Here is a 72,089-nt window from a genome sequence, read left to right on the forward strand (position 1 = left end):
GTTTTACTTTGTAGCCGGGATTTGTTTTTTCCTTAATCGATTTATGAGTTTCAATAAGTGGTATACTACTGTTGCCTTTATTTGAGACCATCTTTAACTAAGGGAATTGGCAACTTTGGTTTTAGTACATTTTTTTCATGCCTTCACTTCACGGCAGAAACATTTTATTTAGCAGTTTCTTATATATTTAAGTTCATCTATTTACAGCGTTCCGTTACGTCTGGTTGAAGTAGATAATTTGACAGAAGAGACATGGATTTGACATATATATGTGATGTGAATACCCATTGCAATATAATATTATAAACAGTAAAGTGGACGGAAAAACGTAGATATCTAGTAAACAAATCGTGAAAGTCTTCAGACGCGACTTCAAAAAATCAGTTAATGCCAAAGCATAATTTCCGCAAACATGATAGGCAGATAAGAAACATTTCATCAAAATTGATTAGATCCCAGCTAATGCATAAGCATATACAAAGTGAATCTAAAATACAACTTAAGCATGTTTAACACAATAAAGCTTGAAATCTCCATAAAGCTTTATAGTCAGAAAACCTCGAAAATGGAAAAAAGAAACCCTACATCTAACTTTAAACTGTAAAGAATAGAACAACTCCAACGCAAAAGGCAAACCAATCAAGATACATAACAATTTTGTTAAAGAATCTCATCAGAAAATTACTATTAAGGAAAAAATCACCTCATATAAAATTGGATACATCTGGCATTTTTTTGCCCTACATGTAATGCTCTATATGTAGCCGACAATCACGCTGTTAAGATACAGCACAAAAATGAATGACAAACTATGATGTACAAACATTTATGCATCTCAATAGGAAATATCGTTTCTATTGTCAATAGCTCCTATTAATCTAACTTGAGCAGAAAACTAAACATTAAAAGTTGCTAACTATTCAATGCCATTGAACCATTTCCTAGGGGGCATGTCAACAATATAGTTGTCAAAACTGACGAATTGACAGTACTGCAAATTTCACTTCTGTGTTGGTATGAATTATCATTGATATGGTCATATTTATAAATCAAATGTTTAAAAAAGATTACCTAGTCCATGGGGAAGCCGGTAATTAATTTGAAAATAAAGGCAACAGTGGTACTAGTATACAGCTGTTCAAAAAACATAAATCGATTGAGAGAAAAAAAATCCGGATTACAAACTAAATCGAGGGAAACACATCAAATATAAGAGTAAAACAACGAATAAAAACAGAACACTAATTGACTAAAGTGTAACAAAAACAGACGCCAATGCAACATACATAGAAACAGACTATTTGATAACAACTGTCATATTCCAAATTTGGTACAGGACATTTTAAGACAAATTAGTTTTATGGCTAGCCAAACCTCCACCTTATATGACAATGTTAAAAACCTTAAAAGCCTGGTCATAGGCCATATTGAATGAGGTATATGGAGAGTGACCTGCATATTAAATAACCCTTTTGTTTACTAATATAAGGGTAATTAGCTACAAAAGGCTAAATAAAGGCAACAGTAGTATACCGCTGTTAAAACTCATAAATCCATGGACAAAAAACAAAATCGGGGTAACAAACTAAAACTGACGGAAACGCATAAATATAAGAGGAGAACAACGACACAACACTACAATGTAACTAACACACACAGAAACGGACCAAGCATCAGACAAAATCCCACGAGAATAACAAATATAACATCAAAACCAAATACATGAATTTGGGATAGACAAGTACCGTGACACGTCTTATCGCAATGTCAACTTACACTCAAAAATAAGAGAAAACAAACGATGCAACGTTAAATTGTAACACACACAGAAACGAACTATAATATAACAATGGCCATATTCCTGACTTGGTACAGGACATTTTTAAAGGAAAAAATGGTGGGTTGAACCTGGTTTTGTGGCATGCCAAACCTCGCACTTTAATGACAATGTTAAATATAACATAGAAATGACAACATAATATTACAGGACTACAATACAAATAAATAGGAAAACGTATTAGACAAAGAAACACATGATTAATGAATAACAAAAAGCATCAGGTTTAAAATTTAATACGCCAAAAACGCGCCTCGTCCACACAAGACTCACCAGTGACGCCCAGATATAAAAGATCGAAAGCGAAAAAAAAGTACAAAGTTGTACAGCACTGAAGATCAAAAGTTGAAAAAGGTTGTGTCAAATACGGCTAAGTTTGTATGCTTGGGATAAGAACATCCTAATTATTTAGAACAATTAATGCTATTGCAAACAGTAAATTTTATCAAATGAATATAACAGATATACATAATGAAACTGAAGTATTAACTCATTACATAAAACAAACACGAATACATAATGAATGACCAACACAGAATAGACACACCCGACTCAGTTCAGGCCTCAACGCAGTAAATTATGAAAATGACGTCACATACGACGGTGAAAAGGCATTAAAAATTACTTCACATACGATGGTGAAAAGGCATTAAAAATTTGAACAATGAAATTTCTGAAACAGCAGAAAAATTACATTACATATGAAAAACTATATCTCAAAAGTAAGATAGAATTAGGATTGATTAAAGTTTAAATATAACTAAATACTGATAGTGCATTTAAACACAATGCATATTGCAATACTTATTAATAGCAATTAACTATAATATATATATGTGCAGTTTGTTATGAATCCAACATCAAACTTAAATTATCGTACAGATTATGTTGACCAAAATTAAATCTAATAAATGACGGCGGTGATTAATTTTTGTTTCCATAACACATAAATATAATAGAAAAGACGTCAACACATTTGACAAAATCCGATGAGAATTACAAATATAACATTAAACATTTAAACTAAATACATGAGTTTGGGATAGACAAGTACCGTAACACGTCTTATAGTAATGCAAATTCACACTTAGCAAAACAGTCACAATCGGGAATAAGTCACGTTTGGTAATTAAAAGATTAGACGACATAATGACAAACCACAATCTACCATGTGGTAAAAATGTCCTTAGCTAGTTTGGTTAAACACACATCGTATGGATCCACCAATTCGTGATGGTGTCCATAAAATTTACGGAGTGTCAATTTTAATCTGTCCTCCTCATAACTTTGTTGGAGAAGTTTCTGCGTAAGTAGCACACTCCTGTATATGAAGTCCGTATAGTGTGAACAAGCACGTGAATAACGTATCAATTGTGAGATGTAAACACCATACGAAGGGGCAGATGATATGTTACTGCTAAGAAATGGGAAATTGATAATTGGGAAGTTGAAATCGTCCTGTTTGTCATAGATTTTCGTGTAAAGTCGTCCATCTACGTCAATATTGAGGAAAAGATCAAGGTATGAAGCAGTCCTTCTAGTATCAGTAGTATCCTTAATTTCAAGTTCACTGGGATATATGAGATGTAAGTATTGGCTGAAGTATGGGTTATTCAATGATAGAACATCATCAATATATTGGAAAGTAAAATTAAAGAATTTCGCAAGGTGCTTTTTCTTTTTATCTTTTAGAAGGTTTTGAATGAACTCTGCTTCATACGAGTACAAAAACAAATCAGCCAGCAGGGGTGCACAATTAGTACCCATTGGAATACCGATTGTCTGTTGAAATATAAATCCTCCAAACTCAACAAATATAAAATTCTCTTGTTGATGGACATTTTTATGTGGCACAAGCAATTAATCATCCAATTTTAATACCATTAAAAAAAAGGATTATATTGTTGACTTTTTTTCATTATTGATATTCCTTTGAGTTCAAGAAACTCAATTTATAAGCTTAACATTTATAAGAAATAAAAACACAAATACATTAACAAATAAATATTTAATAATTTTACGTATCAGGTACATAAACAAATGCATTTATAGTACTTATCACAGGTATATAAAATCAATCAATGTCACATTATATATATAGTTGTCTGGGTGAAAATTCATATCAATTCCTTGATCCCTATTCCACAGCATTTTTTTTGGAAAACAAATTGGTATTGTGATGTGAAGACATCAAATCTTTAATCATAAGATTTTATAAATTTTCATTGGTTTTGATAATTAATTCAACCACAATCATAAATTCTTTAAAAAAAAAAGGGAAAAAACAAAATTTGGAAGAGAATTTAACATTATTGCCTCACATAATATATTATGAATTATTGAATTTCTTTTATGTTCATACTGGAATGTAAAAACATAATACTATAAAGTATACAAATATCTTAACAAATGAATAAATGTTTATAATGGCAATGATCCAGAGGCCTGGAAATTAAATCCTCCTCCTGAAAAACTAGGTCCTTCCATTCTGGAGGGGTTCAGCATTGACTGACCTACTTGGGCTAATACCTGTTCTCTTTCCCTATAACATAAATAATAGTTTTATAATGATTATTAACTGATTAACAATACAAAAATTATAAAAAAATCAAAATCAACTTCTTTACAACATTAAAATCTCATAATAATTATTATAAAAGTTCTAAAACCTACAATTTTGGTTTTGACAAAATTCATAAATAAAAAACTCAACAAATATAATATTGAGAAGTAAACGCAAATAACAATCAGAAAAGATAAATAACTGAGTTAATAATTTCTTTAAATTCCAGTTCAATGGACTCTTAATATGTTAAAATATATTTGTGAAGTGACCAATTCAGTTTTCTGTTTAATTTCAGTTAAGTGGATTATATCAAAACATGTGTATAAAGTGGGTTCATATCATAAAAGTGAAAAACTAGTTATCAAGAGAAAATAAATAAATGATGGTAGGAGATATGAATATATCCCCACATTTAATGGATGTAACATCAAAATATGATCATAACCCCCAAGAAGACTTGTCAAACAAAGTCATAGTTGTCAGTAGTCCACATTATCCTCTTGTATATATGATAAATCTAAATATTGGTTTTGACATCTGTTTAGTGAATGTTTAACATTTAAACCTCTTCATCCAATATCCTCTAACCATTATTTATGAAAAATGGATTTAAAAGTTAGGGAAAAAATTCACTCAGTTGTTTTGATAATGTTACAGCAAATAGTGTCCTCATATATGGGTTGAGTGAGGTTGGCTCACACTAATTGCTTGAAAGAAGGCCTTTTTAATGAAAATGACAGATTTTCAAATTTCAATGTTGACAATAAGCCAAGTGAATGATGACACATTATGTTACAATAATTTAATCAAATTATTGTCAAAAAATTTAATTAAATTATTGTCAAAAAATTTAATCAAATTATTGTCATTTGTCATTTTTATCCATATTTCCTCTGAACTTAAATTAATATTATCATATATCAGAAGTCAATAAATAGACATATTTCAGTTACTAAAACTGCCCTCAACTGCTAATCAATTAAAGAAAAAAGGAAGAAAGGAGAAATTCATAAACATGATATATGGGTTTGAATCAGTTTACTTTTTGACTCATTGATTAGAAATAATTATCATCTTTTCATTTTATTCTGAAACAATTAAAAAAATTAAATTGTGACAATAAGAAGAATTAATATTACAATGTGAATTAATCATCATCACTGGGTTTAAAGAAAGGTATGAAAGATATAGGATTAATACAAATGCTTTACAAGTGAGTTATTGTAGAGAACTATTTCATTTATAAGTGTGAAGCACTCTTTTGAAATGTCTGTGACAAAACAAAAAACTACACAAAAACAAACCTGTCTAAGTGTACTAATGGTCTACATTCTTAATAAATTAAATGCACCAATATTATTATTTTACATAAAGCTAGTTCTTCCCATATAGAGCCTTCATTTGTGTAAGTATGGTTATCATAAATACTTTTTAATTTAATGTGTAATTTTAAATTTGATCTTCTTTTTTTTTCATTTTTGTTTTTTTATCCATTTATTTTCAGTACGTGTGTTTTTGTGTTAAATTTTGTTTTATTGTAAGTCTTTTATTTTATTTCTGTTTAGATTTCGCTTGATATGGGTTTAACCTTTATCTAATCATCTTTTCTGTTGAATAAGTATAATTCCTCAATGCTCTTCAACTTCAAAAAAAGAATGCATGGTTGGCATACAAAATTATAAGCCTGATATCTTTGATGATTTTTTTTAACTTTGAGACCTAACTGACATAAATATAAACCAATATTTACATAAAATGAACTGAATGTTAGGAAATATATTTCACTGAATTGTGTAATCATAAAACTTACTGTGCTTTTTGCTCTTTCTTTTTCTGTAAAATGTACTTTTTCTTGACCTCTAACAATTCTTTGTCAATACGTTCAATCTCATACTTATACTCGCTGACTTGTGACTCGTACATATACAGCTCCTGATTCATGGCCTTTATAAAACAGTAAAACAATACATAAAACATTTTGTTTTTATAATAACTGATGTAATATGCTGTCAAGTATGTAGAGGCAGTATTAGGGTACTTCCAAAGACTTCAGTTCTTGAGAAGTCAATATAACAATTTTGCTTTCTTCATTTTCTTCATTTCAAATTTTTAAATAAGGATGAACTAGAAAATGCCATGCAAAAAGGAGTAAATTCACTCTTGTTATTATACAAATGTTTACCTTTATTTGTTTATTTTTCTCCTTGAGTGTTGAATTGTAAACTTGTAACTGTTCTGCCACTTCAGGACCAGGTTGTCTAGCTAACACATGATTTAATTCAATATAAAGTTTTTCTTTTTCCTGAACTAAAAGTTCTTTTTCTTCAACTTCCTCATTTTTGGTAATTAGACGTTTTTGCAATGCATGGATTTTCTGTATATGTTCATATGTGCTTGGATCACTTCCCTGAAAAATAAAATGTTTAGTAATATAACAGTTCAAAATACATATAAATGAATGTGGAGAAAATGAAGAAGAATGTATCTGATGACACTAATGCCCCTGCTCAAGTTTGTTTTTCAAACAAAAATAAGATAGATGGTAGATAGAGACAGTTTGAAGGATGGCCAAGAGTCACACTTAATTTCTCTCTCGCCTTGCAGAGGGGGCATAAAACACTACTTGAATTACCATATTAATATTGATTAAAAAATATCACTATTTCATAATCGTTTATATATAACCATCTTAAATGTACTTTCATCTTCATAATGTTTAGTTGAAAGTATTGTTAACTGAAATAATTAAAAAAAATCTATGTGAGCTGCTACATATCCTCTTCATTGAAAGGACCTTTCTTTTGTATCATATGCTTTCAATTTTTTTTTAACCTAATATTTGAAAATAAACCTGACAATTTCTAGTTGAATACTTTATTGTGAATGAATATTGAAGTCATACCTCTAATTTCCTCCATCTATGAATATTCATAGGATTAAGAAGCTCCTCCTCCAAGGCAGTACATCTGGTTCGTTCCCTCAGTAATTCTCTCTGGATGTTGTAGGTTTCCATTCTAAAAAATGTAATGAAATTTTGCTCAATCAGTGTTGGTTTTTTTTTCTTCAAATATTTAAATTGAAATAAAAAAATTAAGGATTTAATTTTGAAGGAATGAGAAATAATAAAACCTTTTAATATCTTTTGTTGCTCAGCCTATTTCATGTGAAATTTTTGATTAATATGAGGTAAGAGATTCAAATTTTTTATTTTGTAGAAAGAAATTAGAATGTTTGATCATGTTGATTATATTTGTATAAGATAAAAAGTTAAATTTCATTTATCATGTTAAGAATTTACACCATAAACAAATGTATACACAGTAAATCAAATTTGTTTATCATTAAATGCTTTTGTATCTAAGTATTGTCTTCAATATTAAACTTGGGTTACATATCTTTGTTGGAACAAGTAACTTTTCCCAAAAGAACAATTGCTATATATTAATTAAAAATATAAATCAAATTGATGTTTGTGGACTTAATATATCATAATTTGTCAACTTGGAAAGATATTGCAATCAGGATTTAAAAATGTGTTTTACTTTTTTGCTAGGATGTCATTTTTTTACATATATATATAGTTTTGATATGTTATTAAAAAAATTCCTAGAATATAGAATTATCTGTTGGCCATTCTCTTATGTTTTAATATATCAAGATGCAAAAAAGATAATGCAAATTCAAAAAAAATGTTTTTCATACCTCAATTCATCAGTGTCAGCCACTTTCTTTTGCAGTACAGCTTTTTGTCCTCGTAATTTCCTGATTTCAGATTTTAGTAAGGCTGTATCACCAAGTCTCTGGTTATACTGGGTCTCCCCTTTATTTAACATTGATCTCTGGATTTTAATCTTCTCATAAAGTTGTCTGAGTTCATCTTTACTTCGAACAAATTGTGTTCCAATGATATCTCTCTCACTAATTACCTAAAATAAGACAGTGTTGATTTTTTAATTTATTTATACAGTTGTGGTATTTGGCAAAGGTTGAGAAATTAGAAATAAGATTTAATGTTGTTTGTATAATTTTTGTGTAACTGATTAATAAATCTTTTCAAATATTTTTAAATGAAACCTTTTTAACTTTCAATTTTACAAAATGTTGTGAGTTATCACCCCTGAAAAAAATTTCTCATATTATGTTTTACACTGTACAAGGTGATCAAAAGGTTACATATTTTCATGATTTGTAGGATACCAGAAACATGTATTCCTGTCAAATTGGCTCATTTTTAACATGCTTGTGATTTGCTCTTTATTAATAATCCCTTAAATGTTTAAAATGCAAAATTATATCAGATGCCTCAAATAGTAAGTATTATAAAAAAAAAATGGCATAAAACCTGCCTGCTTTAGGCAAGAAAAAAAGATTTGCATGATTATTTTTTAGATAAAAATAATTATTACATTGGTTGCAATGAATTACATTGATTTCCCAGTTAAATAAAAACCGATAATTTCACATGTGAAATAAACGTGGTTATTTCACTCTCTGACGTCATACAACAATAGGCGTTGTCAAGACGTCGATAACGTCGGATCAAAACAAATTGTCAATGCGTAGGAAAAAGATATAGTTCCTTACATTTTCTACATTAATTTCATAAAAAAAAGGCATTTGCCAATGTAATAAAAAGAATAACTAATCGCTGTATTTGAATATCAAAAATAAGACAACTTGTGACTGAACGCCGCTATGGATTAAACTCGTGCTGTGCACTCGTTTAATCCATGCGTCGTTCTGTCACGCGTTGTCTTATTTTTGATATTCAAATACGGCGATTAGTTATACTATAAGGCCAACTAAAATTAATTAGTAGATTTTCATCCAAATTTTTGAAAAAAATGGGGCAGGTGGGAGGATTTAATTTTTTTAATTTTATTTCATATAAAACCCTTTTGCATGTTTTGTGACGAGTTCTTCATATATGCAAGTGTAATAATAAGCTTATATCATGTATTGTTAAGGCCGTACAGTGACCTATAGTTGTTAATGTCTGTGTCATTTTGGTCTTTTGTGGATAGTTGTCTCATTGGCAATCATACCACATCTTCTTTTTTTATATACACAAGTATGAGGAATCTTACCTAATTTTTCAAATCCTTAAATAAATATATCTAATTGCGGCTTTAAAAACTTAACAACAAAAACGTGTGAGAAATACTCTCTTCAGTTAGACTACCTACACCAAATGTATTTGGGTTTCTAAACAATGGTTTGTATTCCCATTAAATGAAGCAAATGCATTGGTATGCAACACAATTATTATGAGTACAGAATAAAATGAAAACTCAGAGAGTGTTGAAAATAATAGGGTTGGTACTTTATATGCAAGATGAAAATATAATTATCATGTAAAACATGAACTTAATAATAAAAAAAAAGTTGTTGTTTAATGACTCTTTTTGGGTGTATTGGGACATTTGCTGTTTGTCAACATAAAAAGACAGCCATGGGTAAAATCAAAGGGCTTGCATAAATAAAATGCATATGTTAGTCGACTTTTTAATTTCAATAAACGGTCATAAATCTGACAAGTTCGTGCTTGTATTTCAATATCTATAGTCCAGTCATGTTTTCTGTATCAATGGTTTCCACGAATCTTGCGCTTTGGGTATCATTTACAGTTTAAATTTCCTGAGACAAAGTCATTGCATAAATAAAAAAGTCCCCAGTTTTCTAATCACAGAAATTTGTGACATACCGCGATTTGCAGTCTTGGAAACCATGGAAACAGCGTGTTTCTCTTAACACCAATATTTCACGTCATTCTTGTTATCAATCTTTACTCTCGGAAGATGATGTTGTCATCATAGAGCAGCGGAAAGGTCGACTTAATCATTTTTGTTAAATTTACTTGAGGTACAAAACCGAAATTTGAAACAGGAAGCTTTGAGGATGAAACGAAATTTTAACGGTTACCGGTAACGGGAATGAAGGAAATCCGGAAATCGTAAATTTTATAAAATAAAAAAATTCGGGGCGGGCGGGGATGAAAATCTATCAATTAATTTTAATTGGCCTAATGAATTGACGAAATATGTTCAAAATTTATGTTTTATCTTAAAAAAAAATACATTCTTCCTAATGCAAACTAACTTGATCCAGTTCCTTCTTCTGTCTAATCCTTTCAGCATCAGCTTCTGCAATGATTTTCAGAAGTTTTCTTTCCTCTGATTCCTGTGCACCAATAAATGCTTTACATTCCCTAGACTGTTCTTTACTTTTCTTTAAGCTGTTTCTTAAAACTTCTTTGTCCTTCTCTACTTTCTTATTGTCAAAGTACGATTTAATCAATGCATTCTCTTTAGATTGTATGTCTTCCTTTAGTTGGCTTATAAGATGGTACATGTTCTTAAGCTTCTTTGCCATTTCTTGAATCTCTGCCTATATCATTAATAAACATATAAATATATTCAAATAATATTCCAAGAAATATAATCTAAACTGAATTTATATCTTTTAAATGATTAATATATCTACTAACAAGTCATCACTGGTTAAATAACCAACTTCAATAAATGAAATAATAATAGATACACTTGAAATAAAAATCTCTGTGATAAACAAATTACCAAAACACTATTGTAAAAAAAATTGTTATACTTTTAAGGCGTTTTAACCCTGTGCTATTAATTGTCAATAATTTAAAGATTCATTGATTTTTCATAGATTTGTAATATGTGAAGTATAAAACCACACACTTAAGGTTTCAAAAAGTAAATTATATTTCTATTGGTTAATGTTCCTTTGTTTTCATTTTATAGAGATATTTAACTATCAAAATGAACAGTTTCCTAAGTTTTATTGAATTTATGCCACTTGATTGAACAACAATTATCCAATAGCCAAGAAGAAGTAGTATACTGCTTTTAAAGTTCCATTTAATGTTAATAAGATGCTTTAATTTCACAGTGCTATTACACAGTTTGTTGACTCCTATTAGTGTTAGATACTGTCTTAAACAGCCACAATCCATGAAATTGCAATCACAAATAAAAGTATTATCACAGTCAACATTTCAAAATAGGACTGCCAATGTTCATACTAAGTTTATTAATACAAACCTGCGACTCGATTAGATTTTTACTGTAAACATTCCTATCACTTCGTACTGCTTCGTATAAATTTTGCTGTTGTTTCAGTTTTGTTTCTGCTTCAGCTATTTTTTTCTTTAATTCAAATATCTTCATTTCTTTCTTCTTTACTTCTTCCATATCATTGAGTACCTTTATAATAGTTAATGATGAATAAAAATAAAATAAACTAAGTTACACTGTATCCATGTTTTATTTAGTTTTGCTTCCTGTATTCAGTATCATTAACATTTGAAAATATGAAATATTTCAAAATGTAATGAACAATGTGACATTTTAAAGTCTTCAATTAAAAGTGTAATGGGTACAGCTATTTTTGTTAACCATAAATAAAATAAAATAAACTAGTTTACACCATATCAGTGAGTAAATACTCCATGTTCTATTTAGTTTACAACCTGTATTCAATATCATATTTGAAAATTGGATCATTTCAAAAATGTAATGAGCAATGTAACATTTCAAAGTCTGCAATCAAATATTTTTGGGTACAGCTATCATTTTTTCAATTATCTTAGACACCAGTATGCATTTTGTAACAACCTGAATGGTTTAAAATGTATAAACTTAAACTTCTAAAATATGAATAAATCTTAGAATGTCATACCTGATGAGTAAAATCACTAGCTTTCTGAATATATTGGTCTCTTTCTTTCTCTAGTTGGTAAATTATTTTTCTTTGCTTCTTTGCCTCTTCCCTGAAATTTTCGATCTCTTGCTGAAGATGTTTCTTGGAATTTTCATGAAATTTCACTAATTCTTCTTGTTTCCTTGTGGCAGTTTCTGCTTTCATGGCATTCTAGAATGATGAGAATTATTTGGTTATTTTAATAAACATTGTTTGTATATGCTGAAAGCAAATACTCTTTTATTATGATCTCCCTTGTTTATAAAAAAGAAATTCATTTTAATTGATCAATATTATGATGTTATAACAGATAGAAAAATCAAAATAAAACTGTGTGTTTGGCATAAATGACATGAATGATGTTAATTTAAATAAATCTTAATATAATGACTAATGTTTGGTAGATACTATTACATGTATAAGAATGAATTAAGACAACAACAAATATACCTTTTTAAATATGTCTCTGTTTCTTGTCAGCTGTTCAATGTCTTTCTTGTCCTGTTCAGCTTTTTTATAAGCTTCATTTAAATCTGTAAGAATTTATTTACTTTTAGCTGATGTAAATTTTAAATCACTTAAAATTTAATTTGGGTCAAAAACTCTTATTTGGCAAATATATCAGAAAGTTCACCTCATCATATGAAGATATGTACTATTTTCAAGTTGATATGATTATAAATTACATGAAATCTAAGTTTTCATCTACATTGTACCTTAACTCAAATAGTCAAACTGATATGGGATGGATAGACAGACAAGCAGACCAGAAAACATAATTCCCCTCTTTTATTGTAGGCAGGGCATTAAAATTCATTCAATACAAAGATAGAAAGACCTGATCATGTGCAGCAAATTTTCAAAGTTTGGCAATTAACAGAATCAAGAATTTAACCCATACCAACTGGACCATGAGCTAAACTGACCTATACTTGTAGACAAGACAAAAGATCTGTAAATCCAACAAAATTCACACGAACAACATCACCCCTCCTTACAAAAGAGAAATACTTACGACTCTGAAGTTGGTTATTTTCATCCTTCAATTTATCTCTTTCTCCCTCTATTTCTGCCTTTTTACTTTCAATCTCTCGGATCTTCTTCTGTATACCTTCTCTAACTTTGTTAACATGTTGTGTCTCTTTCTTTAAATGGTCAACTTCATTTTCCTTTTGCTAATAAAAACAAATAATGACACTCATTTATGTTTTTTAAAAAGGGCTTCTAATTAACAATTGCAAATCTTAATTTTAAGAATTCTGGAGATTCTTTTTTTCCCAAAAAAATTACAGGACCTACCAAATATAGAACTTTGATGATTCACATAAACACATGACAAACTAAATATTATTGATCTACATAAAATGTATTAACCCCTTTGAATTCTCTTACAAAATCCTAGAATATGGATCTTTAGTTTTGGCTATATGTTGTATAACAATCACTATAAAACTTAAATTGTTACCATCAATAATTTAAAGATATGATTTTTGAATCATATATAAATCAATAAGTTAAGGTTTCAAAAACAGACAAAAGTTGATTGATTGATTGATTGTTGGTTGCTTTACGCTGTTTGTATCACTGGAGGAGTGTTGAATTTGACATTAATAGCCCTAACTTTACATCATAATTGTAAGTTTGTTAATGAAATAAATAAAAATTATTTAAATATCTTGCCTTTAGTTCATTTACTCTGGATGTGTTTTCTGCAGCAAGCTGTTCAGTTACAAAAGAGAGTTGTTCAAATTCGTGTTGCAGTTTATGTGATCTGCTTGTCAAAACCTCGTAGTCCTTCTTAGAGCGCTCATTAAGAACCTGAAAAAAAAGAAATGTTATCATAAAAAAGATTAAACAGAATCATCAACTTATGATCTATGGCTTTTTCAGTTGTAAGGGGAAAACTTTTGGTGTTTAGATATTTAAAGATGTTTGTACTTGTTTTGTTAGATTAAGAAAAGTTCATTATATCAAAATTGGTTTCTAGGAATTTCTAATGCCATAGTTGCTTACTATTTTATCAAAAAAACTTGCTTAACTTATGACTAACAGAAAGTTGTCTTGATGATGAAACTTTACAGAAACATAGTGCTTATCATGCTTATGTAAAGTTTCATTCAACCTCTGAAGAAAAAATGTTAAATGAACTTAGGTCTAATACAATAAATGAATACCCTTAGATCCTTAAGCTTCTGTTCTAGTTTAGTAATGTCTTCTTTATAAGCTGCTATCATGTCCTCAATAGTTTTACATGCGTTTGTTCGTGTTTCTAGATTCAGTTTGGCCTCCCTTAGCGTTCTGTCAACCTTATCTTTCTTCTTTCTTTCTTCATCTGCATCTTTATTCTTTTCTGTAATATCTTTTTTAAGCTGCAAAAAATACAAATTTGTGGCATATATATTACAATACTATTTCAAATAATTGCTTCCTTTATTAACTAGGAATTCAAAAAATAATAGAAAAAATAATAGAAATCTGAATAAATCTATATGGTTAACTTGAAAAAAACCTAACATATGGACATGGTGTATTTTTCACTGTGCCTCAAACTAAAACCCAATTCATTTGTATAGTATATGAGTAGTATGGAAGGCTAAAAAAATGCCAATGAAGCAAATAATTCCCTAAAAATTATTCCATCAAAGCTGGTAAAATATGCAAAATAAATCAAATTGTAAATTTGAGGAAAGTTAACAATAAACTTAAGTTTGTGTTTTCACTATTAAATATCATCTATCTATATTTTCTCCAACTATTTTTGTTTTGCTTATTATGTGCATTTATACCTCTGCTATTTTTTCGTCTGTTTTTGCTCTTTCCTGGTCTAACTTTTGTTGTTCAGCATAAGTTTGGGCTAGGTGTTCTCTTAATTTAACAATCTCCTGAAGTTGTACATCTCTTTCTTTTGTTAATTCTTCTTTTGTCTTTAGCAGTTCATTAACACTGAAATGAAACATTAAACTAAAAGGCTCTTGGCATAAAACTTTTAAGCATACATTTTGTACAATGATTTAGAAGAAATTTAAGTTGAAGATGATGATGTTACCAAGAGGCAATCAAGGATGTTTCATCATGCATACTTTGATATTTTTTTAATGCATGGTTTTGTTACGTTTTCCTAAATTCATATATCAGTTATTATCCTTTACATGTCTCTCATATCAATTGGCACTGTTTTCAGAAAAAAAATTATGTAAATATCATCTGCAGATAGGTTGATCTAAAAAAAGAACATGTGGTATGATTGAAAATGAGACAGCTCTCCACATGAGACCAATTGACACAGAAATTAAAAACTATGATTACTGTACGGCCTTCAACAATGAGCAAATCTCATACTTCATCGTCAGCTATAAAAGGTCCAAAAATAAGAATGGCAACTAAAATATTTAACTATTTTAATAAAAAAACAACAGCTTGTTTATTTCAATAACTAAATACTTTCAGATTTCATATCTTTTTCTAGTTATACAAACTTTGACGATTAAAATAGTCTTAAAGGATAATTTCGCTTGTGTAAAAGTTTCACTAATTTCATGTGATCATTGTTTTAATACCTATTCTCCTGTCCTATAAACAGACCAGACCCATGTTCAATTGCCTTTGTCTGATTATAATGTCACAATTTACATTTATAGTACCTTTTCTCCTGTCCTATAGACAAACCAGACCCATGCTCAATTTTCTTTGTCAAATCATTAATGCCACGTTTCAGTGCTGTAATTTTTTCTCTTGTTTGATGCTCTTTTTCTCGAGCCATCACTTCGTTTTCAGTTGCTTGGGCTTTTTCCTAGAAAAATAAAAATGTTTTTGGTAATGATAAAACCTTAAATGCTTAAACAAAAGCAAAAAGTCTTTACCAAAAAAAAAATTGTTGTAAGTCATAACTTTCATTATAACTTTAATACATATTATACAATCAAATTTAGTTTTAAGATGTTCCAAGAAAAGAGCCCCTAGATTGAAAACTTTGTGACTACAAATATTTACCTGATAAAATTTTAAAATCTGACTAATGACAGATAGTTACATGTCCCTAGTAATTGCAATACATTGTATTATACAAAAGAGTATTTATAAACCATTTATAAAAAATTTGCTGTCTATTATCTTCTTTTGTTTAGCAATTGTGTAAAAAAATCTCTTTAAAAGTACTACAACTTATTTGTCAATTATAAAGTAAAAGTTTTTCACCTCTTTTAGTTCTGCTATGGTTTGTGTATCATCATTTGATAATTTCTGTGATGTCGTTACTTTAGCTCTATTTGCAACAGTTTCAGCATTCAATTCACGACACTTTCCCATCAGCCTTTTTTCCCCTTCATGAGACTTCTTCAAGGCTTTGTATAGCTTCTCATACTCTGTTCTGAACTTTTCAAGACTTCTATCACCAGCAAGCTGTGCTAGTACCTATTACATCATAAATAAATTGTAGTAAGTATTTGTATGAGTAACTACCCTATTGTCAAATTACATTTTGTAATAATATTCCAAATTTTTTTAAGTTTACAGAAGGGGATATTTCTACTTTCATGAATATCATTTAGTTGGGGTTTAAACAAAAATTTACTGCTATAATTCAACTTAAAATGGAAATAATTCTTATATGATTTGCATATCTATAAATACTTGAATTGGATTGGTCAATTAGAATTTTTCTCAAAGTTTACACTTCGATAAACCATGTTTCCGAAACTACTTTTGTAATCTATACATGCGGGATACATAAGCTTGCAGTGATCCCGGGATTTTCAGCAAATTGAGATTTAAAAACAATTACATAACAGTTGTGACTATTCTAGTGCATATATAACAAAAAAGGAAATAAATTGAAAGCACTAAAGCTTCGAAAATGTATAAAAATAAAATTTAATAAAATTTAATAAAATTCCGCGAAATTTCATGAAGGATTTGGCGAATTTACGTCATGGCAAAACACGACGTCATACGAATGGAAATTTGCAAGGGAAAGATTATTTCGTTACGTGTACGCTTCAAATTCGGATAACATTTAATTAAAATGAAGTTTTTGAGGTAGGTGCTATTTCATTTAAGATTCCGTTGTATTTATCGGACATTTATGGTTTTTAGAAAGTCAAGATGGCGGCGTACTCCTTAGTTACGACTTGCCATTGTGCTTTTGATGGTAAATATATATAGTAGCCATCAACAAAACAAATGTTTATTAAATATCACAAATGTTTTGCTGAAGAATTATAAAGATTAAACACATTTTTTCTAGAGGTTATTGATGTGTAAACCAGGGCTCTTACTCACAAACTCAACATAAAAGTCCTTCGGACTTTTATTCAGTTTGTGAGTTAATCGCCCCGGTTTACACATCAATAACCTCTAGAAAAAATGTGTTTAATCCTATAATGCAAACTTACTATTAACATTCTTTATGGTTGACAATGGTTGAGCAAATATCTTTGTTATGAAGAAATTGTGTGATGCATTGTGGGTGGAGTTTGTGTGTGAGAGGGCCTCAAGGGAGAAAAGTGTTTGTACTAATTGAACATACATGTACCCTCTTGAAATAAAGATTATTATTATTATTATATACATTCTTATCACAAATAGATTGTCTCAGACTCATTTACTTTATTCATTATGTAATGTTAAATTATAGACATGACAATTTATTTATGTAAGTTAACGTCAAACATATTCCCGACTGTCTGTCAAGTTTAATTGATATCTTAACTCTGCATCAATTACTCAAAGGCATATTAATGCATAATTGTAATTCAGTGGTTGTTGTTTGTTTATTTGGTACATGTTTGTTTTTCTTTCATTTTCTGTACATCAATAAGACCTTTAGTCTAGTTTGAATTGTTTTACATGGTCATTTGGGGGCCTTTTTTAGCTGACTATGCGGTATGGGCTTTGCTCATTGTTGAAGGCTGTATGGTGACCTATAGTTGTTAATTGCTGTGTCATTTTGGTCTCTTGTGGAGAGTTGTCTCATTGGCAATCATACCACATCTTCTTTTTTATATATCATAATTTGCTGTATGTAGAATTGTTTTTTTTATCTAGTACTTAATAAGGGCATGGTAATTGTTTAACCAAAAGGGCACTTTGACCATCATCTATACCAAGTTTACATTATAGTACCTCTAAAAAATCCTCTTCCATGTCTTCAAAAGCTGCATCATCAATGGCTGATTTGTCAACAACCTGAAGTTCTTTGGAATCCTAAAACATATCCAAATATATAATATATTACCCAAATACATTTTTTGTACATCAACAGTCAATTGCATTTAGATGGATGGTTTCAACGAATTCGTAAAAAAACACTTTATTATGGAAAAATCTGTATTAACAAAAGTATACTGTCAGACTTCTACAAAATTTTATACATATGCATAGTGTATCTCCTGTAATTTATTGTTCAATTTGAAAAGTTTAACTTTTATTCTATTTTAATGGAAAAGTGATTATTGTATGACATCTAAAATTCAAGCAGAGCAGATTCTCAGGTTAAGCCACGCATATTTCTAAATAGCTATAAGGTGTATAGTCTGTAGTTAGTTGACTTGTGAAATTTAGTAAAGAGTAGCAACAGCAATACACCTTTTTGCTATTCCCTGCAGAACTGAGAATCTGTACCTCTTGAACTATTGATGTTCTACAACAATCACTTGTCCATTGATCCGTCAGATGTTTTGTATAATGAAGTCAAAATTCTACCGGAATTTGTGTGATATGTCCCATAATGGCGGGAAAATAACAATAAGGTGTATAAACTGTTGTTATACACCTTTTCACTATTTGCCCACCATAACTGTATATCACACAGGTTCCCGTAATAATTTGACGTCATAAAACAAAATATCTGACGCCACAATGGAAAAGTTATTGTTGTATGCGTCAAAAGTTCAAGCGGCCAGGTCAGCCGGGGATCAGCAATAAGGTGTATTGTAACATTGTACTTATGCATGCACATGTAAAATAATCTATTAAAAAGTATTAAAAGGTTTAATAATTTAAGAACTTCAAAAAAATAAAACCAATTAAAAAGGATGTAAAGCGCCTGTGACTGTGTGTGGATTATCATCGTGTAATGTGTTTTCGTACTAATAACAATTTTCACTGCTTACGGTTTTTACTGTTGAGTTTTTATTTAGGTGTTTACTCAAATTTAAAAAGCATGTCCTGTAGATTGATTTTAGGTATCTAGTTTTTTTGTCAATGATTTCTACGATTTTTTACTGTTTCCGATTACTTTGCGATTTTTGTATGTCAAAAAAACGGCGTCATATGTTTTCGTATGAAATAAAAATTGGATCAGTACACGGACAGGAAATGACTACAAAATCCGGAAATACATTTTTTCTAAAGTCGTGGTTCGGGTGATCGCTTAAATCTTAAAAAAAGTTATTAAATACTTTTCAGTACAAAAAATTACTAGTAAAAAGTGTAAGGTTGGTGTTTCGTGTGATGAAATTTTTAGATTTTGATTAATTTCAGATTGGCACCTGGTTTGTACAAAATACATTATTTTTTCTAAAATAAAATGCAGTTTTCAAAATTTATGATTAAATATAAAAAGTTAAGACTGTTTTCATCTTCATGTATCAAGGATGTATAAAAAAAATTGTCAATGAAATATTGAATAGTTAGATTTTGAACAACCATTTTATATAAGAACCCTGCTAATTTTAACTCGATGGTTTGTAATTAAAACGGCAAAAAAAACACATGACAGTCATACGTCTTGAAGATCCGGTGTCTGACTTGCAAAAAACATATCTGGACTTTATTTTAACCCTTCAGAATTTTTTTCCACAACTATTCTAGTGATGCGTATTTTTGACATTAAATAAAAATGGCTAAATAGGTCAGTTTTATTTAATTTGTTCTAACGTCTTTAAAAAGCGACGTTGAATATGTTTTAAATATATCAAGTTGTAGTGGTGTTGTTGTTCTAAATATAGAAACAGAAAAACATGCCACAATGTACGCGTATGCAGTCGAAACCGACGAAATGTGGTTGATACGAAAACATATGACATACGAAAACATATGACACGACGATAATTAGGTTGACAGTCGTCTGGGTTAATTGTGTGTTTTTTTAAATATATTTTTGATTTATATACCTCTATCATAACCATTTTGGTGTCAATGTATTCTTTTAAAGCTCGATAGACAAATTATTTTCACATCCAGAATGTTGTCAATAACAACAATGGACATAGATGTATATAAAACAGGTACACCTTATTCCGGATCATCTGACTTTACGAATGAAGTTTATAGCATCGACTAAAAACAATTCTTATTTTTAAAATATCTAAAGTAATTATAAAAGTTTAATTACTGTAAATTATGGGTACAATCAAATAAGATTCAACAAAATCAGTCAAAGAATAGAATAGTGTCTGCGGGATCGTCTTACGTAATTTATCTTTTTTATAGTTTCGCATATCATTGTGTAAAATTTATTATTCTTTTAGTTAACTACTTTTTTAAAGTCATATTCAATTTTTATTTTATAATATATATACGAATATGGTTTTTAATTAGTTCTATTAATCAAGGACAAGTCATCCGAAACTATAGATGGCAGTTGTCGTTGGTTACAACGTTGTAAATAATACATGTAGCATAATCTGGATCAACTCTGAAATTAATTGACATTCCTGCAAAATGGCAGAGGTAAAACAATATTTAACTAACTAGAATTGACTAACATGTGTATGTACTTATTTTTTAACCTGTATCAAACGATTCATAGCAATCATTGTGTAAAAAAGAGGGGTGAAAGATACCAGACAGAGGGACAGTCAAACTACATTTCGAAAAACAAACTGACATGCTAAAAAAAGAACAATAGATAATGTCAATTAAGTTACCATCATTACCATTGTTGAAATTCATAAACCTATTTACACTTTGGGTATTTAGGCTTAGCTGAATTTTGTCCCCGAATGACCTGAGATCTGCTCCAAATAACCTTCTAACATGAAGCAATAATCACTTTTTTATTGTGACATCAAATATTTTAAATTGTGATGTCAAAGTTTATGGTAGCCTATGTGATTTTTCATAATGGCTGACAAATTTGCATACAAGTGTAATTATGTCTATTGACCACATGCATTCTACTTTATTTTATAAATTCTAGTCACTGCGGCATCTGTTATAGGTAATTGGGCACAAAGTGAAATCAGGACCTCGGTTTCGGAACACAATGAAGTTATTTCATTATACAACGTTACATTATTTCAAGTAATCTATTTAAGACTGAGACTTTTTTACATCATAATTTAAATAATTTCATCACAGACTCATTGACATATATTTGGTGCTCATAATAGAAGTTCCAATGGAAACTTTAGGGGTCCCAACCTATAAGGAGCTATACTTAACTATTCTTTACCCCAAACCTTCTGCTAACCCATACGGTCCATACATGATACCTAAACCAAACACTTACCCTAAAACATCCCCTAACCTAACCGCAACCATGAATGATCCTTTACCCGAAAGTAAAGGGACCCCTAAAGTAAAAGAAGGCCAGAAACTTTGTTATCAACAATGCCATAATATACACTGTTTCCCTGACCTTATCACTATTTGTGAAGATTTACATACATTATGTACTTTGAATCCAGCAGTATGCCAGTAAACACATAAATTATTGGACAGTAACTGCCACATCAACCAGCCATATCCTCTTTCGAAAACAATTATACAAAAACAAGGCATATTTTTTTTTCATGTATACTCTGTAACTATAAGGTTTAACATTATTTATAATTCAGTCACTGGGTTCAGTGAAAATGATATACATTTGTAAATATACATGTGTCAATATATTGAAATAATGCAATGTCTAATCAGAATACAGGTATTATATGAGTATAAAAAGCATTATGAAAGCTCATTATTTGTAATTATCATGATTAGATATAATTCACATTGTTGAACATTACCTGCACACAGCATACGTATTTAATATTGTTTATTTAATTTTTGAAACAGGATAAGAAACCAGATAAGTCTGCAATAGATGATAGTGCATTTGAATCTCTGGAAAAAGATTTCCAAGATGTAAGTATTTGTCATTTTAAAGGGAATTCTGATTCAAATTCAATTAACTTATAATATTATACTTTTTACCCAAAAAAAATATTAACAGGGCATTAGCATGAAGAGAATGTATATTTGAATAATAACTTCTGTGGATTTCAGGTGTCATTAATTATATTGATAATTGTGTCATGTAATCATGATTTCTTGATTTAAGGAATAACTGTAATAGTTTTTCTTTCTATGAAGAAGTAACATAAAAAAAAATGCGATGCACACTGAATAACCCGCACAGCAGGTTATTTCAAAGTGTGCACCACATTTTTTATGTTACATAATTAATGTATATCGAATAAACTGAAAAAATATTACAGTTATTTCTTATAATTTAATTCTGAATTCCATTTTAAACCAGTCAGTAAACCATGAAAAAACGTTGATGACATTATGGTCACATTACTAAATTATGTCTATGAGCTGATAAACAAAACAACGTCAGACAATCAGAAGATGCGTTACATCCCAAATTGAATTATAACTAAATACATATATGTTTTGTTTCGTTTTTGCATATCATTTGATGTTGTCTCTTGTATGATATCATGTAAAGTAAAATCTTTTACAGTTTTCAATGATTATTTTAGGCATGACTTTATATTTGATTAATAATAACATATGTACAAGAAAATATAAAGAAAAGACATAAACATTTATACTTTTCTATATGCGTCTGTGAAAATATCACCTCTGTTCAGGGTTGTTAATTAATATGCTTATTTTCACTTATTATTCTAGGTTCTCAACCAGCTTACTGGCAGTGAGGGTATGGATAAGTTTAGAGAACAATTTGAGAAACTTCATAAAGCGTTGAAAAAGTCACATGATGGAGAAAAGAGATTGATGCAAAAATGTCGTGAGTTGAATGCTGAGATTGTAGCGAATTCTGCCAAAGTAGCCACTGCCCTCAAACTTTCTCAGGATGACCAACATACAATTACAGAACTTAAAAAGGTAAATTTATTAGTTTCCCTGCTTGCTAATCAAACTCAATGTGACCAAACAGAATAACTTTCATTAAAAATGTTTGAAATTTTGAAAAGTAACGACATTTTTTTAATCATTTCTGAAGATATCTGAAGACAAGAAGAGAACTTTAGATAAGAAATTTCTATAAAGTTGATTGAAAAAAAATCTTATGATGTGTAATAAAAATATTAAATGTGTTAAGAAAAAGTTTATTTTAAATTGTAGGAGCTTGACAGAGTATGGAAGATGGCAGATCAGGCTAATGAGAAAGAAACAAGAGCAAGGGAGACAATTCAAGATTTAAGGTTGGAGGTCATTAATTTGAGTAAGCTTGTTGAACAAGGTGCTAATCTTACAATGGGACAAGAACACAGGTAAACTTAATATAGATCAATTTTAAAAGATATACAGTACCGTAGTTACTTCACAAAAATACACAATATTTGTTAAAAACAATATTGACAGGCAGATTTCCAGTATAATTTACCATTATTGGTCATGTTTATAAAATGTTCACGGATTTGACTCAAATTCTCATATTTTATTTATAACAAATTGTAAAACATTTTTCCAAACTATCAAAAGTATAAAATAAACAATTTTAATGACATGGTCTCAATAAGAATTAGATGTAACTTCGTTTCGTGTGAATTTTAGCCAAGACGGCATCTAGTTAACTATCAAGTTGACCTTTTATGATCATATAAGCGATGTAAACATAAACATGGATATAAATAGATTAAACAACTCGTGCAACAAATTTTTTTTAGGTCTGTTAAATTTTGTATTATAGATTATAAAAGTTTATGTTTATCGTCGTTTTACCTTTATAAGAACGATTTTTTGTGGATCGAATCAGTCAATCAGATAATTTACTTTTGTTTCACTTTCAATGTTGACATCCTTTGCCTTTAAATAACCGTACACAAACAATGCATGCGTTATTCTGTCTCTTTCTACGGGGTTAAATTGGAGTTCACATGAATACGGATTTAATGAGGTCGAATTATTCATTTGCAAGTGAATAATTCATTATCAATGTTTGTCAGCTTAATTTGATAAAATTGAACCATTTTAGCTGATAAAAGCAAATTATTATATCACTATTTCACTTTCATTAATGATTGAACAAAAAAAATCATACTTCAGATTTTTTATATATATCTCGTAGCTAGTGCCCCTTTAATATCTAGAACTTTAAAAAAAAATCTTTATTTGGTATAAACATTTTACTTGCTTGTAATAAATAAGTCACCTGAAGAATTTTTTTATTATTCCCCATGCTAACTAAAAATTCTATTACAGTGTGAATGGGCTATTGAAAATAAAAGAAGATTTAACAAAGGAAAGAGAAGAACATTTAAAGGAGATTGCTAAATTACAAGAAGCTGCAGAAAATTCCAACAGTATACAAAGTAAAATTGAAGGAGAAAAACAAAAATTAGACGAGAAAATTCAGGAGGTGAGAGATATTACAAAACATTTACATGATTTTTTTTAAAGGAATGTTGTTTATAGTTCCATTTTATCTGGGATGTTAATTCTTATTTGTTTAGATTTGCCATTCTATATAATATATTGTTTAAAATTTTCTTTTCCTATGAAGATGGTCCAAAATCATTTTACTTTAAAGGCACAACACTACATTTTATTTCATAACAAGGAACTTTCCATTTTCCGTTTTGAATTTATATCTTAATTGCTTAAACAAGTTACACAGATTGTTTGAAAAAATCCAAAAGGTAACTTTAAAAAAGACTGGATTTATTTAGATTTATAATGTAATTTATTTTATCATTAGATTTCTTTTTATGCTTTAATATTTTCCTCGTTTAAATAAATGGTTACCAGTTTCAGGAAGTAGCAATTTGTCAAACCTCAAAAATCATGTTTCTCTAGATTGACATATTGTTCTCAAAACTCATAATTACTGCCACAAAATTAAATAATACCACATTAATATTTTGGTTTGGTTTAAAACATGTACAATTGTGTTTTAATTTTGTAGTTAACCCAAGATATACAAATAAGAAACAATGACGCACAGAGAGAAAACAGGAAAAAAGAAAAGATGGAAAGAGAACTAAAACAAACTAAAGCTGAGTTAGATGCAAAGAACAGTGAAATTAAATCAGCGCGATCTACAATGGAACGTCACAACCTAGAGAAGTCCCATTTGGAGCAGCAGCTTAAGGAACAAAGGGTAGGTTCTTTGGAATTCAGTGTATCTTAATCTTAAAGCCCAATAATTCAACTTCTGGTTTTTGTGTGATTATGTCTATGTTTTGCTTATTTCTAATTGTAAAAATATGATTTTAAAAAAAGTAATTTCTAGCTGTAGTCTCAAATTCCAGTTAATATTATGAAAGTAATTGATAAAACTGAAGGATAAATTAAATTTGTTTTCTTAAGATACATAAGCAGAATTTTAACATGCATTTCATTTTACTGATATGTTTTTTATGCCCCACCTACACAAGTAGGGAAATTATGTTTTCTGGTTTGTGAGTATGTCTGTGTCATGTTCAAGTTTTAGGTCAAGGTATTTTTTCTTGCAAGTTGTGATAACATCAACTTGAAACTCAGTACACAATATTTAACATTATGATGTGATTTTTTTTTTAAATATTCCAAATTAGTGTTTCTATACAATTTTTGTGGAACATGGAAAGTGATTTTGTGAATTGTGCATGGTAATCTATATATATGAGCACACACTCTTGTTTGTACTTTTTTTCTATCTTCATTTTTAAAAATACTTATACTTTAAGATTGCAATTTCTAATTTTAATATTGTTTTAATCAGATAATGGCAGAGAGGGCCATTAAGGATGCTGATATGCAGACAACACGTTTACAGAAACTGCAACAAGATTATGACAATCAGCTGACTAATTATGAACAACTTAATGCTGACCAGCAATCAAGACTTTCAGAACTTAAGGTAATAACAATCAAATATAGTCAAATAAATATGAAAACAAATTCTGAATACATATAAATAAAGATGCTACATTGTACAACATTGCAATTTTACTGCTTTACAATTCATATTATAAAGTATTTTTGGTTTCAAATTATTGAGAATAAAACTCTTTGGAGTAAAACTCAATAATGAAATTGAATGGTGCACAGTTGTTGGCATGTTCCTTAATTCTTCCAAGTTTTACATTTAATTCAAAACAATGTACCTTACTGAATTATCTAGTTTATTAATGGTATCAAATATAAGCTACAATGGGCAGGTGGTCTAAAGAGATCATCTACAGTAATCACTAGTCTGTTAACTCGGAGGTTAGGAGTTCTAACCATACGTTACTAAAATTGGCTTCTATGATATAGCTTATGTTGGTGAAAGTGGCTTTAAACAAACAAACTGGTGTCAAATGGAAATTTAAATTTATTATTTAAAATTTATTACAGCAAAAAGATGATGAGATCAATCAACTAAAGAAAGAAACAACAAGATTAAATAAAGTAAGGGAGACAATCCAGAGACGATTAAGACAAATAGAAGATTTAAAAGCTGAAGTTGAACAGCAGAAGGAAATCCTGAAAAGTCAAAATCTGGCTTTAGAAAGAGGTGATTATTTTATTTTATTGATCTTGAAGCGACCAACAATGATTTTAAGGGGCTCACAGGTATAAATCAAATTTTTTTTTAAGATAGGATTTTGCTATATTTTTCTATAAATGAACTTTATCTTATGCCTAATAAAAAAATAAAATATAAAAATGGGGCCAACGTTCATTTAGGTTCACACTCTGCCTTCGAAAGTAGCATACATTTTTGTAAAGGTACTTTTTTTCTGTAAAACTAATAGGAGAAAAAAAAGTCATATCAAAATAAAGAAAGAACTAATAAAGTAACAAATTAAATTTGTAATGGAAAAAGATTTTTTTTATTTTTTCTTAAATTTTTAGACCCTGGAGCCTCCTTAACATGGAAAATACACTAAAATATTATTCCAAAAATGCTAAAATATAAGTGTTTAATCATAATAATTAAGACTTAAAAAACTAAGAATTACTATAACAAGTATAATATAAATTGGATTTTACAAATTCTATTTTAAACCACACTTTTGTGTATATTTCAGATCTGGATGCCACTATTAAGAAAGTAGATACTGGTAAAAAGGAAAACCAAGATGTTGTCAAGAAATTTGAAACTGAAAAGAAGGTAACCTATGTTTGACTGAAATCAATAATTTATTTTAAATTGATTGATTGTTCTGTTTGAAAAAGTAAATAAAAGGTTTTTGTTGAGTCTTCAACTTTTGTCGAAAAAGCGAGACATCGGGATCTTACATTCCGTCAGCGGCGGTGTCGTCGTCCTCAAAAATATTCACTCTGTGGTTAAAGTTTTTGAAATTTTAATAACTTTCTTAAACTATCCTTAACTTATACCGAACTTCGACAGACGCTTGTTTATGATTATAAGATAGTATCCAAAAGTAAATTTAGTAAAAAAAAATAAAAAAAATAATTTTCATATTTTACTTATAAATGACTTGTTTTTTTGCCAGGAATCATTACATTCACTCTGTGGTTTTTAAAATTTTAATACCTTTCTTAAACTATCCTGGATTCTTACCAAACTTGGACAGAAGCTTGCTTATGATCAAAAGCTAGTATCTAGACAGAAACTTCGTTCAAAACTTGTACCTGTTTTTCTGTATTTTACTTATAAATGGACTTTTCTTCCAGTTAACATTACATACAGTCTACAGTTCAAGTTTTTAAAACATTTATTAGATTCATAAATTATCCTGGATTTTTACCAAACTTGGACAGAAGCTTCTTACAATTAAAAGATAGTATCTAGGGGAATATTTTTATTAAATTTTTCCCTCATTTTTGTTGAGCTTGTGCCTTGTGATTAACAGCAAAAGTGGGTGAGACACTGGGTTCCACGGAACCCTTACACATTTTTCATTATATTTTACACAAAATATAGCATAAATATTTTATTGTATAACATTAACGATATGTTATGTAAAAACATATTTTTTCAGGGTTCAGAAAAGATGAAGAATGAGTTCCAGAAAAGATTTGAGGAAATGGCTGCTGACATCAACAAATTCAAGAAAGCAGAACAGGAAATAGAAAATTACAAGGATGAGGCTCAGAAACAAAGAAAAATCATCTACCAACTAGAGAAAGAAAGAGATAGATACATTAATGAAGCCAGTGATCTAACACAAAAGGTAACTTTATTTTCAAGTACCAGTTATTATCATACTAATTGATTGATAAGTTCATTCATTTATCGATTTTCTTTTAAATTAATTCATATTCATTCAGTCTGTTTTCAATTCTTATGATTTATAATTATACATAACATACATGTACATCTTACATGTTTGTCTGTGTAAAAGATGTATTCAAAAAAGTCAACAAAACCAATGACATGTTTTATTATATTTATTAACTTATTAAATTACACTTGCTTATAAAGAAAACTTAATTTCATCATTTATGCAGCCAGAGAAAACATCTTTTAAGGGATACTTGTATATTAATTGTCTAATGCTTTAAAATGTTTTGTAGGTCTTGGAACATATGGAGTTGGTTAAGACAAAGGAAATGAAAATATTTGAATACAAGAAGAAAATAGCTGAAGCTGAGACAAGACTTAGACAACAGCAAAACTTGTATGAGGCTGTCAGAAGTGATCGTAATTTGTACAGCAAAAACTTGATTGAATCTCAGGTGAGAAAAAAAGGAAATAATAATCAGTATCAGTATATGATATGTCTTAAGTAAAAATTAGGAGGAAAATTAAAAAAAAGTTTTATAAACTCAAAAAAAAGGCCTTGTCAATGTAATCTGTCAATTAATTGTTGGGAATGTATCATATCTTTTATCATTTATTCATATTAGGGATTCAGGATTTCAAGAGATATTCATTTTTGGTAGGCTAAGGGGTATATTTGATACAAATTCAAAGAATAAAGCCCCGAATGAGGAAATAATTTGCACCTTCAAATTTGATTTAATTATAACTGATACTTAAGATGTGATTTGTAAAAATGCAATGCAAAGGTAAATAGTCATCAAAATCTTGGCAGTAGGAAATTTCAAATCAGTTAAGATGTATTTAAATGTGAAAAATTAATATTTTATAGGATGAAATCACTGAGATGAAGAAGAAATTGAAGAACATGAACCATCTGATAGATCAGTTGAAGGAGGATATACAGAACAAGGAGAATGCCATCGTCCAGGCAGCAGTCAAGGCCAAGAAACTGGAGAAGGATAAGGACATCCTGAAGTCTGAGAGAGACAAGAGTAGACAACAGGTGCTCGAAAGTAAGGATGTCATCAATAACCAAGCTGCAGAGGAAAAGAAATTACTCAAGATTATCGCTGAGGCTGATGCAGAAAGAGTGAGACAAAAGAAAGAATTAGAACAAGTTAGTACATGTTATTGTATCTTTAATATTGAACAATATTTTCATCCTTTACATCTTCATATCATGAACTACTCCAATATTTGAGTTATGAAATGGTGAGTATGTGTATAATGGAGAAAATTGCATAACTTGAGCCTGGTCCATGAATCAAGTTTTTCTTTTTAAAAAGAAGAGAGAAAGAATAAAACACAATAATGTCGCTGTGACAGGTAATATTTAAATTGAACTTGTTTGCTTTATTCATAACTGTCATTAAACTAACTATATATACTTATACATCTATAAACAAAGTATGACATATCCAATAAGCTCTATGATTTAGATGCTGTTTACTATTATTGAACTTTGTTTTGTAGGTTATAAGTGAAAGAGATATCTTAGGAACACAACTGGTGAGACGTAATGATGAGTTAGCTTTGTTGTATGAGAAGATAAAGATCCAGCAATCCACACTAAACAAAGGAGAAATCCAGTATAATCAACGACTAGAGGACATCAGGGTACTTAAACTAGAGATCAGAAAACTGAGGAGGGCTAACAATATCCTCAACAAGAGTGTAGCCAATGTTGGAGATCTGAGGTAAATAAGACAAAAAAAAAGATAGAAATAGATAATAATTGAATAATAAAATAAAGCTTTGTGTCAAAACATTGTATTTACATTGAAATATGAACTAATTATAGGGAAGTATACATTTCTGGATTCTAAAATCACCTTTCAAATGGCTTTTAATGAAAATCATCTTCACTTATACACATAAAGTTTCAAACTTCATCTCACTTACTGTAATTGAGTTTTTGAAGGTGATGCTGATACCGCAAGCTTTATATTTTTATTTTCTTACAGACGTGAGGTTTACCACATCCAGAGAGAACTATTGAGAGAGAGAACAAGATGTAAAGCATTAGAAGAGGAACTTGAGAATCCAATGAATATTCATAGATGGAGAAAATTAGAGGTAGGTTTGGCACTTTGAAAACTTTTTTTTAAAAAGAAATATAAGCACTATTTTTGATGTTTATGAAGTTTAAAATTATGCTCTGTAACAAAATAAATATGTCCAAAAAATATTTGATTTTTTTTTCTTTCTGAAAATTGTCAATGTTATACAATTGAAATGACTTGAACCATGTTTACCTGTTTTAAAGGGAAGCGATCCAAGTCAGTTTGAGATGATACAGAAGATACACACACTACAGAAACGTTTGATTGCCAAGACAGAGGAGGTTGTGGAGAAGGAGTTATTGATCCAGGAGAAGGAGAAGTTATATCTAGAACTGAAACATATCCTGGCCAGACAACCAGGTCCAGAAGTGGCAGAACAATTACAGATTTATCAACAAACACTCAAAGAAAAGACAAAACAAATGAAGGTAATATCCTTATCAGAAACTTCATGTAACCAAAACCTGTTTCGGAGAAGTTATTTGAAGAAAAGTTCATATATATTTTTACAATCACATTAGTTTGAAATGATAAGTTATTTGAAGAAAAGTACATATATATATATATTTACAATCACATTAGTTTAAAATGATACCAGTCAAATTCAAATTCATTTACACAATAAAGGATGTTTTAATTCAGTGACTTAGCAAGTTAAACTTGGAAGCTAATTCCTGTACTATAAATTCTTCAGGTTAAGAGCTAATAGCTGGAAAAGTGTTTGCATAATTTAAAGTTTGTTAGAATATTGTATTATAAGTACCGGTAGCAAGAGTTGTGAAAATTTTTGTTTTGTAACTTTTGATATTATTTCTGTACAGGCTATGGCATCAGAACTGAACATGTACGAATCCCAGGTTGGTGAATACAAGTATGAGATAGAGAGAATAGCCAGAGAGTTACAAGAAGTCAAGAAGAAATATTTTATGCAGAAAAAGAAAGAATCACAAACAAAGTAAGTTTTAGAATCATTTTCACTTATAAAAGAAATGTGGGGTTGACTATGAACTTATGAAGAACAAGACATGAGAAATTTTAAAAACCTTTAAATCAGTTAAACACTTTTGTATTGTGTTTAGTTCTAGATACCATGGTTAAGACTGTATGTTGCAATCTTTGTGAAAATTTTGATAAACTATTTCATTCAATTATGTTTGTTTATTTAAAGATATTGACAGATTTATTGTTTGAAAATGTTTTCAAATATTTTATTTAAAAAATACTTGAGGTGTTTTAAAATGATGAAGTTAAATTATCTATGGTTTTGTTTGTTTTTTCCAGAGAGAGGGAGCGAACACTAGCTCAAGCCGGTGCTCCTGTTATACAACCTCAAAGATCGGATGGTCCACGTTTTACAGGTGGAGGATTTAATTTGAAAGCAACAAAAGGAGCAACGTAGCAAGGAGACCACATTTAGGACATTTCACAAAATAACTATTTAACTTCTACAGAAAAATTATAAACTATAATATTTTATTTTGAACACTGTCTTTTTTGGAATTTCCAAATAAAATGTTGAGATTATATTTAGAAGAATTTGGGAGGGTTTTTTTGTGTTAATTTTAAAAGACGACTTCAGAGCATTGTTTCATAAGAATAAGTTAAGTTTCATTTGAAAATTTTGAAAACAACAGTAAAATCTCAATAAACTAGTTTCTAAGAAATGTTGTTTTGATAAGAATGGTAAAAAAAAGATTGAAGATTTAGAATTATCAATGTCATCAGAGGGGTAACTTAGTTTCTATCTCTAGTTAACTACACCTACAACTAATATGAGTTTAGCTTCTAGAGTGAGATTTATAAATTTTCATGAGAAATAATATGACATTTTTACTAACCTTCCTATCCTATTTTACTAGTAAATGATTTTTGTGAATCTTTTACACAAGATCTAAAAACAGAATATTAGCTACCTTATTATCCAAAATCTATGTTTCTAAATTTTTGAATTCCGTCCTGTTTACAAATATTAATATCTGTCATATTTTATTTATTTTAATCTATTAAATTCCTTTACACTTAGATTGTGTTGTTTTATAAATGTTCCATCAGTCTGTTCCTTTTTGTCTAGCTGGCTACAAACTAATTGGTTGTTAAATGCAAATTACAGAGTTTCATAGATGCCCTTATCCACTGTTCACTTTGTATTTTGAATATGGATGCCATACATGGTCAGATGCTTCTTTCTAGCACATTTCAGTTTTTCATGAGTCTACTGTCAAATTTTAGATCTTTTTAAGGTTATATTTTTGTATCATAAGATATATCAGATGTACATTTCCAGTTGGAAGGGACATCTGACCTCAACATAATTGTCATGGGACATTAATGAAAGTTAAGTTTTCATCATAGGGTAATTTTCTCAGTTGATTATGTAATAACATACTAGTTACAGACAACTATCTTGGTCTATAACATCACTGTAATATGTAGATATCCATTGAACACATGTTGCTTCATTGAGTTTGACTAATGCTTGGGTTCCCTATGACTTTTTCAATATAACATCATAGTTGGATTACACATCTGTCTGACAGAAATTTCCTTTCTTTACCTTTACCTCATTTTCCTCGTTTTTCTGAGTGAGTAACTATAGGTAAATGGTCATATATGGTCTATTGAATATTAGAAATCCAAACATGTTCATCTGATATGGGTCAATGTATGTTAACCTATTTTAGTTTTTGTTGAGCCTGTGACTTTTGTCGCAGAAAGCTCGACATAGGGATAGTGATCCGGCAGCGTTACCTAACTTCTTAAAAAATTTATATTTTAGAAGGTGGGAGACCTGAATGCTTCATATTTTGTATATAGATGCCTCATGTTACAAAGATCTGTCAGTCACATTTCCAATGTCCTTGACCTCGTTTTCATGGTTCAAAGACTACTTGAAAAAAAGGTTAAGTGTTTTTGTAATGTTAAATTCTCTCTTATTATAAGTAATAGGATAACTATATTTGGTATGTGCGTACCTTGCAAGGTCCTCATGCCCTTCAGACAGTTTTCAATTGACCATGACCTCATTTCATGGACCAGTGAACAAAGTTAAGTTTTGGTGGTCAAGTCCATATATCAGATACTATAAGCAATAGGTCTTGTATATTCGGTGTATGCTGTAAGGTGTGCATGTCCAACTGGCAGATGTCATCTGACCTTGACCTCATTTTCATGGTTCAGTGGTTATAGTTAAGTTTTTGTGTTTTAGTATGTTTTTCTTATACTGTATGCAATAGGTTACTATATTTGGTGTATGGAATGACTGTAAGGTGTACATGTCTTGCTGACGACGTTTTGCATTTGCGCCGATCTGCATTTCATTTGCGCCGATTTTGTCTTTCATTTGCGCCGATTTTTGTTTTCATTTGCGCCGATTTTTTACAGGTAAATTACAGGTTAATTACAGGTGAATAGATATAAGAAGATGTGGTATGAGTGCAAATGAGACAACTCTCCATCCAAGTCATGTTATTTATAATTTATCATTATAGACCTCTTCTGTCATCCAGTTGTACACTATATTCACATACTTTAAAACCAAGAAGTAAAAACTTTAGATAAAAGCACTCTGGATTATACTAAAATGACGAATTGAAAATCTGTTTACAGCATTCAAATCCATAAAAACGGAATACATTAAAATCATAAATCTGTTCTTGCTGAGTATTTATAGGCAACATATCTAATATATTTCTTTCTTGTGATTTCGTCTCTTCTATATTTGTTGTAATTGTCAATAACGAAATCCATCTTTTCTTTGTCTTACTATTAACGTACTTATGTGTATGGCCGTCGATTGTTAAAAAAATTGACTCCTCGGCTCGTTGCAGTGTGCAATATGTCCATCAATTACAGCAAAGTTCAGAACAATATGAATCAAAATTAACTAAAACCTTTGTTTATAAACAGATTTTACCAATATATCTGCACGGTATAGTACATGAACAAGTATTAACTTACCTGTAAATCCAATTAGGAGCAAATATAAAATCGGCGCAAATGAAAGAATGAAAATTTAAAAAATCGGCGCAAATGTCATACGCCCCTTGCTGACAGGTGTCATCTGACATTGACCTCATTTTCATGGTTCAGTGGTCAAAAGTTAAGGTTTGGAGTTTTGGTCTTCTTTTCTAATACTACATGCAATAGGTCAACTATATTTGGTGTATGGAAATATTTTATGATCTATATGTCAGTCTAACAGGTTTTATTTGACCTTGGCCTCATTTTCACGGTTCATTCAGTGTTTTTTGTGGTATGGTCCGTTTTTCTTAAACTATAAACAATAGGGCAACTATGTTTGTTGTAAGGAAGAATTGTTAGCTGTACATTCCTGCCTGACATGGTTCATCTGACCTTGACCTAATTTTTATGGTTCCTTGATCAATGTTTAGTTTTCTTTGTTAATGTTAAGTTTAGTTGACAGTTGTAGTTAAGCTTTATATTTAGGACTATCAACACAATATCAACAATTAGTAAAGAAGGCAAGACCTTTCAGCGTGTGCACTCTTGTTGTGATATATGGTTATATATTAAATAGTAATTTCAAAAAGAAGTTGACTGTATATTTAGTTTAAAGATATAAATTTTCTGTTCACTTTTCTTATTCAAGTCTTTTTAAGCAAAACCTAATGTCAGACATATAAAATTTAATCCCGGTATAGATGATGAGTTTATTTGTCCCAAAAGTAATTGTTCAAGGCTTAGAAATAGAAATAGAATTTGATGCTGCGCCGATTCTTTCTATCAAATTTGAGCTCAGGGCTCTCGGTCATAAAACTTTACTCAGTACTCCAAGTACAAAATTAGTGCTCGAGACACAAAATCCTGTATTTTGATTGGTTGATTCTTGAGTCTGAGTACAAAAATCGTGCTCGAAAGTTTTATGACCGCAAGGCCTGGACCAACAAAAAGTTTTGAGTTAATGTATGGTTGTTCTTTCTACAGTGGAATTCTAAGAATGGTTCCAAAGTAAATATTTGTTGGTATTTTATGTAAGTCATAAGTTTGAAAAAGACTGCTAAAATTCTTCTTTAATATTTCTATATTTTTACTCTGGTTAAAATGATTTCTGCCCTAAATGATTTTGTGTAAACACTGATACAGTATCAGAAGACAGCTAGGATTTTCTTATCCCGGGCATATATTACCTTAGCCGTATCCGGCAGTACTTTTTTGAATTTAGGTTCTCAATGCTCTTCAAACTTGTACTTGTTTTGGCTTTGTAACTATTTAGATATGTGCGTCATTGATGAGCCAAATGTAGACGAAACGCGCGTCTGGCGTATCAAATTATGAGCCTGGTACCTTTAAGAACTAATTAAAACGGTTCAATGACATGTTTTCGTCAAAATGAATTGACCGCAACGACATTTTTGATTGGTTTAGGTTGATTCAAAGTGTAAACATTTTGATTTAAAGTAGATGTTACAAAGGCATACTGTGTCCTTTAAGTTTATTACGGGGTTTATGGTTTAGTGCTTAACCAATCCTCGAATATTTGGTGAGTTTAAATTATCCTAAAATGCTTAGATTTTCGGCGGTGATAAGTACTCCATGTCCATTGGTTCACTTTGATTCTTCACTAGAGATTACAATTGAGATGTATAAAATAATACCAGGCTCATATATATTAAAGGCAGTGGCTATTCGTCCGGCTAACCGGACAAATAGTCAAAAATGTCTATTCATCCGGCAAGCCGGACAAATAGCATTTTTACGGTTTTTCGCTATTTGTCCGGTCAAAAACATAATGATGAAGATATAGCTTTGTGTTTAGAAGATTTAAAATAGAGCACGAGTTGTTTTAATTTTTTTTGTCTAACATCGTTTAATGAAAAAGAACTCATTCTAATAGGAAAAACAAAAAAACTATACATTTGATTCAGATTTTTTTATTCTAATATTCTAAAGAAATTTTAGGTAGGAAAAGGGGGGGGGGATTCTCTCTTTTGTAGTTCTGCCTATGAATTTCATGTAAGGTAAATAGTCGGGCCAATCTTTTTTGGCTTTATCTATGATTCCAAAAGATCCTGAATTTATTGTTTCTGTGAATTTTGGTTAAAGGAAGGTCCCCATAGTGATTATGCACGATTCTTCATTTAAATTGTTCGGAGATTTTTAATTCATAGGAAATTAGAGAAAAGGACAGGCACGTGAAACCTGTCCCCAAAAGTAGGATTTTGTTTTCGATAAGATTGTTTTAGAAACAAATTTGTATTGATATAACAGAAAAAAGGGAGGTACCCCAACCCTGGTGTCTTATTCACAGTCAAAGCATATCAGTATGTTCATATATCTCCGTTGTAGTAGAACTTGAAAATAATGCATCCAAGCAAGTTTGATATAGTATTTTTTCCGAATGCGTTTTGCCTCCATAAGGTAAATGGGGGTAAATCATCAATTTTACTTCGATTTCAGGCTTATTCCTCACAGTTCACATGTACACGCTATTTTTCTGGAATCACTCCTATATACATTTGTTTAAAGCAATCACATTCTCTCAGGTTTTCTCTATGACATCTTTAAATAACGATCTCCAATTCTCAAAACGTCCATTGCATACGCACGCGTGTTATCCGACACCGCGTGTGTTATCCGACACCAGTCATCCGGGACACTTTCCGCGTCACATGACACTTTTGTTGATATTGAGGATTTGCGCATCCGCAGACGGATGGCCGGACGAATAGAGATTTTTAACTATTCGTCCGGCTAGCCGGACGAATAGACACTCCGTATATTAAAGGGTATTCTTTTATCAAAATCAACTTAAGATTCCATTTTGAGTGGTTGCGTTTACTTTAAATAAGGCTTAGACGTTTTCAGTGTTTGTCTAAAATTTAATGTCAAAATAAATATTCAGTGAGTTAGATTCCGTCTTAACCATGGGCAAGATGAGTGATGATTGTCTTTAATCCCAATCATGTCTCAGATGTGTACTTATGCCTGAAACACAGCCGTTCACTTGTATTCTTATCGGTACTTGCTTATCCTCTTCATCCCCAGCGGAACATAAGGCCACAACAAACTGTCTCCACTTCTCTCTTTCTAAGCCATGTACAGACTTGGCCCCTGATGTAACCCATTGCGTCATATTATTCGATAACTGTTCTTTGCCAGGTGATTCTAGGTCTCCCTGGCTTTCTTTTCGTGGTTGTGTCCAATATAGAGCTGTTTTAGGTGTGCGGTGTTGTGGCATTCTCAGTACTTGGCCTAACCATCTAAATCTTCGTTGTTTAATTTCTGCTGTTATGCTCTGAGCATTACATTTCTCCAAAAGCCTCTTGTTGCTGATCTTATTTGGCCAGAATATTCTACTGATCTTTCTAAGGCAGAAAGTATGGAATGCATCTAATTTTTGATGGTCACTAACTTAAACACGACAAGATTCTGAACCAAACAGTAGAACAGATTTTTACATTGTTGTTGCAGTTTCGTAGTTCGGTCCTTAAATTGTACTGCTTGGTCTCCAGATTTTATGAATGCAAATGTTGCACGTGCTGTAGATAGTCTTGTCATTATATCCTTTTCTATCCCAGTATCTTTACTTATGATGCTTCCAAGGTAAGTTTAATCTTAAACACTGTCCACTGCAAGATCATTGAATTTAGTTTGGAAACTTGAAACATTTCAGTTGAAAAAATAAAATTTTGACATATAATTTATAAAATTGTAAGCACGATCGTTTTGTACTAAGTGTAAGCTCTAAAAGTTCAAATTAATGAATGAATTGAGCTACATATTCAATTCAAAACAATAGGTTTGCAATGTCTTGCGGTAATGTCCGAGTTAAACTTTCTTGCCTTCACAAAATTTTTACTGCCAAAAAACAGAGATTTGATTTCATGTAGAATATATTTCGGCTTTGATTACGATATCAATAAAAAGTACTTTCAAAGTTGAAATTGTTACACCAAATTATATTAAGATTACAGGGATACCTATAAAAATTAAGGATTAATGAAAATGTCTTGCAATGTTGTCCGTTAACATTATTTGACGTCGCCACAAGCGTAATATGGGAAGGCATGAACTGCATTCGCGGGTTCCTTCCTCCACTTAATGTAAATGTCCTACTTTCAACAAAAAGAAATGATGCACATATTACAAAAATACACATCTATAAGACGATCAAAAAGTTAAGAAAACTGCAGTGTCATAGCTATAAGCCATTTAATTGTCTCTTGTTCCATTACTTGAATAAAATCCTATTCGTTTTTTTTATATTATGCAGCAATATTCCCCCGAAAAACACATTATTACTAGAAGTAAAATGTAATATCCTATGTAAATTATAAAATCATATTGGAATGGAATATCTCGGCAATTCTACTTGTGTGCTATACTTTGCATTTACCCAACAAGGAAAGCAGGAAAAACTTGATAGTGCGCGTTTCTAATTTAACGTTATTTTTCTGTTACACTAAATGGTAGCAATATCTGACGTTGCGTCTCAGATACATAAGACACATCAGTAACGCTCAGATCAAAATAGTATGCCTTACATCCAGTCAATAGCATATAACAATAGGATGGGTGACACACCAGATTTAACTTCATATGAATCTGAGAAAGAGCAATCAAGATGACTCTGCATTCAAAACTGTGATACTAGTAGAAAGCTTTTATTAGCCTTAACATTTTAGGTGGTATTCCATTTGAGCAGGCATGCGATATAACAATTCTCCAAATAGTTTCTGTATGTATATCAAAAGGTGTTTTTTTTTTTATAGTCGATACAATTATTGAAAAATGGTGTGTTCCATGCTATGCATTGCTCAATGGTGTTCATAAGTGTGAACATTTTGTCAATGCACCCCCTGCTTCCTCTAGAGCCTGCTTGTTCTTCTCTAAGCTTTTCATCCACAATTTTATCAATTCTTTTTATTTTACTAGGGACATAAAGTAATGTAATCCCTCTCAAGTTGTAACAGTTGCGTAGGTTTCCTTTCACAATGAAGCTTTTGCAACAGTCTAATGAAATGTACCCTTTTTTTCCAGATTACAAGGACAAAATTTTAGAGTACTTTAGATGATGTATCTTAGTCTGCCTTTAACATCTCTGCGTGGATGGAATCAATGCGGGGTGCCCGGTCTGTTTTCAATGATTTAATGGCATTTCTTACTTCTTCTGTAGTGGTTCTGTGTTAATGTTTAAATCATCTTCTGATGGTTCAGGGTTAGCTATAACACCAGAGTACGGGCAGTTTAATGCCTCTTTAAAATTTTGGAACCACATTTCCTGCTTGTTCCCTTTTGATTTGCAATTGTTTTTTACATGTGCTGTCTTATCTCGGCCTTTGATGTTCCACAGAGTTGTTTAGTGAATTTGTAACCTGTACTCAACTTTTCGAGAATAGTTGCCTTCCCTGCTTATGCTAGGTCCTCCAGATATTGTCTTTTATCTTTTCTAGCATTTATTTTAACTTCTTTTTCTTTTGCTCTGTATTTTACTTGTATTTGATCTTGTAACCTTTTGGATTTTGCATTTACTATTTTCTGTTTTATAATTTTAGCTTTCTTGACATTTGGTGACCTCAATCTTGCTGTGTCTAATTTCTTTCTGTTCTCATTTTCAGTTGGGGGGCCTTTTTAAGTTTTGATTTAATGGTGGCTTTTAGTAGAAAGTGAGTACTGTTTACGTCTGCACCCATTAATATTCGTGCATCTGTTGATGATTTGAGCCACTTGTTGTTCACCACTATGTGGCCAATCTAGTTTTCTGTTTTTCCATCACGTGATTTCCAAGTTAGTTAATGGATGTTTTAATGAAGAAAGATGGCCCCTATTATCATGCACCAGTTTATTGCAAAGACAAAGATCGATAGCACGTTTTCACCCCGCAACCATGCCTGCTTATGACATTTCTGGCATCAGTGTTGTCGGATCCTAATATCTCCTATTATTAGCAGCATGTCGTGTTGATGTACTTTAGAAATGGGTGCACAGTGGAATATTACCACAGAAGAGCGAACCGCATCAGTTCTTGAATTGACAGGTGCATACACATGCAGGTGGTGTATAATAGTTAGTTGGCACCAAACCCGGGCCCTTACCTGTGACAGTGGTGCAACAGAACAAACCTGTTTGTGCTGACATGAATTATCATTGATATTGTTATATTTGTAAATTAACTGTTTACAAAATTTTGATTTTTTTGAAATTCTAAGGCTTTTTTTTACCTCAGGCATAAATTACCTTAGCTGTATTTGGCAAAACTTTTAGGAATTTTGGTCCTCAATGCTCTTCAACTTCGTACTTTATTTGGCCTTTTTAACTTTTTTGGATTCGAGCGTCACTGGTGAGTCTTTTGTAGACGAAACGCGCGTCTGGCGTATATATAAAATTTAGTCCTGGTATCTATTATGAGTTTGTGTAGAACAAACTACAAATCAATTAACCAAAAAACAAATATGATAACGAGTAACAAACAACAACAACTCAATTGCAGGCATCTGACTTGTGACATTCACGTATAAAATGTTTTAATTGTTTTAGTTTGTTTCGATGACGTTTATACTACAGTTCTCTTGTTCTATAAACTCCCGACCGTGCAAGACCCTCATGGGTAGTCCAGGTTGTCATATTAACTATCTTATACTCGTGCTATTACTAAAGAGATACTTAACCAGCTTACTATGTGGCTTACAGAATCTTCGCACTCTGATTTTATTTTTTAATTTAAGATTTTTTTTTTTGTAACCCTCTGATTTCTTCAAGCTTCACGGTTTGATTTATATAAGGATATATATTTGTGTAGTAAAACAAATCAATAATTTCTTTAAATGATGAAAACTAAATAACAAAATTCAGGTTTTAGAATTACATTTTTGTACTTGCATTTCATCTTTATCTATATATATTATATACGAACTCTGAGAGTAGTAATTAATTTCTAAATTACAATGACAGCAAAAATTGGATATCAATGGGAATCGGTCACCTTGGTCACATGTTCATTATTTGTCTTCCAATGGATAGTACTGTTTGTGCAAACTAAAGGACTGTTCTGTGCCCTGTTTACTTGATGAGTTATGTTTGACCGATTTAATTCGGCTTACTTTACATAAAAATGCATAGTTTTTTAAGACTAGAGGTTCCTTACTTTGGACAGGCGCACAAATGTGTATACACAAACAGATATATCTCAGCAATGATACATCGTTAAAAAAATCATATCACCATGAAAAACTGTACGTATCTGTGAGTTTAGAATTAGAAGTTTTATAAAAATCAGACCAAATATAAGTTTTTGATTGCAGTCCTGTTTTTTTTTCAATTTTGGTTTATTTATATGTTTCGTAGTTAAGATTGAAAATGGAAACTGGGAATTTGTAAAACCCGAATTGTTGTCTCCTTGGCAGATTCCTTGTTTCTACTCTCAATTTTAAATATTGATATCAAGTGTTTCTTTTAGGCCCATAGCCATGTGATTATTTTCTGAAGAAATTTATATTTGTCTTTAAACAGTGATTTCTTTAAAAATATTAATCATAAATATATTTCATATTGTTTGTTAAGAAACTGCAGAATTTTGTATTTGATATAAAAGAAATCATTCAATTCGGACAAATAATACCTTCCGTAGAATATTTATTAAACTGTTGTTTTTTTTTATATACAATGTATATGAAATAATAGTGGTATTTCCAAATGGTAAAGACTTATGACCTAAGACTTAATTTAATTTAGAGATTTCGTTGGCAACTTTTTAAAGTTATATTATAATATTTAAGCGAGAATTGCCATTGTATGTTTACCATTTAGAAAAAAATGTTTAAAAAGCTAGTTACCACATATACATTTTTAATTTGGAAAGTTTTATTTTTTACAGATTTATGGAACTGAAACGGACTTTAATTTATATTGTGTTATATTTAGATTTCTACTCATTTATTTTTCTCGTACATACATCATATTTGATTTTAGTGCATTACTGCAAGTGGATTACAGTATTTGAATTCCAGTCAAATATATTTAATGAATTATTATATTTTGTACTTAATATTGCTGTTAAAATGGATGGTATGAACGATTCATATCAATTTATCACTTGTTAGTTTACACTGCAGAAGGTAACGTCGTTTGTGGTTTAATCTAGAGTTATCCAACTAATACAAAAATAAACAAATCGTAGAGCAGCAAAATCTTTTCGTACACATTGAATTTTCTCAAGTATTTGACTAATAGCCATCCATAACGGTAATGAGGTCTCCCAGTTCGTCTATGGTTCTAATCAGTTGCAAGATAAACTATCATCCCGCAGTGCAGTAATAGCAAACTATCCATCAAAAAATAATGCAACATCATGGATTTTTCCATACTAGAAAATTATAATTGAAAAAAATCTAACCTATCTTTCTTCATAACTAAGGACTACTTTTTTGATCCAGTGTCAAGTTTTCATAGACCTTAAGTTTCTTTTTGTTTGTCCATCTGTGGTAAAGCACTCTAGGTCCTATCTAATCTTCGTGTCCTTTTTCTCATGGGTTAGGAACTATCAGCAACACTTTATTTCAAGAGGGTTTCACAGTTAGCTATATAACTAATCTATCTTCCAAGCGGCCCTCGTCATAGAAAAGCATAAGCAAAAAATCGTTTACGTCCTGAGACTTTTATTCAAGAATAGATATATATTGCCCGGATTAGTTGTAAGTAGAAGATTTAATACAATTTTTAAGTACATTTACAATTTACCAATTTTCTCATCTTGTTCAAGTAATTTTAATGCATAGTCATTGCAAAAGTTCATCGATTCTGCCCAGTTTTGACAGATATTTTATCACACATTTTCATATTCATTAACGGATCAAATATCCAGCTGTTCCATGTGTGTTATAAATTGACTCCCCAATCCCAATGTCTTACTTGGGATTACTTTAATCCGGAACTACCAATATTTACCGCCGTCTATATTGTTGTGGAGGTTGACCTCTCACCTCCCATAATTCCTTGATATTGAGCAAGATGTTTATTGATACAGTCATGCTGATAAAACCCTTATATCCCGACCCTTCATAGTCCATGCGAAAACTTATAAGGTATAATGATATTTAAATCATGAATCATATTCAGGTTTGTGAAGTTAGAAATCGAACAAATCAATATTCGAGTTGAATGAGTTCCTCTTTCCTTTCAATGGTAGCTGTTTCAAACTTAATTAGGACTAAGGGGCATTGTGTCATTAATATAAGCCAGCTTCCCTTTTTCTTGTTTGTTCAACGATAGGCGTTTATACTTTCGAATGATAGATTCGCGACATACGCATTCTTGTTGGTTCTCTGACTGTTGTAATAAGGCTGTTACTGTTACTGTTATCTTCATATTAACCTTCAACACGGAGCAAAAGTACATACATCACTGTTAGTTTCAAAATGAATTGCAATATCTGATTCAATTGCTACTGTGTTCATTTTGGGATTTGATGTTTGCAAATGCAGTTCTAATAGTACTCGGGAAATGTCCAAAATAAACATTTAAACCATCCGTGAAACTCGCATTGGTTACCATTGCTTCACACGGAATAATGCTTATAACAGAAAGTTTGTTTAATTGATTACAGACGAGAAGTATTTCGTTTTTAAACATGCAATGAACATAAACTTTCAATTGTATCAAATTTTCTGTATCTTCGTCGCATGTACAATTTTACCGATGCACCAACATTTCAGTTATTTATGGAATCGTATACGCTGAATGCCACTCCACCTAAGCTCACCTATAATGGGATTCATGGTTTGAAAGCATATACTTAATTGGTGTTTTTTTTACATTTTGTTTAGAATTTAAAAATAATATTTAATCAAAGTACTAAAGTACTGAACATCGGATGAATGCAGGTTCTTGTGGATGGTCCAAAGCACATGTCACAGAAATAGATCACATTTCTATACCTGAAACTGAGGTTAATTTACAGAGATATTTTTTTCTGATACACGTTCGTGCTTGGGTGATGAATAAGATAGGAAATTGAACCTCATCGCAATAACTATCATATTGTAGTGATACAAATCAGTATACCTTGGACTATTATACTAATATGATTATAGTCCTAGAGAATACACTGGTTTGTTGTTATATATTATATTAATATTACGGTTGCATGTATGTATAATTTTCATCTATTTATATCACATCATTCAATTCTACTATTATTACAGTGCAGTGCAAGTGCAATGTGGACACTGTTCTGTAAACAAATCAAAGCCTTAAAGGCTGTAAAAGCAATTACTGCCATGTTAATGTTTTGGGGACTTTTATTTTTCATCCACATATATAAGAATTAAACCTGACAGGACTGGAGTGATGTCTAGTGAGAAGCAAGAAGGTTTTAACTTTATATCAATACAAGACTTAAGCAGGAAATCATTTTTAATATGTTTTATATTTCAAGGAGACAACAAGTTTACCAGGCTAAAGTTTGGGTTAATTATACATGTGCTGAAACATATAACTAAAAAAAATCATTATGGATTATCCCTGGTAGTGTTTTAACTTGGCAATAATTTCCTTTATTGATATAATTTTAACAATTTTCATAATTTATTTAAATTAACCCTTCAGTTAAAACATTTCAACTTTCCAGACGCAAATGTTGAAAAAACGGGACAAAAATAAAATATCTTACAAGACATTTCACGTAAAAAATAAATATATATTTCAACTTACTAAAAATATTTTCATAATGTTACTTTGACATCATTTCTTAAAACCAAGTCCCAAACATAACTCCTCAGTTGATATGTGTCATCCTCATGCGATACGAGATAACTATAATTCTGATGCAACCCCAAAAACGGGGGGAAGGGGGGGGGGGACATCACAGACAAACATGATATTGAATTGTCATTTTAAGGCTATAAAAAGTTTGGTCTTCAAAAGTTCACACAATTATCGGAGATAGAAGAAATAGGAAATGAAGAATCAGAAAAAAGGAACAAATCCATAAACTTTAGTAATACTATATTCTGTTATACATACAAAGTTATTTGTATCATATTACTCAAGCTGTACATGATGCACATAATTACAGAAAAAAGTTCAATCACAAAAATACTCGGAACTCCGAGGAAAATTCAAAACGGAAAGTCCATATGAAATAGCAAATTACAAAGCTCAAACACATAAAATGTATGAACAACATTCCCGACTTGGTACAGGTATTTCTTGTGTAGAAAAATGGTGGATTAAACCTGGTTTTATAAACCTTTACAAACCTCTCACTTGTATAGCGATCGCATAAAATTCCATTATATTAACAACGATGTGTGAACAAAACAAACAGACATATAAATAACTAAAAACGTAAAAAAAAAACAACAGCAGCCAATATTGTGTTATTATCCTAATCACTAAAAAAAATAACAAATATATAAACAAACACATTTCAGTGGTTGTCGTATGTTTATGTATTACATATTTGTTTTTCGTTCATCTGTTCATAAAATATACCATTAGTTTTCTCGTTTGAATTGTTTTACATTGTCATTTCGGGCCTTTTATGGCTGACTATCCAGTATGGGCATAGATGTCTCATTGGCAATCATACCACATCTTTTTTTTTATATTTACCATGGAATAATATATATACATACAGCAACACTTTAAAAATGCATGAAATATTTGTCGCCTAACGTAATGCAATTGCTTATCAATTAACAATTGAAATTTAGTCTATTTATGAAAAAAGCAGTAGTTGTTTGGAAGGATATTGTCAACAGACAGATTAAACGCATGAAGTAGACTTCTATGTTAAATTCGTATTGTCGAAGTAAAAATGATATATACGTCAACAGATTTTTGTAACGTGAACGTTTTCTTTCTATTTTGTTATTTATTACTACAGATACTTAAAAATATATTATTTACTAATTCTGTAACATTCATCTCATATAACAAATAATATAGAATTGTAGAATAAATAATAAGCTTTGAATGCTATATATATATATACACATATATATACAACTCGTCTAAACATCAACCCAACAATGTTAGATCTGTAAATTTGCTTTCGCAAATTTTTGGTTCTTCCCTCGCCGGGATTCGAACCCATGCTACTGTGATATCGTGACACCAAATCGCCAGCACTGCAGCCGTCCCGCTAGACCACACGACCTCCTGGGCTTTACAGATCTAACATTGTTGGGTTGATGTTTAGACGAGTTGTATATACATTATGTATACAGCCATGTATCACCATCATTGATGGCGATCCGATGGATACATCTGTTGTAGACCTGAGTCAGTGACAACTCTACAACAGATGTATCCATCGGATCGCCATCAATGATGGTGATACATGGCTGTGTACATAATTTATATATAAGTACGTCTGAGTCAGTGACAACTCTACAACAGATGTATCCATCGGATCGCCATCAATGATGGTGATACATGGCTGTATACATAATGTATATACAACTCGTCTAAACATCAACCCAACAATGTTAGATCTGTAAATTTGCTTTCGCAAATTTTTAGGTTCTTCCCTCGCCGGGATTCGAACCCATGCTACTGTGATATCGTGACACCAAATCGCCTGCACTGCAGCCGTCCCGCTAAACCACACGACCACCTGGGCTCTCGAAAAACAGCTTTCGGTGGGCATGTGTTACCTTTCCACGTCAGTTTTAATCTAGCGGCGTACTACAGTACATGATATATAAGGCATGAAGATGTTATTTAGCTGATCTGTAACAATAACATCTTCATGCCTTATATATCATGTACTGTAGTACGCCGCTAGATTAAAACTGACGTGGAAAGGTAACACATGCCCACCGAAAGCTCTTTTTTTGAGAGCCCAGGTGGTCGTGTGGTCTAGCGGGACGGCTGCAGTGCAGGCGATTTGGTGTCACGATATCACAGTAGCATGGGTTCGAATCCCGGCGAGGGAAGAACCTAAAAATTTGCGAAAGCAAATTTACAGATCTAACATTGTTGGGTTGATGTTTAGACGAGTTGTATATACATGTATATATATATATACGCCCGAGAGAAATGCGATTGCGCCAAACACATATCCTATTTGTGCACAACAACTCATTTGCACAACTATTTTTCAAAATACTTATAGCATCATTTGCGCTAAAACAAAGTATACGATTGCAGTAGTTCTTAGATAAAATTTTATTTAAATTCAACACTTTTTGGAGAGAAAAAAACTACCAATAATTGCTTCTGAATCTTAATATAAACCCCAGCAGATAATTTTCAAATAAGCTTAAAAATCATCAATTACAGTCATACCTCTATTATACTATTGCATCGAACGAAGTTTCCTCTTTATTCCCGATACGTCTATTACTTCCAAAGTTTAGTATACACCTTCTCGATTTATTTCTTCATATTTTGCTGAATCAAAAAACAAGTTAGGGAAGTATTGGAAAAAGGGGGAATGGAATTTGAATTTTAACAGCAGTCCTTTTGCACCATTTACTATTTTTCAGGGGTATCATTTCCGCCAAATTTTGTTTTCCAAATGTATACATATATCAATTGCGCCAATATTCGAAACTCATTTGCGTCATATAACCTGTACACATATCTATCATAATTATGAATGATTAATGTTTATTTATTCTTTTTTTTTGGCTTAAAAAGTATCATATGTTCGGAGATATTTCACCATAAAGGTGAGAATCTGAAGAAAAATGAATTAAAATGCATTATAGACAGTCAATGTACAGAGAGAGAATAAAACTTATTGCTTTGCTGAATATTTGATAAAGATATGCCAATCGAGAAGAAAATAGAAGCTTTTGTTGATTATGTTTTAGCCACCTGTGAAATGAATTCAAGAGACCCCACCTTAATCTAATTAAAATACAGAACTCATAATTTCGTTTAATCCGAGTTCTATATTTTAATAGTTTGAAGCCCCCTTGATATTAAACTGTCCATATTTTTATTTAAAGGGGATGGAGTATTCTATGATTTGTATTTGCTGATCTATAAAGAAATGCACAAGAAAATATAAGTATTTGCCGTTTATCGTCAATGATACAAATTGTTGCATTTTTCTGACATTCTCTTTTTTAATTTCTAATAATTATTCTCTATACAATAATATCACCCAGTTGATAATTTAGTTAAGGATGTACACCTCTTAGGAGTCAAACATTTCTAGAATCAAACTTTTTGTCTTAACCTTATTTTTGGATTTAAATGACTATAAACAAATAATTGGTAAATAGGTGCTCTTCTTATCTTGCTACGACCACTTGAAAATGCTCAGTTTTGATGATTTCTTTTTGATCTATTATCACGAAAAAAAAATCACGGTTTCTCAATTACAATTTGTTTTTAAATACTTTCACTTAAGATGAAGTGGACCAATCTGAAAAAAGCCTAATCCAACAAACAATAGGTAGGTGTTGGAGTATTCTTTAATTTGTATTTGCTGATCTATAAAGAAAAGTTTTATAAAATATTCTTTTTCTTGTGAATTACCATGCTGTTAATTTTGTTAATTCAGAATTTCTTTTTTTTTTTAGAACAAAAGGCATATTATTTCGTCCTGAATATGCATGAAATATTTCCCACTCGGGACGTTAAGCAACCAACAATCAATCAATCATATTATTTCAACTCCTTTGTTATAAATGATTGGAAAAAAACTTAAACAAACTATAGGCAGGTGTTGATATATAAGAAAGTTTTATAAAATATTGTTGCCTTTTCGTGTGAAATTAACCATGCTGTTAATTTTGTAAATTCAGAATTTCCATTTTTTTTTAAGAACAAAAAGCATATTATTTCAACTCCTTTGTTATAAATGATTGAAAAAGATACATATCTAAGAAATTTCAAAAGCAAAAAATTGATAAACTGGATGTACATGTTTCTGGTCAAATCATTCTTGTTTCTTGTACCCCTTTTTGTCAACATTTTGGCTAATGAGACTGGCTTGATTGGTTAAAAATAAAATGTAAAAAAAATATTACTTAAAAAATATTACCCAAAAACTCCTTATTGTAAATACACAAGTTTTTTCACAGAGCTAAGTTTGATTTTAATATTTTTCAAATTCATTGATATTTTGCACTTGTATTACATGCTTTGGAATTGTCAGTGATTTTCAATTGTATATGCGGATTTTATTTCACTGCTTCTGTAATTATCAGTACCTTTGAAAAATTTTGTATCTTTTATTATTTGTTTTAATTTAATTTTATGTTTTCTGTATTTTCAATATTTTCAATATTTTTTCTTACCAATTTATCTTTCATCTAAATCTTTTCATTATTATGTTTTATATGTTGTGCATGCAGATTAAATATTACATAGATGTAGAATGAAATAAGTTAATATTGATATTGTGCTCAACATTTTCTGTTGTCTGCATAAGGGGGCATTCATTAACTTCAAAAAGGGGGTATGTTTTTTTATCTCATTTAGATTTTTTTTCGCGAACAAATTTATTTAGTTTTTTTGCGCGACAAATCAGATTATTTTTTTCAAAATTTAACACTATAAGGTATGGTGAGAATTTAAATTGCTTAACCAGAATATTTTTGTCTCTCATCAAATTGGGAATCAGAATAATGAAAAACATACCCCCTTTCCCTGAAAGTGAAATGGTCGCTCCCTAAGAGTTTTTGCCGTCTGGTCATATTTTTTCTGAGTATTTGTTGAACGGAGTGCACTAATTGCTCTAAGTATGACAGAAGCTATATTTCTTCCATTCTGCGCCTATTAAACACGTTTCCAGATAGGTTTTATCTTCTTTCATGACTTCAAGTTCTATCCACCTGAGGAAATACGGAAATTTATTGTTTACATCTGGTAAAATACCACCATCGAACGGAAAGTAAGAGCTTCCTAATTCAGATTGTTTACCAGCTTAAAGGTGTACTGTTTAGATTCAACACTCTAATCAAATGATTAATACTGATAATTTTTATTAATTGTTTCGATTGCCTTTTATTTAATTGATTAATCAATGTTAAGCGACAATAATACCGGAAACATATTATCATGTGAGAGCAGAGGTCGTTTATGGTAGCCGTCCACATGTCAGAATTCTCACAAATACTTATCTGCAACAAGATACTTTCTGCTACTTAATGATTTTTTTATTTCTGAGCTCATCGACTCTGATTTTGTTTCTCTTTGACTGTGACTTTTTTTAATTAGTGATAAAAAGTGTCTGTAACAAGACTAAACCTTGATAATTTATTTTATGAAATGCACATTTATACCCCTAGGGGTTGAAGGCATATACAAACAATACAATACAATATTATACACAATGGAAAAATTAAAATATTAAACATCATATATAAAGTGGTAAAACAGTAATATTTATGCAGGCGTTGTGTCCACTCCACTCAGTGCAAAATAATGCTGTCAGTTTTGAACTTTGAATCAAATAAATATATTCATATGACTAACTTGATTTTCAATTCAAAACTTTTTAAAATCAAATCCCTCAATTTCCATTAAAATGTTCATATCACAAATATTCATGTTGAGAACAAGTAAGAAAAAAAGAGTTTAAACTACTTTTAAGATGCAGTTAAATGCTAATATGCATTAATATTTTGTCTTGGAAATTGAACAGAAACTAGTTAAGCTCATGTGTGGTCGAATAGTAAGACCATTTTCTGGAATAAGTATTTGTCTTTAGGGGTCCAATTCTATTTGTAATTATTATTAATGGAATAAGGAGGTGGATAAAACTTAAGAAATTAGACAGCACGCCTCGTGTATGACAATTTATCCTCTTCACATGGTGTAAACAGTTAGTTTCACACCACTTATCTCTCTATCAAACATAACAAAATAGATTAGAACAAATGTAAATATTTTATATTTAAGAGCTTTCACATTTACACCAATCGCGTGTCCGCCTTCGGCTGTATATTAGTTTAGCGCACGTGCATAGACATTCATAGCTAATGCAATATTCATAATTTGTAACAAATGAGATGATTGTTTGGTTTCTTCTATTACAAGAGTAGGAGGAGCTACACATATTATCATATTCTCTTTAAAATCAAATCAAAACATAACTGCATTGTCAATACACTCATGTCTGTTATCTGTATATATAAATATATTTGATAACTATGACTTAACAGTCTAAAAACAAACTTTCAACCTTAATTAAAACAGATGGAGAAAAGTACCTTGAAATTTTCAATTGATAGGATTCTCGGACATAATACTTCAAAAAATGACGAAGATAGAAAAGTGTGCAATAGTATAGACTCAGTTGAAATTTGCTGTCGCGAAACCGAGAATGTTTGCTTCAATTCTGTGACAGGAAGTGAATGCAAGGACTCTGATGTGTCCAGACCGACAGACTTTAGACAGGGTACCAGATTCTCAGTAGAAACTGAAGACACAGAACACAGACAAGAGAATGTCCTTAATTTGTCCGTGCCGAAACTTGAACCTGAAATATATAACTCAAACATACAACATCTGGAACAAGACGGTGAGTGTAATACTAAAATCATATATTTTTTTTTATCCATATTGAACTTAGGTCTCATTTGGAAAACAATACGACAGTGCGATTTTTATCTGTTAAGAAAACTGCAAATTATAAGTGAGCACAGAACAGTCTTTTTAGTACATTACAAAAATCTCATTCTGAAAGTGCTTTCTAATATTTAGAAACGAAATACATATATTTTTTCTACAAGATTTTGTAAGGTTATATTAGAATATTTTAGTTCATTTATTAATACTAGCAGTGATTTCAAAATGAATTTGGTTACAATAGAAAAAAAATAACTTTATAAAAATAAATGATAGCTACATTTTGGAAAGCAAATCTGTTATAAAATAAATATTGCAAAAAAGTTAATTTGTTTTTGTTCTTTTTAAATTATTACGTCTTAAAAATATCATAGAAGAATGAGATCCGGCTACCTTATAAAAAGTTTCATATTACATTGTGAAATGGTGATAAAATTATAAATTAAATAATGGAGAAAATAAACTAGTCTTTAATCAAAAGAGTTTCTATTCCTTCAAAAAAATGAAACCAAGTCTGTGCATGAATTAAGGAATAAACATATTAAAATATGAAATCAATGTTCAAGTTCATTTGTTTATTTTATTATTGAACCCGATTATATGTCTCTTCCTAGATGTAATACCCATTACATCTATGGTCTCTTATAATGCTATAGTTAATATTTAGTTGTTAGAATTATATTGCATCTATGTTAGAATCAACTAAAATTATTTGAACTAAGGACAGATTATCTGTTTCTTGGAACGCTGATCGTCTAAAACCACTGCAAATAACCCTCAACTTCAAACAATTTAAGCGCCAAAAAAAGATTCGTAGATTATTATCCATAGTCTTTACAATATTTAGCATTCTGTAGTGTTTTTTTTTTATTTGTTTGGGTTTTTTGTGGAGGGGAGGGGGGTTCACAAATAAATAGTAAAGGGGATAACTTTCATAGACCTATGTTAGAAACCAGTCTGGAAGTTTATAGTACACAGGTGTCTGTTTGCGCAAGTTAAAATTAATTATCAAATATATGAAGGAATTTGTATAGTGAAAAATCCTTGATATATGAAACCCAAAAAATGTATTCATAATTATTTTAAGATATTGAGACTAATTTCTCCAAGGCATTGGACAATTTAATGAATTAATTTGGTACATTTCAAATTCAATTCGAGGTAACAAAAAAAATCCCTTAAAATCCCCGAATAATAACGGAGAGATTAAAATGTGAGCTTGAGATAAACCGCGCATGCTCCTTTGCATATGCAACTTACAACTTTACAGTAAATTATTTTTTTAGTAGATTTTATAAAGTTTTAAAAAATGTTTCAGTTTTACATTTTTATTGTTCAAGCGTGTTATAACAAAAAATATCAAGAATTTTAATTTAAAAATGTCCAAATGATAGTGCTTGTGCATGGAGAGACACTCTTACTTTAAGAAGATAAACTAGGACTGATATTTGCCCTGTATAGTTATTAAATCATATTTAACTCATGGCCTTATATCTAAACGTTATAAAAACTGCAAGCCTTTTATAGTATATGCTATTTCAATATATCATCGCTTTATAATTAGACATTAAATGAGGACATAACAACAACAACAAAACACGAGTATTACAATCAAATATTATAAGAAAGAATTCTATAAAATTTGAAATTGGGAAAAATCGCCAAAAACAAATAATATTTTCTACTTATTTCAATAAAATAACTTGTTTGTTTTTGTATTACATATGTGTATCATTTTTTTTCTACAAAACATTATAGATAATTTTATTCAACTATTCAAAATAAAAATGATTTATTCTATTTTGCACATTCTTGTGTTACAGCTTCAATTATTTAAATATTGTATTTTATTTTGATAAATAAATTTACACAATTTTTACTACGAGCTAGACTAAGTGTAGCATTAGAGCGTGTTTTCCAACATGTAGTTTCACACATTTACGTGCATGTGTTTATACGACGCCGATTTAGTAAGAACATTTAAAGTTTTCTCTATTTTTTAATTGTTGTTGTTATCTCTGTTTCATTCCGTTGTTGAAGGTCTGAGAGATGGCTTGATGGCAGTTAGATTGCTAGGTCTGTGAACGATTTTTGTTGGGCTGATTCCTATCTTACGTTTATACCCACACGCTTAAGTGTTTTCACATAATTCGTCATCCAAACATTTATTTTTCAAATTGTTAACTGGTATTAGGCAATGGTGCAGTGATAATGATAATGTGTCAAATATAAAAATTAAACATTTAATGAAATGGGCGATATCTTTTTGCGCCAAAAAGTAACTCATTTGCGCCACAACTTAATTGCGCCAATACCTCTTTTGCGCCACCTAATTTTCAAAACTATAGGTATCATTTGCGCCAATAAAATAATCATCTAATTGCGCCAATTTTATATTTTTTTATTTATATATAACAACTAAATGATTGACTAGGTACCAACAGCAAAAAATTCCTCTGACATTGTACACTGAAATTTCAAATTAGCCTCGCATCCTTATATAATTATACCGCTTGCTGGATCGTTACACAATACAAACTCATCATCTTTGTTAGTAACAATACCAATATCATCCAATATTCTGTGAAATTCTGCTCGATTCTGCTCGATTTTTAGATTAAGCCGGACGCAGTTTTCTTCTCTCTATATACACAGACTGACACACATATTTTAAATCTTTCTTTTCTAAATTCTCTTCTTCAATTTTGAAGATCTCTGAATTTATTATTTTTGAAGGTGGCTCTGACAAAACATTGGTTGCTTTTCTTTTACACGCAGTTCTGAAAAATTGACGTTCTAATTTCTGGACACTGATAATGAAAAAATTATATTTCTTTTTAAAAATGAAAATATGGTATTTTATACTGCCAAAATCTGCTATGAAATTTTAATAAAGCGAAAATGTATTTTATACTCGTGACAGTTGACTTGTATTTGCATTATAATTTTAAGAAAAATTGTTTTATAGTCTCTCAAAACTCTTTATAGAGTGGCTCTTGTTAACTTGTATTTTAAAAAGCTGTATATTTTATATGTAACAAGTGGCGAGACTTTAATAAAGTATTTGTCTTGTCTTGTCTTGATTTAGGTAAAACATATTAACAGGTAAATGTGGCGCAATTCCATTTCATTTATTGGCGCAATTAATACCATCAAAATAAAAGAGAGTGGCGCAATTAATACCTTTTCAAAACTGCAATTGGCGCAAATTGATTCTGCCCAATGAAATGTAGTATAATGAATAAAGACCTTGATCAACGAATGAATAAATTAAAATAAATGTATTTTTTTTAATTATTATTGTGCTACTTTGAATTTATACTAGGGGTAAACAGTGACTAAAAGTAGTTCTGCAAGATTGTCTTACTTTTATGTGAGAAAAGGAAAAAAGAACAAAGCAAAACAAAACAGTAGTAATAATTTACTTGTTTGTCATACTGACTTATCTTAGTTCCAGCCACAAAGTCGCCAGAAGTGTTTTTTGTTATTGTTTTGATATGTTTTATACTTTGTGTGTTTGTAGTCTTTGGCTAACGATAACGTTGTCAACAATATCATTTGTTTGAAACTCCTATCCATGGTACCTAGTAGGGAATACCATCCTGTCTGCCTGTCTTCTTTTCCTTTTAAGTTTTAAAAGAACTTTCGTTTGCATCCTACCTTACCGTTCTTTTTACTTATACGGTTCATAATTTCGAAGGACTTGTTTTGTTTTCATCCGACCCATATACTCTTATAGTCGTTGCGCATGATACGGGAATAAACTTCTTGACCAATAATAAATTCTTGAAATTCATCGCCGATATATTTGTATAGAAATGAGGTCCGAGTCATATCAGTATGCTTCTTTTTTAGATTCAAGTCATAGTCAATAGAATAAAAGCACACGATCAAAAGCTATTTTCTCAATTTTAAAAGAGGTCACTGAAATGAAATGTATCAAATGCTTAATGAATTTAAGTGGTGTTCTGGTGATATACATGACCTGCTTCGAACTAAATATAAGTCAACGCTGCACAGTTTGTAAATCTAAAGACAAAACAACTATAAAGTAACACACTGTATAATGAGAAACACTATCAACTTCTGACTTGTTTTACTGTACTAAAGAGATAAATATCATTATAGATCAAATAAAAAAAAGAGACAACCGACTAATATATAGTTGCATTTTGATATATGATATTTATAAATATGGTGCTCTTTTACCTTCAGATCTGCACAATGAAGATTCGAACGATGTGAAAGTGGACAAATCTCATAAGAAGAGGTCACGTGCAGCGTTTTCACATGCACAAGTGTTCGAACTTGAAAGACGTTTCCGTCATCAACGGTATTTATCGGGGCCTGAAAGAACAGATTTGGCCAAAAGTCTAAAACTAACAGAAACTCAGATAAAAATATGGTTCCAAAATAGACGATACAAAACAAAACGTCGACAGCTTCATTGTGACCAGTCAGTTCCACATCCGGGTAAGAAATGTGCCGTAACTCTCTTGGTAAAGGATGGGAAGAGACTCTATGGGGACTGTGACATAATGAGACCTGTCGTGTTCCCATCCCTACCAATGCAAAACCAAATTGATGTTCAGTACTATTATTATACGTAATTTATATTGTTTGTTTGTTTGTTTTGTTGATAGCTGTTTATTTTGTTAGCAATAAATTAATGGTGAATTGAAAGGCAATTGAATTTATTGTAATATTTATTGTATTCGCATGACAATTATGATATTGAGCATGGAAAAAAAACAACATTAGCTTTTTTTATGTTTATGAATTTTGTTTGATCAAAGAAATATGAATTGGTGTACGTTATAAATTATGCGCCCGACTTCTTACTCTTTAGTTAACGGTGTTGGTTGAAGGAATTGCTGCATGTCCAAATACTATGTATGTAAATTTGTTTTGGATATTGCAGCATTTGTATCGAAAAGTCTATATTATGAATATTGAACAGATATATTTTTGGAGGAAACTGTCAACAATTTTAGTCATAAGATAATTTGGTCTATGGTTCATAAACAAATCTTACGAATAAAATTGATCGTAGATCTTTAACAATTTACGATAAATCTAGTCTTAAGATTATTTGTGCAACAATAGTGCAAATATAAAAAATACTTTATCTTTTTAAAATCGTTTTTAATTATTTGTTTCCTGATTTCTCAAATCCCACGTAGTATTATAACAGTGAATTTATTTGTTTGATAGACTTGAAAGACTAGTTAACCCCCCACCACCCCCAATGCTCATTTACCGATCCTATGATAGGAATCTCGTCAGCGTAGTTCGTTATTTCAGAATATGTTGGGTTTTGTTAGGTGTTTATTTGAGTTAAGTTGTTGGTGCAAGATTTTTGAAATCTCTGTTAGATTTATTATCAAATTTGTTTTGTTAAACACGGAGGCTATTTAGAGCTGTACTGTATATAGGCAGCTGTGCGTAAGTTAGTAGGATAGTAAGTCAGTAAGTTTGCGAGAAAGTAAGTCACTTACTCGATAAGTTAGTTGAAAGTAATAAATAAGTAAGTTCGAAGTAATTAGTTAGTAATTTTGAAAATAGATAAGTAAGTAAGTAATCGATGAATATGTATGAATAAGCAAGTTAGCGAGTAAGTAAGTACGTTTGTGATTAGATTTCTAAGTTATTTAACTTAGTAAGTAATTCGTGATTAAGTTAGTTAAGTAAGTAGTGAGTGAGTGAATAAGTAAAAGTAAGTAAGCTCTTGAAAAGTAAGTTAGTTATCTTGTAAGTAAGTAAATTGTAATGAGGTAAATGAGTAAGCAAGCTTTTAGTAAGTTCTAAGTTAGTTGGCCAGTAGTTTATAAGTAAGTACGTAAATTTTGAGGAAAATGAAAAATTTAGTATATAAGGCAGTAGTTAAATAGGCAATTAGGTAAATTATAAGGGCGTAAATCATATAGTGACGGTAAGTTAGTAAGTTAGTTAGTTTGTAAGTATTTGGTAAGTAAGTTAGGGAGTAAGTCCGGCAGTTATTAAATATGTAATTAAGTAGTGAGTGAATAATTAGTAAGTTCTTAGTCAGTAAGATAGAAACTTAATAAATAAGAAAGTATTTTATAAGGAAGTAAATCAGTGAGTGAGTAAATGATAAGTCATTTATTAAGTGAATAAGTAAGTCAGTAACTTGATATATAATTAAGTAGTTAAATTGCTCTTAAGTTAGTTCGTGATTAAATAAGTAGGTACGATACGTAAATAAAGAGGTAATTCAGTAAGTTAAGTTAGTAAGTAAGTAGGAAGTTAGTTAGCCAGTTACTAAATAAGCAAGTAGATCAGTGAGTTAGCTAGTAATAAGTAAGTAAGTAAGTAAGTTAACCAGTATATAGGTATGTAACGAAATAAGTAAGTCAGAAAGTAAATTTTAAGGAAGAAAGTAGTAAGTTTAAAAAAAAAAAATTATTTCTTGTATCAAATTCTGATTGTTTTATTATTAACATATACTCAACATCCGCTTTAGAAGAGTTTTGTAATTATCAAAGTATCTTATTGTTACCATTTAGGTCTTTCCTTTCTTAATGGAAATACCTTAATGTTATTCGTGTGTTCATCGACCGTTTTTACAGTCAAAAATCAAATACGCGACATATCCAAATGATCTTTGGTATCAAGTATCGGTTTGATAAAATATATCTTGTATTAGGGGAACCAAAGTGTACTATTTACCTAATAGGAGTTTTCTCCCCAATTACAAAAACCATTGTTATCGCTACTCTTTATAAACTAAGAGTTAGCGGCAAATATTTTTTTTTAAATGTTCCTTGCCACATTTCGCAACTTTAATTAATTTTAACCGAAGCGATCCAGTGACCTCTTATAGGAGTTATTTCCCCTTGAATATATTAATTTTCGGTATGCATAGGTATCTCATGAACCGTAAGTTGTAAAGACCTAGGGTCTTTTGATTTGAGATCATTGAATCATAACTTGAAAATATAGGTCAATGTCAAAGGTCAAGGTCATATTTTAGATTTCTATATGGCTTTGATTTCCCTATATAATTCTTGAAAGGTTATAGATTCAGAAAATTTATAAATAGTGAAAAATGCGTGGTACTTCAAGGGACAACTTTGTAAGGGTTATGACTTTATTGGTTTTACCATTGTGTAAGGGACATAACCCCCATTGATGGTTTATATAAAAAACATTATTAATTTTAGCAAAACTCTTAAACAAGAGGTCTTAGACCCATAGGGTCTTTTGCAACGACATTGTCGACTATGACCTTGGTCAAAGCTCAAGGTCATATAGAAAGATGTAAATTATGTGTTTTTGGCACAGGCACTTGTCTCAGAAAAAAAATTTAGGAAAAATTCTGAGACAAGTGCCTGTGGTTTTTGGCACTATTTTAAGAGTTTTATGTGTTTTAATGCTTTTGTAGGTTGACATTAACCTTTGACCTTACTACTTGTTAAGGGATATCTCAAAGGCTTAATCCCATGTGTTAAGGTATAGTATCTAGGCTTTCAATTCCGTTTATGCATGATCCTAGTGGCTCAGTTCCATGTGTTTTATCAACTAACTTACAAACAAACAAACAAACTAAAAAACAACCAACCATCAAATCAATTAATCAATCATTGTATGCATGTTTCCGTGTCATGTGTGTAAATCGGGGTCCAAGATCTCATTTGTTTGTTTTCGCTTGTTTCAAGAGACCATATCCCACATGTTTAATTAATCAATCAAGCAAGCAATCAATCAATCATTACATGCATGTTTCCGTCGCATGTGTTTAAATCGGGGTCTAAGATCTCATTTGTTTCTTTTTCGCTTGTTACAAGAGACCGTACCAATGCGTATCATTCCATCGCTAATGAAATATTCATATACTGTAGTGGCAATTGGTGCAAGACTTACCTGCCACCCTTCAAGACGACGCTAAGGTTGGTTGGTTGGTTGTTGATTGCTTAACGTCCAGTGGCGAGCCACCATTTGATTTTTTTTTGGAGGGGGCTAGTTTGAAATTTGAAAAAAAACAGGACAGGAGTTTTGAGTGGAAAAAAAAGGCAGGATAAACAATTCGGCATAAAAAAAAATGGCAGGAAAACAACTTAAGTAAAAAAAAAAGAAGGGTAAGCCAATAAAAACTAACTTAAAAGGCAGAACAAAATTTGTCATCCTAGTCCGGTACCCCTCCCCCCTAAAATCAAATGGTAGCTCCCTAAGTGGAAGATACAGGTGGTCATCTGTGACACAAATATTCAGTAAACGTTAAGATAACAAAAGACTTAGCGTCAAGTGATTCACTCAACATATATTTAGTCACTGATTATTTTAATCATTTTATTATTTGTTTTTCATATCGTTAGCATACCACAATTTCTGAAACATAATGTTTTGTTTACGCTGACTTTTTAAGATTATATTTGGTATTACAATCTTATTTCGGGTCTTAGATTATAGTTTTGTAGAATTTTAATAGCATTTTAAAAGTTCTTCAAAGCACTATATTTAGGTCATCTTAGAAATTCAAAATAAAGACTAAGCTTGCTGTACCTCCACTGGGTTAGCATCGAATTTCAAATCTGACTTTCCATGCATTTGCTAACCATCGTTTATGGCTCCTTAGAAAGTGTGACTTTCTTATCAGAATAATAGTCGGTTGGTTATAATGACACAAGAGAAGTGTTAGTTTACACAAATGAGACGATTTTCAAACAAAGACATCTGTAGGTAAAATTACCCGACTCTCTTAAAAGTCTATAAATTGAATCGATTCTCTGTGTAGGTTTTTTGTTAATTCTGTTGTTGGGTTGCTATCGCATTGACTTATACCCCTTACATCGCTATATATTTGTATACCGGTAGACGTTTTCATCAATAGCATTGAAAATGTGTTTACAAGATAATAAGTTCTAAATAATTTAGAGTCAAAAACAAAACAACTAACGGTGTGCCATAAACATAGTTTGTTCATTTAGATTTATTGCTTTCATTTCATTTTTTAGCTCACCTTGCCCAAAGGGCCAAGTGAACTTTTCCCATCACTTTGCGTCCGTCGTCCGTCGTCCGTCGTCGTTGTTAACTTTTACAAAAATCTTTTCCTCTGAAGCTATTGGGCCAAATTAAACCAAACTTGGCCACAATCATCATTGGGGTATCTAGTTTAAATAATGTGTCCGGTGACCCGGCCAACCAACCAAGATGGCCGCCATGGCTAAAAATAGAACATAGGGGTAAAATGCAGTTTTTGGCTTATAACTTAATAACCAAAGCAATTTAGAGCAAATCTGACAAGGGGTAAAACTGTTAATCAGGTCAAGATCTATCTGCCCTAAAATTTTCAGATCAATCGGACATTACGTTGTTGAGTTGCTGCCCCTGAATTGGTAATTTTAAGGAAATTTTGCTGTTTTTGGTTATTATCTTGAATATTATTATAGATAGAGATAAACTGTAAACAGCAATTATGTTCAGCAAAGTAAGATTTACAAATAAGTCAAGTGACCGAAATGGTCAGTTGACCCCTTTAGGAGTTATTGCCCTTTATAGTCAATTTTAAACCATTTTTCGTAAATCTTAGTTATCTTTTACAAAAATCTTCTCCTCTGAAACTACTGGGCCAAATTAATCCGAATCTTTGGGGTATCTAGTTTGAAAAATGTGTCCGGTGACCCGACCATCAAATCAAGATGGCCGCCACAGCTAAAAATAGAACATAGGGGTAAAATGCAGTTTTTGGCTTATAACTCAAAAGCCAAAGCATTTAGAGCAAATCTGACATGGGGTAAAATTGTTTATTTGGTCAAGATCTATCTGCCTAGAAATTTTCAGATGAATCAGACAACCTGTTGTTGGGTTGCTGCCCCTGAATTGGTAATTTTAAGGAAATTTTGCTTATTTTGGTTATTATCTTGAATATTATTATAGATAGAGATAAACTTATTACAAATAAGTCAAATGACTGAAATAGTCAATTGACCCCCTAAGGAGTTATTGTCCTTTATAGTCAATTTTTAACAATTTTCATAAAATTTGTAAAATTTTATTAACATTTTCCACTGAAACTACTGGGCCAAGTTCATTATAGATAGAGATAATTGTAAGCAGCAAGACTGTTTAGTAAAGTAAGATGTACAAACACATCACCATCACCAAAACACAATTTTGTCATGAATCCATCTGCTTCCTTTGTTTTATATTCACATAGACCAAGGTGAGCGACACAGGCTCTTTAGAGCCTCTAATTTTAATTTTAAAATAAAAAGTACCTTAAGGTGCAATGCAACTCTCTGATTTTCAATATTTAGATTTCTTTCGTTTGAGAGTAAGATATACTCGTTCGATATTCCTCTATTTCCACGTACAATTGAACATGCGTGTATACATACGTGTTCCGGATCCAATGTTGGAACTTTAAGATTGTATTGATCACATGATAAATTGAATGGAAATGAATTGGTGGTTTAATGAACATAATCCGGTTAGGAAGAGAGCAATAAAAGCCAGCATATGGACGTGTTTGTTAAAATGATCATTCTAAATACAGACACGAGATGTTTTTGTAGTTAATGACATAGGATTAACACTTAATTATTTAATCCTTTTTGGAATGGTCTGTAGTACCAAGGAAGTTGGAATGGGTTGTCCAGTGTAGAATTTATTCTCACGAAATATTTTATTGTCTTGGTCCGGATATTAATACTTATGGTCCTACTTTTGCATATAATTGAAACAAAAAGCTATACAGATAGTTTTCAACTATATTGGTGAATAGTACACTCTTTTTATTATCACGTGAAGAAAGGTTCAGAAAATAAATTCTATAAAAATGATTTTTTTTTATTGACACACGAATACCTTGTTGCAATACTAAAAGTCACGAACACAAATTGTGAAAACTGCGTTTTTATGAATGTAACATGATTAAAAAATAAAATAGCAAAACTACCGGTTTCCTTTACATAAAATGTTATATCAATTAAGTGGAGCGAAATCCATCAAATTAATAATAGATATGATATCCTGAACCTTTCTATAAAGTTATTTTGTTTAACATTGTTTATGTTGTACATCCTGGAATTTCATTTAAGAGCAAAACCAATATAACAGAGGAGACCAGAGGAAGCATTTTAGTTAAGTACCACTTAACACTCTACACTAGAGGGTGATTAGTCGAAGCAGACGACAGATGGACGTGCTTATGAACGTGCACTTGTGTATTATTGGCTATTTAAAATATCATACAGTTGTTTCGTTGAAAAGTTTATCATTATTCCTATAACAAACAAAGTGCTTAGTTCTTTATTTTAATTAAAATTTAGCTATTTGTTGACAGATTAATTGTTATTTTATATGGTAATCATAATCATTCAATTGTCAAGCTACTTATTTCTAATTTTACTCATAAAAAGGGTAAATAATGAACTTCGTGTGAATGTGTTTTAGTCATTAGGTTAGAAACAAGGGACAACAACTACAACAGCGATGAATCATAGATAATCAAAACAATCACGATAATTATGAGAGTTAAGAAGTAGTATAAAAAAAACCAGTATGAGGATCTCACAAGGAACGAAGAGCTTTTTCCGACTGCCTAAATAACCACTCTTTAACATGAAAAGACGTGACATAAATATGGCAGAAGCACAACACGAGAATGACCCTCACCTCCTTCAATTTATATATCGAAGTGTTTTGACATATTTAACATGTTAAATAATATTTCCCGGCTTTATATATATTTATGGTTGCGCATTTAGTTCACTAAGTATATTACAAGTCGTAACAAACTGTCTAACAATTCAAACAGTCTTTTGTCGACAAGTAAAACAATCGACATTATTATTCTCATTCCTTTGCAAAAAAGGCACAAAAAACATCAATATAAAAACTTCCATCGCTGAAAATGATACCAAACATGAGCAATATATTCCAATGCAATAAATTATAAGCCGAGGTAGATTGATCAGAGGCCTGGTTAGAGGGTGTGCTTATTTCTGAACCAACAGTTTTCAACAGTTGCTTCCTAGTCGCTCTTGAAATAAAATTTGAAGTTGGTATTATTTTCAATACTATAGTATCCAATCTGAAATGTCATCGCAGGCTCAAAAATATTGCGCGATCCATTTTGAAAAGACACCATCTATTCTCTGAACATTACACAAAGAATATCTAAAAAATATAAATAAATTAATGGTCTTCGGAATTGAATTTTTGTTCGCAAAATAGTTGAAAATAAATATCAGACAGTAAAGTATATTCGTGCCAGGTGATCAATTCAGGCTTATTGGCACTTGTAGTTTTTTCTTTTTTTTTTTTAATTTATCCATTGATATGAAGGTTTATTTGACTAATGGGTGGTTAGTTGTTGATACTGCATGTGAAGATGAGATGTAAGCCAGCTATATACAAAGATACATCATTTTTTATGTCTTACAACTTGAGAAATCCCCTAATATAATGTGATTCGTTGTTGGTGACGTAGATTGATCCTTTAGTTATTTATTGTGGTCAAACTATTTGCGACTGGTGACCTTGATTAGAGTTCTGATCGCCGAGCTTGATGTTATTGATGAAAAAGCGATTCTATTTAAAGTTGGGTTTTTTTTTGCACGTAAACGTGACTAAGTATTGAACGGATTAATATGGAAACAAATAAATGGTCAGAGTTCTAGTGCCCCCGCGTTGCACATATTATAACTGGCTAAGGGCGATAACATAAATAATAAAACCAAGCAAAATATTTTTTTCAAAGGGACATGACTCTTTTGAAAATTATTGATCGGCACTGTTGTTCGAACTTGTCCCAGACATTGCTTACTGAAATTAGTTTGCTAACAATCGTGCAAGAATTTTACATTGAGAGTAGTTACAAGACCAAACGGACGGACATACGGACGGACGGACACTGAGTATTTCTATGTCCCCGCAACGCGTCGCGCGGGGGTCAAAATATTTTGAGGACCTCCTCCGGGTGCGGGTTTTTCACTCCACGTTGATATTTCTGTTGGAAATCAATGCAAAAAGTACAAACACAAAAATACTGAACTCCGAGAAAAATTCAAAACGGAAAGTCACTTATAAATCGGCAAAATCAAAAGCTCAAACATATCAAACGAATAGATAACAACTGTCATATTCCTGACTTCATAAATGAATTTTCTCATGGTGGATTGAAACTGGTTTTATAGCTAGCTAAACCTTTCACCTGTATGACAGTCGCATCAAATTCCATTATATTGACAACGATGACTGAACAAAACAAACAGACATAATAGGTAAATATGTCAAAAATACAGCAGTAAATAATGTGTTATAATCATACTCACTAAAAAACATTCAAATATGTAACAAAGAAGCACAAAATGGCATATAGACTATGTATATTAGCAAAAATGAAAGACAAGAATGCACAAATTTACCGTACAACAATAACACAATGCAGGATGAATTAGTACAGAGCCACGTTATATATGTAGCAAAGAAACATGAAAGGAATATAGACAAACCACATAGCAAAAATGAAAGAGATGCAACAAACAAGTTTTAAAGTAACACAAAAAGGCATATAGACAAAGCACATTAGCAAAAACGAAAGACAAGAAAACGAGAATATCATAAACAATAATGACAAGACGTTCAAGTACCACAAGTATCATAATAACAATAAAAACAAACAAAGAAGCATAAAAAGGCATTATGATATATCAAACCCCAACTGCCACCCTCTTATTTATGAATTTTATTTATGAATGTCAAATCCACCTATAAACTACTAAAAGACTCTAAGCAATAGGGACCGAATGGCCAGATCAGCATGGCTCTAAAACTGAATCGCGTGACTACTTCAGAATGTAAACTGGCGTCACACGGGTAGAGATATAAAAAAAAAATGTCGTTCAAAGTATGAAAATACAATAGTGTATAGTTCTTAAGGTTTTTCCTCTGCCAAATATAAATTAGAAGTTTACGTTTCCTTCTTGTCGCTTGTCTATAGGTTAATTGTATATTTCTTCTAAAAAAAAAGAGCTACGTCATTATGTATAAAAGAAACACAAAACGGCATATAGACAAAGCATTAGCAAATTTGAAAAACCAAATTACAAAATTTAAAATAGAACAATAACACAATAGCGAGGTGTGTAAGTACAGAACCACCTCATATGTATCAAAGAAACACAAAAAGTCACACGGACAAAGCAAATATGAAAGATAATGCAAACAACACAATGACGGGATGCAGAATTACAGAGCCACGTCAAATGGATAGCACCTCAAACAGACCAAACAGTAAAAGTAATATTAATAAAGACCAATAAAAGAATTGATTGTATGTATAGCTGTAATGTTAAAATTATTAGGAGAAAAAAAACAAATACAAAATGTCAATCATAGAACTACAAGGTACTAACCTTTAATTTGTTGTGTCATGTTATTCCAACATGGATTTGGTAGTTACTTTGCGCTGTCGTTTGATAGAAGCCAACCAGCAAATGAAGATCTTCCAGACGTGCGGCTAACTATACCACCCTGAATTTGTAAAGTTGAATGGGTGCGGATAAATATAACATCTCCAGCACTAGCAGAAATAACGACGGTTGACGAAACCTGCTCATGGTCACATGTTTCATCACTGACAATGTAAATTACACCCATGACATCGGCGTTTTTGACTATTTCCATCGAAGCGATGGCATGGCAACCGATTCGAATAGAGTAAGTAAATACATAGACACCACTGACCGGAACGTTGAACATGCCATTAAATCTATTATATGCGCCTTGAATATTTGTCATTACGGTGTCAAAAACCATTGGATGATGTACACTTGGTGCGTTCTCGTCGTGGCTAAGATAAGCATAAAATGCGACATTTTGATTCGGTGTATAGATAGCTCTTCTCAAATGTATTTTTCCTGAAAAAAAAATCCCTAGATAAAATTATCTTCAAACCGATTCAAGCTTAGATAACCTATTTGATAACTATACTATAACTGAACGAAGTGTAACGTATTTATTTATACTGTTTTATTATATATGATTCCTAAAATTGAGAATGGAAATGGGGAATGTGTCAAAGAGACAACAACCCGACCAATACAAAACAACAGCAGAGGGTCACCAACAGGTCTTCAATGTAGCGAGAAATTCCCGCACCCGGAGGCGTCCTTCAGCTGGCCCCTAAACAAATATATACTAGTCCAGTGATAATGAACGCCATACTAATTTCTAAATTGTACACAAGAAACTAAAATTAAAATAATACAAGACTAACAAAGGCCAGAGGCTCCTGACTTGGGACAGGCGCAAAAATGCGGCGGGGTTAAACATGTTTGTGAGATCTCAACCCTCCCCCTATACCTCTAACCAATGTAGAAAAGTAAACGCATAACAATACGCACATTAAAATTCAGTTCAAGAGAAGTCCGAGTCTGATGTCAGAAGATGTAACCAAAGAAAATAAACAAAATGACAATAATACATAAATAACAACAGACTACTAGCAGTTAACTGACATGCCAGCTCCAGACTTCAATTAAACTGACTGAAAGATTATGATTTCATCATATGAACATCAGGCACAATCCTTCCCGTTAGGGGTTTAGTATCATACCATCATAACATATATGAGAAGAACATAACCCGTGTCATGCCAACAACTGTTTTTAGAATACATGTGTTTAGTTCCGATGCAAAGACCTTATCAGTGACTCAATATTAACGCAAACATAAACCAGTAATTTCTTTCATTTACTAAAAACTTCGGTTTACAAAACAAAAAACATTATTTAACCGTTGATAAGCACTATTTTGGTTGATAATCTTTTTATCAGCATGATATACAATTGACTTGCTTTCATTTCTAACTTCTAGTTATTCTTGCATGTATTAATCTTACTAACCTGATTTTACTCTAATTTGTACAATTAAAAATTAAAAGGGTTTTTTTTGTAGTTCAATTTAATTACTTTCTTTTTTGGCTGTTGCTAAGCAACTTTTAGGTTGCTATGGTCAATTTCATTTTCTTGAGAAAAAAAAATGATGACTCAGACATCATATATATATATAAAAGAAAAATCATTTACAGTAGCTAAATCTTTAAATATTGCTATATCTAAACCTCAGATGGCCGAAATTACAAATTTTGAACCGTTGCTAGGCACAAATTTTGTTGCTAGGTTGTTGCTAAGCCTTTTTAAAACTGAAATTGAAGTGAGTTTTCATTTGCAAACTTAAGATAGTGTTAAACAAACAATATTATTTTTAATTATGCTAATGTGTAATGAGAAAGCAATGCATATGTGATAATTTGGCTATTCATTTAAACCGTTGCTAGGCAACCTTCCTTTCACCGGAACATAAAAAAATCATAGTTTTGAATAGTTTCTATACTAAGGCTATCAATGATGTATATATAAACTTATTTGGGACGGGGGCCAAAAACGCCTCTTATCATACCTTGTCCTTTATGTATTACTGAAAAATAATTACACCAGGGTTTTCGATATCACAAACTAGTCGAAACATTTACTAAATTTTATCATCGGTATAAGGACATCATTCGTAAATATAACTCAACATGCAGACTTCTTATACGTTCAGGTATTTCACATCCAATATTTTGTGGAAATATTCTTTATAAAGCACAACAATGTCAGTATTCACCTCAGAAGCTAACAAAACCTTTAAATAGAAAAGAAGGGATATAGTTACCATACTGTTGGTCATTAAATATTGCATATTTTGGCGTTAATATTGATTCACTTATAGGGTCTTAGCATCGGAACTAAACACACCAGTTGTTGGCATGACACGGGTTATGTTCTTTTCATATATGTTATGATGGTATGATACTAAACCCCTAACGGGAAGGATTGTGCCTGGTATTCATATGATGAAGACATAATGCGGCTTTCAATCAGTTTAATTGAAGTCTGGAGCTGGCATGTCAGTTAACTGCTAGTAGTCTGTTGTTATTTATGTATTATTGTCATTTTGTTTATTTTCTTTGGTTACATCTTCTGTCATCAGACTCGGACTTCTCTTTAAGGTTTTGTTATTGTTGAATTTTAAGGTGCGTATTGTTATGCGTTTACTTTTCTGCATTGGCTAGAGGTATAGGGGGAGGGTGGAGATCTCATAGCATGTGCCTGTCCCAAGTCAGGAGCCTGTAATTTAGTGGTTGTCGTTTGTTTATGTGTTACATATTTGTTTTTCGTTCATTTTTTTTTACATAAATAAGGCCTTTAGTTTTCTCGTTTGAATTGTTTTACATTGTCTTATCGGGGCCTATTATAGTTGACTATGCGGTATGGGCTTTGCTCATTGTTGAAGGCCGTACGATGACCTATAGTTGTTAATGTCTGTGTCATTTTGGTCTTTTGTGGATAGTTGTCTCATTGGCAATCATACCACGTCTTCTTTTTTATATTAACACCGCCGCATTTTTGCGCCTGTCCCAAGTCAGGAGCCTCTGGCCTTTTGCTAGTCTTGTATTATTTTTAATTTTAGTATCTTGTGTACAATTTGGAGTTAAGTATGGCGTTCATTATCACTGAACTAGTATATATATTTGTTTAGGGGCTAGCTGAAGGACGCCTCCGGGTGCGGGAATTTCTCGCTGCATTGAAGACCTGTTGGTGACCTTCTGCTGTTGTCTGTTCTATGGTCGGTTGTTGTCTCTTTGGTACATTCCCTATTTCTATTCTCAATTTTATGTCAAAAATACACCAGTCAACATTGTGTTAAAATCTTAATCACTACAAAATCATACAAATATGTAACAAAGAAGCACAAAATGGCATGTAGACTAAGCATATTAGCAAAAATTAAAGACAAGAATACACAAATTTACCATAGTATAATAACACAATGACGGGATGCAAAAGTACAGAGCCACGTCATATATGTAACAAAGAAACATGTTTAACCCCGCCGCATTTTTGCGCCTGTCCCAAGTCAGGAGCCTCTGGCCTTTGTTAGTCTTGTATTTTTTTAATTTTAGTTTTTTGTGTACAATTCGGAAATTAGTATGGCGTTCATTATCACTGAACTAGTATATATTTGTTTAGGGGCCAGCTGAAGGACGCCTCCGGGTGCGGGAATGTCTCGCTACATTGAAGACCTGTTGGTGACCTTCTGCTGTTGTTTTTTCTATGGTCGGGTTGTTGTCTCTTTGACACATTCCCCATTTCCATTCTCAATTTTATAAATAGGCATACAGACAAAGAAAGGTAAAAATGAAAGACAAGCAACACACAAGTTTTCGAAGTAACACCAAAAGGCATATAGACAAAGAACATTATCAAAAACGAAAGACAAGAATACGAGAAAATCATGAACAATATTGACAAGACGGCAAAGTACCACAAGTATCCTCAGTAATAACAATTAAAATTAATAAATATCCAACAAAGAAGCAAAACAGGCATACCCAACAACCCCACCCACCGCCCTCTTATTTATGAATTTCATTTATGTATATCAAATCCACCATTAAACGACTGAAAGACCCTCAGCACTGGGACCGAAAGGCCAGATCAGCATGGCTCTTACGCAGAATCGCATACCTGACTACATAATGTAAACGTCACACAGGTGGAGATATAAAATATTTTTGTCGTTCAAAGTATGTATATAAAAGTCTATAGTTCTTGAGGCATATCATCTGCAGGATGTAAATTAGAAGTTAATACTTCCTTCTTGCCGCTTGTCTATAGGTATATTGTGTATTTCTTCTATATAAAAAAAAAGCCACGTCAATATGTATAAAAGAAACACAAAAGGGCATATAGGCAAGTACAGCATTAGCAAATATGAAAGACCAAAATACAAAATTATAATAAAATAATAACACAATAGCGAGGTGTGTAAGTACAGAGCCACGGCATATGTATCAAAGAAACACAAAAAGTCACACGGACAAAGCAAATATGAAAGATAATGCAAACAATACAATGACGGGATGCATAAGTACAGAGCCACGTCAAATGGATAGCACCTCAAACAAACCAAACAGTAAAAGTAAAATTAATAAAGACCAATAAAAGAATTGATTATATGTAGCTCCAATGTTTAAATTATTAGGAGGAAAAACAAATACAAAATGTCAATCATAGAACTACATGTACAAGGTATTAACCTTTAAATTGTTGTGTCATGTTATTCCAACATGGATTTGGTAGTTACTTTGCACTGTCGTTTGATAGAAGCCAACCAGCAAATGAAGATCTTCCATGCGTGTTGCTAACTATACCACCCTGAATTTGTAAAGTTGAATGGGTGCGGATAAATACAACATCTCCAGTACTAGCAGAAATAACGACGGTTGACGAAACCTGCTCATGGTCACATGTTTCATCACTGTCAATGTGAATTACACCCATGACATCGGCGTTTTTTACTATTTCCATCGAAGCGACGGCATGGCAACCGAATCGCATAGAGTAAGTGAATACATAGACACCACTGACCGGAACGTTGAACATGCCATCAAATCTATTATATGCGCCTTGAATATTTGTCATTACGGTGTCAAACACCATAGGATGATGTACACTTGGTGCATTCTCGTCGTGGCTAAGATAAGCATAAAATGCGACATTTTGATTCGGTGTATAGATAGCTCTTCTCAAATGTATTTTTCCTGAAAAAAAATATACTTATGACATTAAATTAGTATGGCGTTCATTATCACTGAACTAGTATATATTTGTTTAGGGGCCAGCTGAAGGACGCCTCCGGGTGCGGGAATTTCTCGCTACATTGAAGACCTGTTGGTGACCTTCTGCTGTTGTTTTTTCTATGGTCGGGTTGTTGTCTCTTTGACGCATTCCCCATTTCCGTTCTCAATTTTATTAGATAGAATTATCTTCAAACCGATTTAAGCTTTAACCTATTTGATAACTATACTATAACTGAACGAAGTGTAACGTATTTATTTATACTGTTTTATGATATATGATTCATATATTGATCAATCCAGAAAGAGAGGACAGAAGTCCAGTAGTAACTCAGTTTTAAGATTATGATAATAATCAAGGGTGGACACGGAATAGTACA

At 31.2% G+C, this 72,089-nt stretch overlaps 4 protein-coding genes across 4 annotated transcripts in view; 2 read left to right on the forward strand and 2 right to left on the reverse strand.

The window, feature by feature from the left end:
• Positions 1–3,830: 3,830 nt before the first annotated feature.
• Positions 3,831–20,369, reverse strand: LOC139520813 (cilia- and flagella-associated protein 58-like). Its single transcript, XM_071313778.1, has 17 exons — positions 20,240–20,369; positions 18,249–18,329; positions 16,323–16,538; positions 15,770–15,918; positions 14,915–15,071; positions 14,303–14,497; positions 13,809–13,946; positions 13,144–13,303; positions 12,579–12,661; positions 12,108–12,299; positions 11,471–11,632; positions 10,503–10,790; positions 8,106–8,329; positions 7,306–7,417; positions 6,586–6,810; positions 6,214–6,347; positions 3,831–4,379 (listed from the first exon to the last, which is right to left on the reverse strand). The coding sequence occupies exons 1-17, from the start codon at positions 20,252–20,254 to the stop codon at positions 4,259–4,261; spliced, it is 2,652 nt and encodes an 883-aa protein (XP_071169879.1). The 5' UTR covers positions 20,255–20,369; the 3' UTR covers positions 3,831–4,258.
• A 297-nt stretch (positions 20,370–20,666) lies between these two features.
• Positions 20,667–32,588, forward strand: LOC139520814 (cilia- and flagella-associated protein 58-like). Its single transcript, XM_071313780.1, has 17 exons — positions 20,667–20,798; positions 22,128–22,196; positions 22,971–23,186; positions 23,427–23,575; positions 24,507–24,663; positions 25,210–25,404; positions 26,008–26,145; positions 26,625–26,784; positions 27,302–27,384; positions 28,220–28,411; positions 28,755–28,916; positions 29,333–29,620; positions 29,977–30,200; positions 30,468–30,579; positions 30,770–30,994; positions 31,388–31,521; positions 31,848–32,588. The coding sequence occupies exons 1-17, from the start codon at positions 20,790–20,792 to the stop codon at positions 31,963–31,965; spliced, it is 2,631 nt and encodes an 876-aa protein (XP_071169881.1). The 5' UTR covers positions 20,667–20,789; the 3' UTR covers positions 31,966–32,588.
• A 19,053-nt stretch (positions 32,589–51,641) lies between these two features.
• LOC139520815 (homeobox protein Nkx-3.2-like) lies at positions 51,642–56,735 on the forward strand. Its single transcript, XM_071313781.1, has 2 exons — positions 51,642–52,011; positions 56,274–56,735. Exons 1-2 carry the CDS (start codon positions 51,687–51,689, stop codon positions 56,666–56,668), a joined length of 720 nt encoding a protein of 239 aa, XP_071169882.1. The 5' UTR covers positions 51,642–51,686; the 3' UTR covers positions 56,669–56,735.
• A 14,348-nt stretch (positions 56,736–71,083) lies between these two features.
• The window catches only part of LOC139518552 (uncharacterized), a 2,027-nt gene continuing 1,021 nt past the window's right edge, over positions 71,084–72,089 (reverse strand). The window contains exon 2 of the mRNA XM_071310043.1: positions 71,084–71,673. Within this exon, the coding sequence (XP_071166144.1) occupies positions 71,213–71,673 (461 nt within the window). The 3' untranslated portion in view covers positions 71,084–71,212. The remainder of the gene's footprint in view (positions 71,674–72,089) is intronic.

Source organism: Mytilus edulis, chromosome 4 (genome assembly GCF_963676685.1).
Source record: "Mytilus edulis chromosome 4, xbMytEdul2.2, whole genome shotgun sequence".
Taxonomy (NCBI): domain Eukaryota; kingdom Metazoa; phylum Mollusca; class Bivalvia; order Mytilida; family Mytilidae; genus Mytilus; species Mytilus edulis.

Coding starts and splice junctions, on each gene's coding strand:
- LOC139520814 (XM_071313780.1), top strand. Junction 25,405..26,007: donor AGCAGCTTAAGGAACAAAGG/GTAGGTTCTTTG, acceptor TGTTTTAATCAG/ATAATGGCAGAGAGGGCCAT. Junction 29,621..29,976: donor AAAAGAAAGAATTAGAACAA/GTTAGTACATGT, acceptor TTTGTTTTGTAG/GTTATAAGTGAAAGAGATAT.
- LOC139520815 (XM_071313781.1), top strand. CDS start 51,687: ATGGAGAAAAGTACCTTGAAATTTTCAATTGATAGGATTCTCGGACAT. Junction 52,012..56,273: donor ACAACATCTGGAACAAGACG/GTGAGTGTAATA, acceptor TTTTACCTTCAG/ATCTGCACAATGAAGATTCG.
- LOC139520813 (XM_071313778.1), bottom strand. Junction 12,300..12,578: donor ACAGAGACATATTTAAAAAG/GTATATTTGTTG, acceptor TCATCATTCTAG/AATGCCATGAAAGCAGAAAC. Junction 6,348..6,585: donor AGAAAAATAAACAAATAAAG/GTAAACATTTGT, acceptor TGTTTTATAAAG/GCCATGAATCAGGAGCTGTA.